General features: G+C 41.0%; 2 protein-coding genes across 5 annotated transcripts; both read left to right on the top strand.

Moving 5' to 3' along the window:
- Positions 1-29204: 29204 nt before the first annotated feature.
- LOC140784576 (uncharacterized) lies at positions 29205-45692 on the top strand. Of its 4 annotated transcripts, none has more exons than XM_073132065.1 (11): positions 29205-29712; positions 35742-36133; positions 36226-36315; positions 36478-36717; positions 37152-37367; positions 37451-37787; positions 37877-38052; positions 38136-38203; positions 38287-38336; positions 44503-44558; positions 45252-45692. In XM_073132065.1, the coding sequence occupies exons 1-11, from the start codon at positions 29322-29324 to the stop codon at positions 45309-45311; spliced, it is 2076 nt and encodes a 691-aa protein (XP_072988166.1). In that variant the 5' UTR covers positions 29205-29321; the 3' UTR covers positions 45312-45692. The 4 variants fall into 4 exon arrangements, with proteins under 4 accessions (XP_072988166.1, XP_072988165.1, XP_072988164.1 ...); XM_073132064.1 differs by having other exon boundaries at positions 37451-37793; XM_073132063.1 differs by having other exon boundaries at positions 37152-37373.
- Positions 45693-56910: 11218 nt separating this feature from the next.
- On the top strand, positions 56911-57351 carry LOC140783568 (uncharacterized). Its single transcript, XM_073130485.1, has one exon. It carries the CDS (start codon positions 56911-56913, stop codon positions 57349-57351), a length of 441 nt encoding a protein of 146 aa, XP_072986586.1.
- The last annotated feature ends 14738 nt before the right edge of the window (positions 57352-72089 follow it).

The raw sequence follows: 72089 nt of genomic DNA, 5'->3' as shown, positions 1-72089 counted from the left end.
GACTTTCATTGGTACGTGGTTATTCCGTTATCTTTGTGGTGGTCGAAAGATTGAGCAAGTATACGCACTTTTCAATATTGTCACATCCATTTTCAGCCATGTCGGTGGCTAAAATTTTTTATAGAGATGTTGCTCGCTTACATGGCATGCCACGCACGATTGTTTCGGATCGTGATCGTGTATTTATGAATGATTTTTGGATGGAGCTTTTCAGATTGCAGGGGACTCGATTGAGCTTTAGTTTGGCCTTCCATCCACAGATGGACGGCCAAATTGAGGTGGTCAATCGAGGCATTGAGCAGTTCTTAATGTACTTTGTTGGAGAGATGTCGAGATGATGGTTCGAGTTCTTACTGTGGATGGAGTGGTCTTATAACACATCTTAAACTTGCTCAAAACCCCATAAAGCAAGTTTATGATCGCAACCATAGGGAGTAGGAGTTTGACATCAGCAGTTGGGTGTTTGTGAGGGTGCAACCGTATCGATAGGTGACCTTACGTCCAATGCGAAACTAGAAGTTAGCACATCGCTACTTTGGTCTGTTTTGGGTGTTATAACATATTGGCCTAGTTGCATATCGTTTGGAGCTGCGAGGGGTCGAGAGTGCATCCGATCCTCCATGTTTCATTGCTGAGCGAGCGGATTGGTGATAAGAAGGTCGTTAGATCAGCTCTACCAGAGCCATTGGAGGAGATAGAGATTGTAGAGCCAGTTTGTGTACTTGCTAGACGCCGACGACGACATCATATCAGATTATTGATGGAGATTCTAGTCGAGTGGCTTCGCAAGCCATCCGATGAGGTGACTTGGGAGGTGGAGACTAACATTTTAGAGGGTTTCCCCGAATTTTCACCTTGAGGGCAAGGTGGTGGAAGCGTGGTGGGTTGATACACTTAGTTAGGATCTTTTCTTATTGCATTAGTTATTTATTTTCATTAAAATAAAATTTTTGTAGGCCACGTTCAAACATAGGTGGGGGAAGCATGCCAGCCAAATTCATAATGCTATTGGATTATTAATTTCTTGCCTCCTATCATCTCTCTAATCTCTCTCCCTCCTCTACACCATTTTTCCACCTCTATCATTGGTAAGGTTTCTCCTAACTTCTAATCTCCCTCGACTGTCGATTTCTCCCTCTTTCTTGGGATCTCGACCACTTCTTCCCCTTCGTCTATATCCCGCAACAACATCCACCTTCCACCTTCATCTCCATAATCATCCATAACCCTAACATCCACACCACTCGTCACCACCACCATCATCCTCGTTCTTTCATATTTTTGTACCAATTGCAGTTTGAATCTGCGAAGGGCATAAATAAAAAAATTGTAGATCAGGAAATTACAAATCTAATACACTTAGTTTTGTAGCTTTTTGATTATCGAAGAATATTTGGTAAATATTTTCCCATGGTTGCGCGGATTAATTCCTGTAATAAATCTAGATCTTAAAGGAATCGTTCTATAACGCCCCCGCCCCGCATGGGCACGTGCACGCCCACGCGCCCACATGATACGTGCGGTTGACATGACAGGACAGGCGGGGCCAGTCACACATAGATACACTCCTATGCACATATGATCATGAGATCATCAAATAATACCTACTAACATATCCATGCTCACATAATCCAACACCAAATAAATCATACGATCAACCAAATAAATCTGTTAACATATGAATATCCAACTCCAAAATAATATACACTAGACCAGTACCTAATCTGGTAGAACCCACACAGGCCACAACAAACCAACAAGATACAACTAAACAACTGATACACAAGTGCACTATAATTTGACATGTACTATACAAATCATCGTCTGATACAATAAAGTACAAATGTAACAAGCAATGATACAACTCAATTTCTATACAAACTATCATCTATACCGACTCGCACCTATAGGTCACCTCATTAATCTAAAATATCTTCTTAGGATATCTCAAGTCGCTATCATGTACCACATATCTCAGAGGGTTAGAAAAAAAATAAAGAAAGTCATGAGCAAAAGACTCAGTGGATGGTGTTTTTTAGATTGCAGGGGACTCGATTGAATTTCAGTTCAGCCTACCATCCATAGATGGACGGTCAAACTGAGGTGGTCAATCAAGGCATTGAGCAGTATTTGAGGTGTTTTGTTGGAGAGATGCCGAGACGATGGTTGGAGTTCTTACTATGGTAGAGTGATCTTACAACATTGCCTACCATAGCAACATTGGCATGATTCCATTTGAGTTGTTGTATGGACGCACGGCTCCGACATTATGCATTTATGATCTAGTGTCATCGGCAGATCGGACGAAGGTGGACTTAGCGTTGATGGATAGAGACGCCACATTGAGGAGGTTGCGTGCTCATCTTAAACTTGCTCAAAACCGAATGAATCAAGTTTATGATCGTAGCCATAGGAAGTAGGAGTTCGACATCGCAGGTTGGGTGTTTGTGAGGGTGCAACCGTATCAACAAGTTAGCTCATCACTACTTTGGTCCGTTTTGGGTATTGGAGCATATTGGTCCAGTTGGATATCGTTTGGAGTTACCGGAGGGGTCGAGAGTGCATCCTGTCTTTCATATTTTATTACTGAGGGAGCGGATTAGAGATCATATAATCGTTGGATCAATTCTACCGGAGCCATTGGAGGAGATAGAGATCAAAGAGCAAGTTCACGTACTTGCTAAGCGTCGACGACGACATGGTACCAGGTTAGAGATGGAGATTCTAGTTGAGTGGCTTGGCAAGCCATCTGATGAGATGACATGGGAGTTGGAAACTGACATTTTGGAGCATTTCCCCGACATTTCACCATGAGGGCAAGGTGGGGGAAGCGTGCTAATACACTTAGTTAGGATCTTTTCTTATTGCATTAGTTATTTATTTTCATTAAAATAAAATTTCAGTAGGTCGCGTCGAACGCAGGAGGGGTCGCATTGGAACGCCCTTACGAAAGCTTGCATCTGGTTCGCAAATACAGAGAACGCGTAATGCGGGTTCGAATGCCTGCATCGTGTTTGCACATATAGGGAATGTATTTTGTGCGTTCGAACATGATCGGGCGCGTTCCAACGCGATCGGCGGGAATCCTCTAGAATTAGGGTTACTTATTATTTTAGGACTTGTTGGCTAGCCCTTATAAATATGTGGATGGCAGCCAAATTTATTATGCTGATATGATTCAGACTTCACCGACGTCGTCTCGAGCATGGATTCACTTTAGGAGTGTTTTTGCTTCATGTTTTAGTGTGTAATTTCCATTAAAATAAAATTTCTGTAAGTCGCGTTCGAACGCGGGTGGAGTGAGTTCGAACGCGGTTTGTGAACGGGGTTGTGAACGTGGTGAAGAGAATGTACTGTGCGTTCGAACGCACTGTGAACGCCTGCATCACGTTCGCAAATACCGACAGGCGCGTTCGATCATGCGTTCGAACGCTTGCATCGCGTTCGCAAATCCAGAAGAGCTAATTCGGTGCGTTCGAACGCGGTCGGGCGAGTTCGAACGCGGTCGGCGAAAATTGTGTTTTAGGGTTAATGTGAGTTGTTGGTTAGCCTATAAAAGGATGTGTAGGGCAACCAAAATTATTATTGATTATTGAGATTGAGTTTTGCCTTGCCTCCTTCGTCTTCTTCGCTCCCGTTCTCTCAATCCCCGGCGACGCCGCTTCTAACCTCCCTCGTCCGGCTAATCACCCTAGTCCCTTAGGGGTGGCCCTCTTCTCCCCCTTCGTCCAATCTATCCCACACTTGCCCTAATCCTTCCATCAACCACAACCCTTCCACCATCACTTTTCACCGGGTGCCACCACATTAACCTCGGTCCTCCACCATCCACCATTACCTAGGATCTCGTGCCTCCATCCACGGATCCAAAACAGAGCATCCTGATGTTCGTCTACTAAACGAACGATATCTCGAGATCCCCAACTCCGATTCGCCTGAAACTTGATTTTTTGGAAAGCTCTTTTCCGGGGCTACAACATATAAAAATTTCACGTCAATCCGACGGCGGAATATTTCAGGATCTTATTTAAAAGTTCCGTGCAAGATCTAGTCCAGATCTGAGAATTAGAAAAGATCAATCTTTAGCGTTAAAGGAGAGATCATATCAAGCTGGTATCAGAGCTCCATAGCCAGAGGCGTGATCGTAATCAGCTTGGTATCAGAGCCACCATTCCTCGGACAAGCGCTTCCAATGACGACAACCAGATCCATGGCTGCACGGTGAGATGATGAAGAAGAGATTATCCCAATAGAGGAGAGAGAAACGGTTGCGGGGACTTCCACCCGTGGAACCGCCCGATCTAATCGGAATACGGAAGAACCTAGTGTTCAAGCCATGTTGGGGTCTCTTTCCAGACAAATGGCCATCAATAATCAAAAGATGATAGAGATGCTGTGGGAAATACGGGCGTGGCCGAAACCTTCTTCAACAAGCAGGGCAATCACAAGGCAGCATGGGGAACCCTCTGCAACATACCCAACATCCTCCACGGCCTCCCCGTTCATCACAAAAGTTGGGGAGAGTTCGGCTATCGGGCAAGATCGAGCTTCTACACCTCGACCCATGGTTAGCTGCAACAAACGGCTGTCGGCTAGAATGGGATCCTCAACCATTGTAGCAGCCCTCGGAACCTCCACATCTTCCCATGCACCAGAGACCTCGTCGACAAACTGTGAAGGGCTGGCTGCACCATTCCCGATCCCTACAGAAACAGCGAAGAGTCTAGCTTCAAGGCAGCAGTTTTCTTTGGCAAGCTCGACGGTTGGAAATGTTCTTTTGATGTCAGAACGGAGTTCTTCGACAAGTCGACAACCGTGCGAACCACTGTTGAATGGAGGAAAACCACACGTGGCTGCTGGATATTCCTCATCAGGAATCCTCATCAGTGGTGAGGGAGATGATCCAGAACCGCAAGTTCCAGCACTTGGGCCGCCTTACACCACCTTCATTTGCAACCACAAATAGTCGGCAACTATGAAGAAATCATGTATGGCCTCTAGTGACCTTCCACCATTCTCCTCGGTCAATCGACAGTCGACTGCGATAGTGCCATCATCGGCGATGACGTTGCAGCTCCCTATCGAGCTACAACTCGATGGAGAAGGCCGCAATCTTCCAACCACGGCAGCACCAGCCTCTGACAGCCTCGTAAAGACCTTGTGGGCTAATGATTTTCTCACCCAAACGATCGAAAGCTCCCTGCCATGGCTACGACAAAATGAAGAAGGAGATGAAGATTTTGTTTTTGTCAACCTCAGCCTTCCACAGCAGTCAACCGTCGCCACCCCAAGAGGGGCCTCACCAGCAACTATTGTAGTATTCCGGATGACCAAAGGCTCCTTGCCATGGCTGCAACGGGACAGAGAAGGACCTGAAGATTTTATTTTTTGGGCCAACTTCGGCCTTCCATCGCCGCCGACTACTGCCACACCGTCGGGAACCCTACTAAAGCAACTACTGGAGGTGGTCACTACTCATCCAAGGCTGCCACGTGCTAAGGCAACTCCTATGGCAATGGCTGATGAAGATGGAACTATGAGAGAAAGATTAGGGATTTCAAATTTTTTTGAAGACTCTAAGTGGTTAGAATTTCAAGAAGGCTACATTGTTGGGCTTGACCAGGTGGAATTGAAGGTGCAAGGCCAAACTTTCACATTAGATCTTTATCCGTTGGCCTTGCGAGGTGCCGACATTGTTTTGGGGACTCAATGGCTTCAAAGCTTGGGGCTCGTAACATTTGATTTCTCAAACCTCACACTGACATTTCGGAGGAATGGACGAAGGGTGCTGCTGGATGGAAATCAACCGCGACAAGGGCTGACATTGCAACCACTTGTGAGCTTTCCTTGTGCAGGGGACCGAGCTCTACTAATGCAAATGGCTGTCGCTGAACCTAACTCGAGTCATTGGGAGGAACTAATCTGGATCCACCAACTACATCTAACTCGACCTCCCGAGCGCAATCGGATGTACCAGATTACTATTGCTGAACTGACATTGAGTCAAGTGGTTTGACCACCCGAGACCAAGTGGACTCAATGTAGATGGATCCGAATTCCACCTTGGGCTAGTAGGAGTACAAGTATCCAAGCTCGACTGAGGATGAACCCTTTGGAGGCGGTTTATGGGCGCACTCCCCCTATCTTGTGTGCCTATGATAGACTCGCAACGGCGGATAGGACCGAGCTTGACTTGGAGCTGGCTGATCGAGATGAAACATTGAGACGGCTCAAGACTTACCTAGCCACAGCCCAAAACCGTATGAAGAAAACTCATGACAAAGGCCGACGTGAGCGAGAATGTGAGGTGGATCAATTGGTGTTCGTTCGAGCTCAACCGTATCGGCAATCCACATTGAGACCAATTTTGAACCAAAAGTTGGGTTACAAGTACTACGGTCCGTACCGAGTGCTACAACGAATCGGTCCAGTAGCTTACCGGTTGAACCTACCTGAAGGAACCAGGATACATCCGGTCTTCCATGTATCAGCATTGAAGGACCAGATCGGGCCTAACCATGTGGTGGGTTCGGCCTTACCCGAACTAATGGAGGAAGATGGCCCCACTGAATCGGTCCGAGTATTAGGCCGCAGGAGAAGACGCCATGGGACCAGATTAGAGACTGAAGTGCTAATTGAGTGGCTAGGCAAACCTACTGACGAGTCTACCTGGGAGCTAGAGTCAGATATCATGGATCGCTTTCCGAACTTCAAACCTTGAGGACAAGGTTGTGAAAGCGTGGTGGATTGATACGATTCGGACTTCACCGACGTCGTCTCGAGCATGGATTCACTTTAGGAGTGTTTTTGCTTCATGTTTTAGTGTTTAATTTCCATTAAAATAAGTTTTCTGTAAGTCGCGTTTGAACGCGGGTGGAGTGAGTTCGAACGCGGTTTGTGAACGGGGTTGTGAACGTGGTGAAGAGAATGTACCGCGTTCGAACGCACTGTGAACGCCTGCATCGCTTTCGCAAATACCGACAGGCGCGTTCGATCACGCGTTCGAACGCTTGCATCGCGTTCGCAAATCTAGAAGAGCTAATTCGGTGCGTTCGAATGCGGTCGGGCGAGTTCGAACGCGGTCGGCGAAAATTGTGTTTTAGGGTTAATGTGAGTTGTTGGTTAGCCTATAAAAGGATGTGTAGGGCAACCAAAATTATTATTGATTATTGAGATTGAGTTTTGCCTTGCCTCCTTCGTCTTCTTCGCTCCCGTTCCCTCAATCCCCGGCGACGCCGCTTCTAAACTCCGATGATGCAACATGAGAGTTAGAGACGAATATCTTGGAGTGTTTCCCCAACTTTACACCCTGAGGACAAGGTAGGGGAAGCGTGGTGGCTGATATACTTAGTTAGAGTCTTTTCTTATTGCATTAGTTATGTGCTTTTATTAAAATAAATTTTTTGTAGGTCACATTCGAACATGGTTGGGGGCGTGCGTTAGAATGCCTTTGCAAATGCCTGCATCAGGTTCATAGAAATAGAGAATGCAAAATTTGTGTTTGAACATAGTCGGATGCGTTCGAACACCTGCATCATGTTCGTATTGACAGAGAATGCCTTTTATGCGTTCAAACACGATTGGGTGCATTCAAACACAATCGGCGGGAGTCTACTAGAATTAGGGTCAATAATTATTATTTTGGCTTGTTGGCTAACCTCTATAAAGGTGTGGATGGTAGCCAAAATCATTATGCTATTAGAATATTGTTTGTTGCCTCTCTATCTTCTCTCTACCCAAATCTCCCTCCTCCCTCTTCACTAACCTACCACCTTTATTATTAGTAAGGTCTCTCCTAACTTCTAATCTCCCTCATCTATCGAACCCTTCCTCTTTCTAGGGATCTCGACCTCTTCTTCCTTTTCATCTTTATCCCTTAAACTACATCGACAATCCACCCTCATCTCCATACATCTATATCCCTAAGATCCACTACACCCGTCATCACTACCATTATACACACTATATTGTATTTTTGTCCCAATTGCAGTTTGAATATGCAAAGAGTATGGATCGATTCCACTTTGTTTCGTAATTTTATGACTAAAGATAAATATTTGATAAATATTTTCCCTCGGTTGCACGAACTACTTCCTACAATAAATCCAAATCTTGAAGGAATTGTTCCATAGCCTATCATTGGTATCAGAGCCAGGTTAACCTTATACATCCATGGAGATTAATGGTTGAAACAAGGAAGATGACATCAATAAGGAGATCAATAGAGAACACACCGACAAAGGAAGACTCAATTCATGATAACCCTAATCATGAGGCCGATTCCTTTGAAGCGACAACGACAGAACTGAGTCAACCAACGTCTATGGGTGTGAATATGGGCTTGGCGGATGAACTTAGGGGCATGTTCCAAACATTGCTGCATATAGTTGATGCAATGCAGAATGATCATAATGCTCTAAAGGAATATGTCATGAACCGATCGGCTATGTCATGAACCGATCGGCTTTGTCATCTCCTCAACAAGATTGGTGCCTCAAGAAGGATTAGTGGTGGGACCACACCGAACCAATATCCCACAGGTCTAGGTGCAATATGTTAATGTGCGCAGCAGACATTCGGACACATGCCATTCGCCAGGGCATATATGGCAAGTTATCCTCACGAGATTTCTATCAGCTAGAAGGGTGCTCGATCTGAATGGATGTTGATACCCTTAGCGGATGGCAGGGTATGATTATATTTGAGATACTCCTTGCAGATGGCAGAGTATGCTCTGAGCCTTCGGGCATGATGTTGAGACTGGGTACCGGGTGTTGACTGTGCACAGTAGTCTAGTATGATGATGACATATAGAGATAACATTGATGATTGAGATGTTGAGAAATGCATATAATTTCATTATCATCTGATTACTTGATTATCGAGTGATCAATATATATCATATATGGTTGCATTTGATATCATAGCATGGTCATGGTCGGCATGCATCATGTGTCATATTTGATAGAGAGTTATGATGATCGTATGACATGGAGATTTATTTATTTATTGTCGAGGATTGTATACTTTTATCAGTATGACATATTATCTACTTTTCATTTATGTATTATTGAGGATACATTCATATACTCATTCATGACATAATGTTGCTTTCTGATTCATATTATACAGTACATGATTTACTCTCTGTTTGGCATCACTGATTCGGGGTAAGGTCTATTCACTGAGCCTTTTGCTCATGACTTTCTTTATTTCTCTTCTAACCCCTTAGATACATGGTACATGATAGCGACTTGAGAAGATATTTTAGAGCAATGATGAGGTGAGCTATAGACGCGAGATGGTATAGATAATAGTTTATATAAACATTGAGTTGTACCAGTATTTGATATTTGTACTCTTTTGTATTAGACGATGATTTGTATAATACAGGTCGAATCATAGTGTACTCTTGTATTAGTTATTTTAGTTGTATCTTGATGGTTTGTTGTGGCCTGTGTGGGTCCTGCCAGATTATATAGCGGTCTAGTGTATATTATTGTGGACTTTGATATTCATATGTTAACAGGTTTATTCAGTTAAGAGTATGATTTATTTGGTGATGGATTATGTGATCATGGATAGGTTAGCAGGTTTTATTTGATGATGTCATGATTATATGTGCACAGGAGAGTATTTGTGCGTGACAGGCCCCGCTCGACCTGTCGCGTGCGCCGCATGTGCCGTGTGGGCGCATGGGCGTGCACGTGCCCGTGTCGGGCGGGGTGGGGGGGGCGTTACACTAACAAATCAATAACTAAGTTAAAATCATAACAAACCAACTAAACCAATCTTCCTTATCTTCTCGGATTAACTCTCGAATTAAGCTTTTATTTTGTCGCAGATAGTTTTTGTATCTAGAGAAGTTATGAATATGAAAGTTGTAGATATGGAGGTTGGTGACCTTATTCGACTAGTTTCGTATCATTTGGATTTGTGTAGAATATTCTACGAATAGTTTTCTGAAATTACACATAGTTGAATTTAGCTAATTAAATAAAATCCTAACCTACTAAGACTCTAACTAAACCAAATAACTAGATAGGATAATTAGACTCAATCTATTGAGCCTAATCTCCCTTTGATGTGTTCCGATCTGACTCGGTTCGCATCAAATGTGAGCAGTTCAGTAATAGGAAATTAACAATATGAGGGAGCTAAATAACTATCTATGTTTAACTTAAATTGCTTTGAATTCTTTCTTGGATGGATTCCTCACTCTCTACATCTAGTTCACTTGGTGAGGAACTTATCTACTTCGTATTAGGAGAGTCCTATAAAAAATCACCAAAATTTGAATTATTTTTAAGAGTTTTTATTTTTGATCAGATTATTCGGTGAGCACCTGACTTACCGGGTGCTCACCCAGTTCTAAAAAACATAAGGTCTTTTATGTTAAATTTGATCGGAGATGCACACCACACAATTCTAGGTGCACACCCAGCCTACAAAAACTGAAAGCTATTTTGACTTGATTTCTTGACTATTCATCAATCTTGTTCTCATGAATATTTCTTGACTTAACATTAAATCTAAATTGTACAATATATTTCAAATTATTTTGGGCGTATGAACTTGCAATTATACAAAATTGACTAACATCAACGATTAATTGTGGGTGTCGAGCGGTGAAATTGGTTGTAATCATATCTGATATCTACATTTATAATACATTAATTTTGTTTCTTAGAAAGAATTGGTGGTGCGATAGAAATTTTCCTACCTAAAAAATCATGTTTATTAATTTGCTTGATGCGTTTGGTTTTCTTTTTCCGAATTAAAATTGTTTTCCATTTAACTAGACGATATTAACTTTGAAAGTCATACTTTAGACTGTCCGTAAAAGTTTTTCAATTATGATTTTTTTTTAAAAAGAATCAATTATAATTTAGAAAGAGATTTATTTTAACCTGCAACGAAAGTGAAAAAATCTTGATAGTAAAAGCACAACAACCATGGACCCCATGCCATTGCTCGGTGTTTGAAGAACAGCCTCACGTGGTTTTCTCATGCTGTTCTTCTGAGCTTACAGAAAGAAACGGATTAAAAGCATAAAAAAAGGAATAGAAAGCTGCTAAGGTGCCAATGCCATGTTGGGTTCTCAATTAGATTCCTCCTTATGTGACCGAGCTCATCATATTTTTGCATCACAGTGTCCTCATGGTGATGTAAGCTAGCCCTGTAAAGGGCATGTGATCAAATGATCTACTAAGACAAATCAAACCTTCCCTTCTTTTGGTGTAAATTGATCCATCTTTAGGAAATGATGGCTCGGGACTCGATTATATATTCGCACAAAGCAAGAGAGCTTTGACCGCATTTCCCATATGCTTAGGGAAAGAAGGATGAAAGAGCGCAGATATATATATATATATATATATATATAAGGAAGACAAAATGATCGATGTTGGTTATAGAGAGGAATGACGAGATATAATTATACTGTGCATACGGCGATAGGCAAAGTGTGTGTGCTTTATGAGGAGTTTAGGACCATACTATCGAGCCAAGCGCCAACTCTGGAAAGTGAAATGATCGCCGTGAAACCCAAAGTGCTCCACAGCATCTCATGTTCTTTTGTCATTCATTACTCTGCTCCAAGCTGATGCTGCACCAAAAGCTAACGAGCCTTAATTAATTTGCTTTGGTGCCATTTCAGGTTTGAACTAATTAGTTGGTGGGATGCAGAATTCGATGCTCACCATACGAGTACGAACTTTGCAATAATTAATGGGATGAGATCTGTAAACTAATATTCTCTTCAGAGATAATAAGGCCACATAGATTTCGTCCCATGCATCATCGCGCTGGTGGAGTCTCGTTCAATAGGACGATCTTGTACATAAACCAGTTCATAATAAACTAATATTGTAATAACAGAAAATAAAATAAAATAATAAATAGATAAGTAAAGATAAACATATAATAATGATAATGATGAAAATGCACTTATCCTTTATCAGTATTTGTTATGAACCAGCTTGATCTGATTCGTAGCGGTTCTGCATGGGATTTGGGATCCGCGAGTTAGAGGCACGGATTCCTAGGTATAGAATGGAGATGATGATGGAGTAGAGGCCGAGTAGTTGATGGAGGTGGCTCGGCAATAGATGATGGTGGTGGTGGTTTGTGGATGCGGATGCGGATGCGATAGATGGTTGAAAGACTATGATTGGCCTACAACTGTGGTAAAAACTGTACGGAAGGTAGAGACGGTTAAGATAAAGAGACGAAGTAGGAGAAGTAGGCCTACCCTACAGGACTAGGGGGATCGACGGCAGAGAGAGATTAGAAGCTAGACGAGACCGTGCCAACAAAAGAGGTGGCACTAGTTGGTGATGGTTGACGACCGCTTTGGGATTCCTAGCTATCGATGTTGGCAGCAAGGTTTCTTTTGATAGTGATGTATACCTCAGTGGTCCTTCATCATGTTGTGGAGGTGCCCTCGGTGCAGGTTCAACCCACGTTGTCATGGCTTGATCTAGTTCGATGACTGCGCTTGCTATTGTTAGTGTGTCGCCTTGATTACCTTCCCCACGATTGGTATGATCAAGTGTACGCCTTGGACGACTTTGGTTCGTGTCCACAAGGATCACCTTGATGTCCAACAACGTTTGTGCCGTGAGCGCTAGGTTTTGTGAGAGATCGGGAGGGCCTTTCCTCCGACCTCGTGAGCTCTGTCGAGATGGCAATCTTGACAGAGCCGAGTGGTCTGTCTCCATACCTTGCTCGCTCATTTGTTTTGCTACCTTCTGATACAATTCAGACTTCACCGACGTCGTCTCAAGCATGGATTCACTTTAGGAGTGTTTTTGTTTCATGTTTTAGTGTTTAATTTCCATTAAAATAAGTTTTCTGTAAGTCGCGTTCGAACGCGGGTGGAGTGAGTTCGAACGCGATTTGTGAACGGGGTTGTGAACGTGGTGAAGAGAATGTACTGTGCGTTCGAACGCGGCGCGTTCGAACGCACTGTGATCGCCTACATCGCGTGCGCAAATACCGACAGGCGCGTTCGATCGCGCGTTCGAACGCCTGCATCGCATTCGCAAATCCAGAAGAGCGAACTCGGTGCGTTCGAACGCGGTCGGGCGAGTTCGAACGCGGTCGACTAAAATTATGTTTTTAGGGTTAATTTGAGTTGTTGGTTAGCCTATAAAAGGATGTGGTAGGCAATCAAATTGATTATTGATTATTGAGATTGAGTTTTTCTTGCCTCCTTCGTCTTCTTCGCTCCCGTTCTCTCAATCCCCGGCGACGCCGCTTCTAATCTCCCTCGTCCGGCTAATCACCCTAGTCCCTTAGGGGTGGCCCTCTTCTCCCCCTTCGTCCAATCTATCCCACACTTGCCCTAATCCTTCCATCAACCACAACCCTTCCACCATCACTTTTCACCGGTGCCACCACATTAACGCCGGTCCACCTTCAACCAATCATCATTACCTAGGATCTCGTGCCTCCATCCATGAATCCAAAACAGAGCATCCTGATGTTCGTCCACTAAATGGACTATATCTAGAGATCCACAACTCCGATTCGCCTGAAACTAGATTTTTTGGAAAGCTATTTTCTGGGGCTACAACATATCAAAGTTTCACATCGATCCGACGGCGGCATATTTCGAGATCTTATTTCAAAGTTCCGTGCCAGATCTAGTCCAGATCAAGAATTGGAAGAGATCGACCCTTCACCAAAAAGGCGAGATCGTATCAAGCTGGTATCAGAGCTCCATAGCCAGAGGCGTGATCGTAACAAGCTGGTATCAGAGCCACCGTTCCTCGGACAAGCGCTTCCAATGACGACAACCAGATCTATGGCTGCACGGCGAGATGATGAAGAAGAGATTCTCCCAATAGAGAAGGGAGAAACGATTGCAGGGACTTCCACCCGTGGAACCGCCCGATCTAATCAGAATATGGTAGAACCTAGCGTTCAAGTCGTGTTGGGGTCTCTTTCAGAGCAAATGGCCATCAACAACCAGATGATGATGGAGATGATGCGAGAACTACGGGCGACAAGGGAAGCAATGGCGAACGGGAAAGCACTATCGACCCCACGACGCGAGTCCACCCCCTTGAACCCACCGCCACCGGTTCAGCCTTTGCAACCACAAGAGCCGCTGCTACCACCACCCTATGGGCAGAGGCAAGCAAGGATGGTTACACTAGGTCCAGTTGCAGGTGAACCCATCCGACGGGTGAACCACTATAGAGACCGCCTTGGAGATCAAGATCCGTGGGCGGGTCAATACAATCCGGAACCACGGCAAGTTAACCAAAACCGAAGGAGGGATCATCAACCCTTCATGGTGCCTCCTCCCCCGGTTAGACAAGGACATGATCCGGAACGAGACAATGGCATCCGTGGACAAGTCGTGCGTCTCAAATTCCCCAAGTTCAAAGGTGGCGACCCGATCGATTGGTTGTATAGGGCGAAGCAATTCTTTGCATACCAAGGAACGGCGGAAGAGTACAAGGTGATGCTTGCGAGCTTCCACCTTGAGGATGCGACGCTTCATTGGTTTCGAGCAGCCAATGCCACTGAGGCTATTGAAACTTGGGCTGAATTTTGCGCCGATATCACACGGCGATTTGGAGCATTGGGATATGAAGACGTTGATGCTCTCCTCTCAAAGACGGTGCAAAAGACCATGGTTGAGTCATACCAAGAAGAATTTGAGAGGATTAGTAGCCGATGTCATCCACCATGGACGGATCAGCAACTTCGCAGCACCTTCATCTCCGGGCTGTGGGGTGACATACAAGCTGATGTGAGGGCTTTAAGGCCTAGAACCTTAAAGGAGGCCTTCGAAGATGCGGTGCTTATGGAAGACAAACCTAGGGCCATGAAGATACAATTGAAACAGAGTTGGATGAGCCAAGGAAGCCGCAATCAAGCTCAACTAAACATAGCGGTGGGAAATACTATCGGAGTACCAAGGGTTGCTGCTACAGTGGTACCTCCTCGAGCACCCTTGAAGCCATCCAAAGATGTGAAGTATGCACCTAGAGGTCCGGGACGAGCACTCACACCAGCCCAAGTAGAAGAAAGAAGAGCCAAGGGCCTATGCTTCCATTGTGATGAGAAGTTTGTACCCGGGCATCGCTGCACTAAACTGATGGGATCGGTGATGCTAATCGATGGATTGGAGGAAGCGGAGGATGAGTTTGCAGCTGAAGGTGCAGATGTGGCTGGACATCAAGGAGAAGAAGCTGAGGAGCAACCCATGGAGGACATGATAGCCGAAATCTCCCTCCACGCCTATTCGGGGACAGCTGCGCCAAAGACCTTGCGGGTGAACGGGGTAGTCAAGAAAACCACAGTGAGAATCTTGATTGACACCGGGTCCACCCACAACTTCATTGACAAGAGGCTCCTTAGGAAGATTGGGCTCGAGTTGGAACCCACGGAAGGGTTTGATGTGACGATCGGAGATGGCACCACATTGTGAGCAAATTTTATTTGTGGAGGTGTGGAATTGAAGGTGCAAGGCCAAACTTTCACATTGGACCTTTATCCGTTGGCCTTGCAAGGTGCCGACATTGTTTTGGGGACTCAATGGCTTCAAAGCTTGGGGCCCGTAACATTTGATTTCTCAAACCTCACACTAACATTTTGGAGGAATGGAAGAAGGGTGCTACTGGATGGAAATCAACCGCGGCAAGGGCCGACATTGCAACCACTTATGGGTTTTCCTTGTGCAGGGGATCGAGCTCTACTATTGCAAATGGCTGTTGTTGAACCAGAACATCCACCACCAAGGGAAGTAGCCTCTGACATGGAAGAGCTGCTGCAGGAGTTTCAGGATCTCTTCAAGGAACCCTGAGGACTACCGTCGAACCGTCGTCATGACCATCGCATCCAAATCATTCCAGGGGCTGAACCTGCAAATGTCCGACCCTATCGGTACCCGCATGTCCAGAAGGAAGAGATCAGTAAATTGGTGGAGGAAATGCTCGAGCAAGGGATTATTCAACCGAGTAGAAGTGCCTACTCATCGCCGGTGCTGCTGGTTCGGAAGAAAGACCGGAGTTGGCGGTTTTGCGTCGACTACCGAGCCTTGAATGCAATTATCACCAAGGACCGGTATCCAATACCGGTGATCGAGGAGTTGCTGGATGAGCTCACAGGGTCGGCCTACTTCAGCAAACTTGACTTAAGAGCGGGATACCATCAAATCTGAGTCGACCCTGAAGATGTACACAAAACGGCGTTCCGAACTCACGATGGCCACTATGAGTTCCGAGTCATGTCGTTTGGGCTCACCAATGCACCGGCCACCTTCCAAGGGCTGATGAATGACCTCTTCCACCCACTCTTGCGTCGGTACATGTTCGTCTTCTTTGACGATATTCTAGTATATAGCAGGAATTGGAGTGAGCACTTGCGGCACGTGCGGGAGGTATTAAATATCTTGCGACAAAACCAGCTAAAAGTTAAGATGAGCAAGTGTCTTTGGGGAGAGTCAAGAGTGGAGTACTTGGGGCATATAATCTCTGTAAAAGGAGTGGAAGCCGACCCAAGCAAGATCAAGAATATGGTGGATTGGCCGATTCCTACTAATCAGAGGGAATTTAGGGGATTCCTTGGATTGACAGGGTACTACTGACGATTTGTTGCCAACTATGGCAAAATTGCTGCCCCACTGACCTCCTTACTTAGAAAAGGTGGGTTTCAATGGACGGGCAAAGCAACGGAGGCCTTCGAAGCCTTGAAGACAGCTATGTCTACAGCTTAGGTTCTAGCACTACCAGATTTTGGCAAGCCCTTTGTGGTGGAGTGCGACGCTTCGAGTGAGGGCATTGGAGCAGTTTTGATGCAAGAGGGCAGACCCGTGGCATATATGAGCAAAGCATTGTCAAGTCAGTCGCGACAGCTATCTACCTACGAGAGCGAAATGCTAGCGATTCTACACGCCGTCACCAAATGGCGACCCTACTTGATTGGCTAACGGTTTACTATCCGCACGGACCAACGTAGCTTACCCTACTTCATGAAGCAACGTGTGCACACCCCAGCCCAACAACGGTGGGTCACAAAACTCCTTGGGTATGACTATGAATTAGTCTACAAAAAGGGGATTGAAAATCGAGCAGCCGACGCTCTTTCGCGCCAATCGGACACAAGTGAGCTTGCCTCTTTCTCAGCACCAACATTTCCTATATCTTCAGATATGTGGGGAACCAATCCAGAAGATCATACCATGGAGGAGCTTGAGTCAAAGTTCAAAGATCGCTTCCCAAATTTCAAACCTTGAGGACAAGGTTGCGGAAGCGTGGTGGATTGATACGATTCAGACTTCACCAACGTCGTCTCGAGCATGGATTCACTTTAGGAGTGTTTTTGTTTCATGTTTAATAAGTTTTCTGTAAGTTGCGTTCGAACGCGGGTGGAGTGAGTTCGAACGCGGTTTGTGAACGGGGTTGTGAACGTGGTGAAGAGAATGTACTATGCGTTCGAACGCACTGTGAACGCCTGCATCGCGTTCACAAATACCGACAGGCGCGTTCGATCGCACGTTCGAATGCCTGCATCGCGTTCGCAAATCCAGAAGAGCGAACTCGGTGCATTCGAACGCGGTCGGGCGAGTTCAAACGCGGTCGACGAAAATTGTGTTTTTAGGGTTGATTTGAGATTGAGTTTTGCCTTGCCTCCTTTGTCTTCTTCGCTCCCGTTCTCTCAATCCCCGGCGACGCCGCTTCTAACCTCCCTCATCCGGCTAATCACCCTAGTCCCTTAGGGGTGGCCCTCTTCTCCCCTTTCGTCCAATCTATCCCACACTTGCCCTAATCCTTCCATCAACCACAACCCTTCCACCATCACTTTTCACCGGTGCCACCACATTAACACCGGTCCACCTTCAACCAACCATCATTACCTAGGATCTCGTGCCTCCATCCACGAATCCAAAACAGAGCATCCTAATGTTTGTCCACTAAACGGACTATATCTCGAGATCCACAACTCCGATTCGCCTGGAACTAGATTTGTTGGAAAGATCTTTTCTGGGGCTACAACATATCAAAGTTTCACGTCGATCCGACGGCGGCATATTTCGAGATCATATTTCAAACTTCCATGCCAGATCTAGTCCAGATCAAGAATTGGAAGAGATCGACCCTTCACCAAAAAGGCGAGATCGTATCAAGCTGGTATCATAGCTCCATAGCCAGAGGCGTGATCGTAACACCTTCGGTCTCGTGGTAGTCATGACGGTCCGATAATTGTTGGCTCTGATACCGATTGTTATGAACTGGCTTGATCCGCGGGTGGAGGCATGGATTCCTAGATATAAGATGGAGGTGATGATGGAGTGGAGGCCGAGTAGTTGATGGAGGTGGCTCAGGAATATTTGGCCACATGCCTTAGGAACAACCGAGCTGCTTCATTAGCGGTGCAATGCAGCGTAGCCGGTATGAAAGTCGCATACTTTGAGAACCGATCCACCACAACCAACACTGAGCCAATGTCCCCGACCTTTGGCAAGCTCGATGTGAAGTCCATAGAAACACTTTCCCATGGCCGCTCAGGAACGGGAAGCGGTACCAACAACCCATAAGGCTTCGCGCACTCCACCTTGTCTTGTTGGCAAATGAGACAAGTGCGCACGTACTCTTCGACGTCTTCCCCCATCTTTGGCCAATAATATACTCTTTCCACAAGAGCCAAGGTCCGATGTATGCCCGGATGACCTGCCCACAAGGTGTCATGACACTCTTTGAGCAGTTTTCTTCTCAAGTTGTTCGCCTGGGGCACGTACACGCGGTTTCCTTTTGTCATGATGAGTCCCTCTTGGACCTAAAACCGTCGCGTCTTGCCTTCGTTTACAAGCTTCTTGAGGGTCTCCGCCATCAGATCACTTTGCATCCCCTCGCGAATCTTCTTCAGAAGCGACGCTTGCACTTGGCTTATACTCTCATTCGCCACCACTTTGAGAGTAGCAAGTTCAGCCTTGCGGCTTAAGGCATCCGCAACCTAATTGGTTCGACCTGGTTTGTATTCCAAAACCATGTCAAATTCAGCCAAGAAGTCTTGCCATCTTGCTTGCTTTGGAGAGAGCTTCTTTTGAGTTTGGAAGTAACTCAAGGCAACATTGTCGGTCTTCACCACAAAGTGAGCCCCAAGGAGATAATGCCTCCAAATACGAAGGCAATGTACGACCATCGTCATCTCCTTTTCATGCACCGTATACCTCCGCTCCGTATCGTTCAGTTTGTGACTTTCGTAAGCAACAGGATGTCCTTGCACAAGAACTCCTCCGATGGCATAATCGGAGGCATCCGTGTGAACTTCAAACGGAAGGGAGTAGTTTGGCAACTGCAATACGGGTTCCTCCATCACCGCTCTCTTCAAGTCTGCAAAGGCTTCTTGACATTTGCTTGACCACTCCCATGAGCGGTCCTTCTTCAGCAAATCAGTCAGCGGCACAGCCCTCCGCGAGTAGCTTGCAATGAACCACCGATAATAGTTGACAAGTCCCAAAAACGAACGAAGTTCTGTCACCTTCGAAGGACTCGCCCAGTCATGAATGGCATGGACTTTTTCCTCATCCAAGCGAATGCTTCCTCCGCCAACTTTGTGTCCAAGGAACATGATTTCCTCTTGTGCAAAATAGCACTTCTCCTTCTTCACATAGAGGGAGTTGTCCCTTAGCACTTTGAAGATGGCTTTGAGATGTTGGATGTGCTCTTCCAACGTCTTGTTGTACACCACGATGTCGTCGAGGTAGACCACCACGAACTTGTCAAGGTACTCATGGAACAGCTGGTTCATGAGTGTGCAAAAGGTTGCAGGGGCATTCGTCAAGCCGAATGGCATCACCAAGAATTTGAATGCGCCATAACATGTCACACACATTGTCTTTGCCTCATCACTTTCCGCAACTCTGACTTGCCAATACCCCGACCGCAAGTCCAATTTGGAGAAGTACCGTGCTCCTCCAACTTGATCAAACAAGTCCGCAATGAGAGGGATTGGGTACTTGTTCTTGATCGTCACTTTGTTCAAGGCGCGATAGTCTACACATAGTCGTAGACTTCCATCATGCTTCTTTTGGAATAGCACCGGCGCCCCAAACGGTGCCTTTGAGCTGCGAATCAACCCGCCTTTAAGCAACTCGTCAAGTTGCTTCCGAAGTTCCACCAACTCCGGAGGAGACATGCGATATGGTGCACGGGCTGGAGGCTTTGCCCTTGGCTCCAATTCGATCTTGTGATCCACCGCTTGCCGAGGAGGCAAGGTCTTTGGCAATTCGGGCGGCATTACATTCCCAAACTCCTTCAAAACCCTTGCGACCCCAAGAGGAATTGGGCCATTCTCCAAAGGATCCGCCTCAAGGTTCAAGGCCGCCAAGATTGTTTGCTCACCCTTCTTGACACCCTTCTTCAGCTAAAGTGCTGAAAGTTGCTTTGTCTCCTTCGTCGTCGTCTTCGCCATTGGGATGACACAAGGGGACTCATCCCCCATCATGCAAAGAGCATTAAGAAATTCCATCCCAAGAATGACTTGGAAGTCATCCAAAGGAACCGCCATGAAGTTGGCCTTGTCTCTCCAAGACCCAACCGCAACATGCACATCCTTCGCTTGCCTGGCGATCGGTTGAGACTTCGAATTCACCACCTTCATTCGACTTGAGTCCTTCGAAAGGAGTAACCCAAGTCGTTGTGCTTCATGGTCCGCTATGAAGTTGTGAGTGGCACCCGTGTCAACCAACACCTTCGTCGGCTTTCCATTGAGCTCAATGTCGACGAATATTAGCTCATTTGGCTTTTGGTTCTTTGAAGGCAAAGACTTCCGCTTCTCCCCCACTTGAGCCTTGAGGGCATCTAGAAGTCACAATGCCCCCATGCGAGGGCCCTCCGTCGACTTCTCATCGTCGCTCTCCGAACTTTGCTCTTGGGCTTGCACTGCATTGAGCGACTTCCGTTGCGGGCAATTCTTCACAAAATGTGGCCCTCCGCATAGGAAGCACCCCTCCTCGGGACTCTTGTTTGGCTTCGCACCCTTTTGCCATGATCCCTTCTTTTTGCTTTGCATCACCCCTTTGCCTTTCAGCCTTTGGGGCTTTGCATTGCTCATTGAAGGTTTCTTCTTTGGATTTTCACGGGTAGAATAATCCGTCAAGCGCTCCGCCGCAACTTAGGCTGCCGCTAAGTCAAGAATGTCCCTATTAGGTTTTTATTTGTTGCCAATTGTGTACAAAATATTCTAAGTGTATTTTTTTCATGTATATGAGCTTTACACAAGTCTAGAATATCTCTGGTTTGAAGAATTGCAAGATTATTGGAGAAAAGCCGTTGAGTTCACACCGCATTCACAAACGCGTTCGAACGCGGGTACTACGTTCACACAGACAGAGAGCCGTGTTCATAAACACGTTTGAACGCGGGTACTACATTCACACAGATAGAGAGCCGCGTTCACAAACGCATTCGAACGCGGGTACTACGTTCACATAGACGGAGAGCCACGTTCACAAATGCATTCCAATGCGGGTACTGTGTTCACACAGATCGAGAGCTGCGTTCACAAACGCGTTCGAACGCAACCTGAAGAATTCAAGTTGTCGCGTTCGAACGCACTCGAGCCCGTTCGAACGCACCTGAGTTCAAGTCATGCCGTTCGAACACACCCGGGCCGCGTTCGAATGCAGCAACGAAGTTTGATAAAATTGGACTTTCGTGAGTACGTATAAGACTTGGATTTGGCTCTATCTTGGAGATCATATATAAGGATTGTGATGCCCTATCTTGAGGGTAGTTGAAATAAGCATTATTGAAGGAGACTTCTTGAGGCTACATCGGTTCTTCAACTATCAAGGTTTCACTCATCTACAAAACATAATCTTTCGTCTTAAGGGCTATCTAGACGAAAGATCAATCTCGAGGGTTACTGAGATTGGACTTCAATCACGAGAAGCAGTGAATCGTGGGTTCTAGCGAGCAAGACTGAGAAGAACAAAGTCGTTTGGATCGACGGGTTGTTTTGTGAGTCAGTCTTATAACTGCTACTATTCTAGTGATTGGTTTTGATCCGAGTTTGGATCCGTGGTTTTTTCCCATTTGAGTTTTCCACGTTAAAATCTTGGCGTTCATCTCTGCTTTCGTTCCTAATATTTCTACGGACTTTTACTTAAGCGAACGAGTGATACCATTGCCTAGTATTTAGATACATACTTGTGTCTAGGGGTTTTTCAATTGGTATCAGAGCAGATTCTCTCACCTTTGAGAGAGATCAGATAGGCATGGATTTTCATAGAGATGGACCATCATCTATTAAACCTCCTATCCTAGATGGATCAAATTAGGGATATTGGAAAGCTAGGATGAGAGCTTACTTGAAGTCTATAGATGAACGAGTATGGTTTGCCGTTGTGAACGGTTGGAGTCCACCAATGTACATGGTGGATGATAAACTTGCTGATAAACCGATAGAGTCATGGGATAGGTCAGACTATGAAAAAGTTGGATGGAATAGCAAGGCAATAAATGCAATTTTTAGTTGTGTTTCTTCGGAAGAATTTAGAAGAATCTCTACTTGCGAGATAGAAAAAGAAGCTTGGACGATCTTAGAAACTACTCACGAAGGAACTATGGCTGTAAAACTTTCTAAACTTCAGAGGTTGACTACTAGTTTTGAAACTCTACGTATGGAGGAGAATGAGACATTTGACGAGTTTTATGCAAAGCTGAGTGATATAGTCAACTCCAGTTTCAACCTAGGAGAGAAAATTCCTTAAAACAGAATTGTCTGTAAGATCCTTAGGTCTCTTTCAAAGAGGTTTCAGGCGAAAGTTACAACTATTGAGGAAAGTAAGGACATCGATTATATAAAAGTTGAACAATTGATAGGAAATCTACAAACATTTGAGTCCAGCCTTTCAAAACCGAGGAAGTCGAAAGGGATTGCCCTATGGAGAAAGTGGAGAGCCTATCACCGAAAACTTTCAAGTTTCAAATATCATTGATAAACATCCTTTTTCTTGGAAGGATTACCAACGTATTTTGAAATATAAGATGGTTGTAAGTCTTAATGAATTGATAACACATACGAATTGAAAGTGAAGCTCGTTCTAGAGATATACTTGAAAATTTAAGAGAAAAATATTGAGAAGAAAGACAATGTTCACAACATTGAGAATTCAACATCCAATTCAAATAAAAAAGGTGATATGACTCGATCTCGGAGGATAGGCCGAATGGGGTTGCAGGAATGTAGTCTGTGCAGCTGGTGAAGAATATTCACCAAATATTCGTCTAATTTTAAAAAATTACAAAACCAGATGGGTTTATTTTCTAACCTTCAGATCTACATTTGATATTCAATGCTTCTCAGATTTGGAATGTATCTAGGGTTGTAAAAACTAGATTTATATGTATGGTCAAGTTATACAACTTATGCAAGATTAAATCATATAAAAAAATCAAGTCAAAAGATGAAAAAAGAAGTTATAAGCTTCAAGTTTCAGCTCATCTAGATAGTATTAAGTGTTAAGAGCATCTAGATAGTCAAAATGCATCACTTAAATAAACTTAAGTGGTGTCCAAATTGGATAAGTGCGGTATGCGTAGGACAACAAAGGAAAGTTTTAAATCAAAATAGATTTGAGAATCCTTTGGTGGTATATCCTAGCACAAATCAAAGATATTTCTAATATCTAATTAAGGAGCTAAGAGATTAGATAACTGATTGGAAGGAGAACTCTAGAAATTTCACTCTCATCTTAGAGGAGCTATCTAGTTTTTTTCTCAAGAAGTTTATGCTCTATATTTGAATGAGAAGACTTCTACACTAGTCTGATCATGTAGCATTAAAAGAGCTGAACATTTGTCAACATCAAACACATCGATGCACACACTTTTGAGGATTTATTCATCACTCAAGTGCTTACTAAAAGGAGACGATTTTTTCATAATAATAGTTAATCAGGTGGTTCCTACTCAAGAGGTTACTTAAATATTGCGACATTAAAATGTCGGAAGGAGTTGTAAATAAAAAAAAATTCCATTGCTTAGTTAAACAAGATTAATCGACTTTGAATGGATTTGTCATTTTTTTTCCTTCTCTATGTGAGATTTTTCACGTTAAAAGAATGTCAACTTATATTAGCCCTATTTGTTCTTTCTATCCGTATTTGAATTTTTATTTTCTACTCTTATTCAGATTTACCATACCAACCTAAGGTCAATTTTCTTCATGGGAGTAGGATTTAGATTTGTTAATTGATTTTGGTTTTCAAAGTTCGATTTTTATTTTAGTTTTCTAAACCTAGTATTACTCAATTTTCTTAAATCAATTCAGATTCAATTTTTTACTTTCTATATTTATAAAGTTAGTCGGTCTAAGGCTCTTACCTCTCCCCTGCAAATTTTCAACTAGACCTGCATGACAAAGATTATGGATGAACATCAATTATACAAGAATTGTTATGACAATATGAATTGTTGTACAATATTTACAATAATCACTAGAGAGCATCTCGAGATATTTATCTTGGTTGGTTCAACTCCCTTCTCCTTCAATTTCTTCAATCAGGTTACTTAGTAAATAGGGAGACCAAAAGATAATCATTCATGATGCATGCCCAGGAATACCGAGTGAATAGATATTTTCTAAATACCGAGCTAATTCAAGTGAGCAAGTATAGTTGCTCCTTTGGAATAGAATATTAGCAAATAGGTGCAGTATGTAAATTTTGACAAAATTATGGATCTTTGCTTCAAAATTGCTATCAAACAAATGTTATAGGACAACCTCTAGTCTCCACCCGTTGTTCAAACTAGAGTTATTGAAATGCCTTCGTAAGAAAGAAATCTATTTGATCAGAAGTTTCTCCTCTTTATTCATGTCTTTATTCACCATCTTCGGGTCCATTCCAAATTTCAACTTCTTTGCCTTTCAATGGCAAATCCTCTACAATAGCAATTTCCTCCAACTTTCATGTAAAAATTTGGTTCCCAATAAAAAATGTGATTCCACCTCTCCAACAGTTAATAATATATGTTAGCAACACTTGATCCTAGTGAACACTAGGGAAGTCAAAGATGAACCGGAACAACATAGTATCTATGACTCTCTTGTGAGCCTCCTACACATACTATTATTGAATAGAAAGCTTGGAGGCCTAGTAATAGAAAACAACCTTGCGCGATGTGAATAGATTATCTATTAGTAACAATGAATTTTGGATAGAGGACTAGCGAATTACATATGTTATTAATAGGTTGCGTAGGTTAGTGACATAATAGATTACACAAGTTAACGACAAATTATGTAGGTTAACATTTCTTCGAATTGACTCGAATGCAACAATGAAATGACTAAATGATTATAGGGTTGTGATTTTAAAATAGGGTTTACTCATGGTACCCAAACTACTTGATATAACTTAATGTTGATGATACTAGCATGCCTTCTTCTTCTTGGAACATTTTTTTGGCGACAAATATATTGATTGACAACAAAAAAATGGAGATAAAGGAAACCTAATAGTCAAAATAACTCTCTAAATACTTAGATGAACACAGAACAACTATGATAGATCAAATATAGAGTACAAATGGAAAATAAGCATGACTACAAATAATCAAATACTAGAAGTGCATATGAAGATGGAAATTAATGTTGAAAATGAGATGAAAGAAGAAGATTGCTTAGAGTTTAGGGTTTACTAACAAATGAGAGGAACGAAGAAGATGATAAATGATGATGAAAACTAATATTGAAAATACTTATAAAAACTCAACTTATGAAGAAAAATCACTAGCTTCAAATATAAATTACACTAGTTTTAACCTACCTTTTTAAGGAGATGGACAGTTGCAATGCTCGTGAGGGATAAAATAATGAATGTAATCCATCGCATATCTCATTTGATCCATGGCGTATCTTATATGATACATTGCGTTATCTCCCATATTCATTTATTCAAACAAATCATTTATTATTACATGTCAAATGGGATTAAAAAGGCATGTACTTTTAGATTGACACTTATTCTTCTATTCTATATAATTTTATTGAGAAATGCCTCATGAATCGAGGTAATATAGCCATTTCATTTCTCATATCTCTAGTTGTCAGAACTATTTTAAAAGTAAGGGAATAACAAATCGGTTAAAAATAGTGAAATTGGGTGATTTTCAATGCGAACATGAAATGGAAAAAAAAAATTACTATATCAAATTTATCTTAGATTTAGCAGGCAAACACTTTTCTTCTTTTTTTTAATACCTAATGGGCTCATTTGGTTAGTGTATATAGTTTGTTTCGGGATAACTTTACTCTAAATACAAATAAAATACCTATATAATTTTATTCTTATTTTTCTTATTACTAGACTATGAATAAAAATAGTCAAATAAGGTCATTTTAAGATGTAAAGACTAAAATGCCCTCAAAATATATAATAATAAGACCAAAATGTTCAATTGGCCCATAACATGCCTTATTGATAATCAAAATATTCAATTTGTCCAAAACATATTTTATTGATGATTTCCTTTCAGGATTATCTTGAGCGTACGTCAGAGCTATTTAAAGAGATTGATCTCTGCGCTACCAAATTGATAAGCTCTGATACCAATAATAAGGCTACGAAATAATTCCTTCAAGATTTGAATTTATTGTAGAAAATAGTCCACGCAATCGAGGAAAAATATTCATCAAATATTTTTCTATAGTTAGACAATTACAAAACTAAGTGGAATCAATCTATAACTTCCTGATCTACGTTTTTGATATTTACGCCATTTGCAGATTCGAACTACAACAAGGATAAAAATAAGATATAGTGCGGGTGATGGTGGTGATGGCGGGTGGAGTGGATGTTAAGGTTATGGATGGTAATAGAGATGAAGGTAGATGGGTGATGTAGTTTAAGGGATATAGAGGAATGGGAAGAAGTGGTCAAGATCCCAAAGAAGAGGGAGGACTTGATAGACGAGAGAGATTAGAAGTTAGGAGAGATCTTGCCAATGGTAGAGGTGATAGGTTAGTGAAGATGGAGGAGGGAGATTAGGGTAGAGAGATTAGAGAGAAGATAAGAGGCAAAAAATCAATAATCTAATAGTATAATGATTTTGGCTGTCATCCACACCTTTATAGAGGTTATCCAATAAACCCTAATAATAATAATAATTAACCCTAATCCTAGTGGAATGCTGTCGATCGCGTTCGAATGCACAAAAGGCATTCTCTATATATGCGAACGTGATGTAGACGTTTAAATGCAACGTTCAAACAGGCTTGATCACGTTTGAACGCACATTACATGTTCTCTGTATTTGTGAACCTGATGCAAGCGTTCACAAAGGCGTTTGAACATGCCCCCAATTGCGTTCAAACGTGACCTACAAAATATTTATTTTAATAAAAATAAATAACTAATGCAATAAGAAAAGATCCTAACTAAGTGTATTTTTACTTAATTGTCATTGAAAATTTTTAAATATTATAATTTCTACTACATTCTTTGAAATATCATAATTGCTAGTGAAATTATTATGCTCTTTTAAAATATGTTATTCCCATAATTAAATATAAACATGATTGAAACAAAACTTAGTTCTAAAGAAAAAGACTATTTTATCTTTGCATAAATAATTAAATAGTTTAAAAGCTAATCCAATATTTTACCAAATACCATAATACAATGAAGTTTATCTTATTTTATATTAGATAAAATTTACTGATAAGTATTTTACATTCTAAAATTAAAAAATAAGAGCATTTTGGTTATTTATCTATGTTCATTAACTTTAATAATAATCGACTAAAATAATTCTATTAAAAACTAACCATAATGGCAATTATGAAAGAGCCAAATATTTTAGTTGTAATTATAATATTTTAAAGAATATAATGGTAATTATGATATTTCAAAAGTTTTTAGTGGCAATTATGTAAAAATCCTTTAATAAAATCTTCAATGTATGATTTCTCACACATGCGAGATTAAAAAAAAGTTACTTGATCTTTGCAGATTTTGCTTCTTATCTGAATCAATTTGTTTCTCAAATTTTTGGTATTCTTTTTCAAAAGTTTATTTAATTATTTGTGTGATATATATGAACTAATCCTAGGAGGTGTATGTGGTAATGGTGGTGGGCAATTTGGTAAAGGTGTTGGCAATAGTGATGATGACATGACTAGGTTGGATATTAGAGGGGAAGACAAAGGAGGAGAGGGCCGGCTCAAAGGGACTACAGTGATAGGATAATTGAAGGAGGGAGGAGGGTAATGACCTTAGCTTGAAAAAATGAGGGGAGAATCGGAGGAGATCAAGATTGAGAGAGATGCTAGGTAGAAGAAGATATATATATATATATATATATATATATATCTAAACTAGGCTGCTCTTTACATATATATTTAGAGGCTAGTCATAATAATTTAAAATTAATTAAGCTCAAATCCCAAACAAACAATTGAAATAACCCTAATCATATGATGATAGAATGTCTTGACGAAGGCTGCTCTCAGGTTTGGGCTTTTGAATGTCGTTGGTCGAGCATTCAAACACCTCAACGACATTGTGAAGCTCGGGCATTTGAATGTCATTAGCTAGGTGTCCAAACACCTTAACAAAGGTTGCTCTTGGGTTCGGGCATTTGAATGCCTCAATGATGTTGTGAAGCTCGGGCATTCGAATGCCATTGGCCAAGGATTCAACCACTCAAGCCCAAAACTAGACGTCCTTAAAATTTAATAGATATGTAAGTTGAGATATGATTGGAGAGAAGAATGTTTGTTGATGAAAATATTCATCACTCGCAAAGCTTCATGTGTTGCCGCAAGAACAGACTAGAGAAAAAAAAAATTAAAAACTAGAAAAAACAGATCAAGAGGAAAAGAAAAGAAATCCACAAAAATAGACCTAGAAATTAGATGAAATACTTAATAAAAAACCAAGAAAAAAAAAGTTATAATGTCTCTAGTTGTGAGTGGACTTTCTAATTTGTGAACCATGCATAGTTATATAATATATGATTACATCAAAACATCTGAAATTTGATTACATTTTGTCTTTTAATTTAGTATATGAAATTATGTGCATATATTTCTTAAGGTTGATATATATATTTTGTAATAACGAAGTGCACATGAATTATATACACGGTGCACGTTAGAATTCATTATTAGAAATTAAAAAATTAAAATATAATTAAATTTCAAAATTCCCAAATTGAGTCGAACACATTTGCAAATCACTAGATCAGTCCGAATCCATTGGCCAGCGAGAACTATCTTGATCCGTTTCTCCTTAATTCTCCGCTGCCGCGGTTCCACTCTTCTCGTTCCATTTCGAATACCTAGCATCGGCGATGCCTCCTCGTTCCAGAAGGAAGGCAACGGTCAATAAGCGAGCGGCGGCATCGTCGTCGGCAGCAGCGGAACCGCCTGATTTGTCTTCCCCGCGGGGGTTTCCAGAGAATAAGACCGAAACCCAGGCAGCGGAGGCGGCGAAAGAGGAAGCTATGGCGGAGGGAGACGTCACTGCACAGCCTGTTGCCGTAGAAGAGGTGAAAGTCCCAAATTTGGCGGCTAAGCAAGAATTATCAGAGGACACGGAAGGGAAAGAAGAAGCTGCGGTGGACGTCGAGGTAAGGCCAGCTGCGGGTGGAGAAGAAGGAGAAGCTCTGGACGTCCCGCAGGTCTTGGCCGAGGCAATTGTCGAAGACGAGGGTGGGGAGGACAAGATGAATGCTCAGGAAGGTAAGCGATTTACTGAGAAATGTTTTATACTTATATTTTGGAAATTCTAGTGGAAGTGCTGTGATGAATAAATGGTGTTAGAACAGTGCATAATTGGTAGAATTATTTAATCTCCATTTGTAAGAGGTAGTGAATATGCGGTGTCTAAGATAGCATCTTTCCAAAGATTGAACTTTTGTAACTAAGATGATAAATTACAGCTGCGGTTATTTCCTATTGGAAAAATGAAATAGATTTGGTAAGTGGAACTAAGAAAACTACAATCATACTTGCTGGAAGTTTTTTCATTACAGAAAGAAAAAGAAAGGCTAGAGGCTGAAAATTATAACAAGGGCAGAACAAGAAAAATTGAAAGATATGTAAAATAAACCATGCATTTACTAAATTTGTGTAGATCATATTAACTCCATCAACCCCTTGGGAACTTAGATGTAGATGAATAAACAACCTCAAAACTTTCTATGCAGGTCTTTATTAACTTTCTAAACCTGAAAGTATAGATCTTTGTTGGACAAAATTTGTCTCTAAATAGGAAACTGTTAGTAGAAAAGAAGATTATTTAAGAACAAGTTTTGAAGATACATAAAATTTTCATGTTGGAGTTGGCAAATAAAAGCGAACTTTCCAAGATTTTGAGACCTTCGAGATGATCATTAACTCAAACTGTCAAGTTTTTCTGCTTGATGGTCGAACAAATTGAAGCATATCAATTTAATTTCTATACACAAATCTCGCTTTCAAGCTGCAACTGAGTTCTAGGTTTTAGCAATTGAATTTTTTCTTTTGGTGAACTAGTTTCCTCTAATTATTTTCTAAACATGGCATCATTACTTCAAAAGAAAGTTCCTTCTAAGAAATTTAAGCTGCTCACTTTATTCATCAGCCAAACTAATGTAATCTGAAATACTTATTTATTGTTTAATTTTTATTAAACCAAAAATTCATCAGCCTTGAGATTAGACTGGTTTTCAACTTTGATGAAGAAAGAAACCTAAGCCTAAAATTAGTTTTAGGCTTCCAGTGAGTCTTTGTGGAGAATATGCCTCTAATATTCAGCAGGATAACAATAGATATATGGATAGTTGTGTTAAAAAAAATACAAAGTGAAAAATATGAAACAGAAAGAAGAGGAGGCAACAGTTTGAAGGCTCAAAGAGGGAGAATGACGATAGACATACCAAGCTACATGAGTGAGGAACATGAGTGAAATATAAGGAAAAGGAAGAACAAGCCCCTAAGCTCAAAGGAGGAAGAAAAAGAAGAGATGGGTGATAGGACATTTACCAGAGAGAGGTAGAGAAGGGCACCCATTCTTATTTTCTTGATGAGAGACAAGCTAGATGAGTATGACTCGTGCTTAGGTAATGCTGTCAAATAAGCTTGTTGCCCCCCAAGTAGCACAAGCTTGGCTCATTTTTGGCTTGGATCAAGTACCTTCACTTGCTTAATGAGTTGAACTATAGATTCGCATCTGAGCTTCTTTAATAAACAAGCTGAATTTGAGTTGGGCTTGTCTTGTAAGTCTGATAAATATGTGAAATATGTAGCTATACATGATAACCTGCATGCCAACACGGGGGGTCGGAGCCTGCTCTTTCTATAGGGGTGACGTTGGTTTGAACTACCACACTGCAATATTGATGCCTGACTTTTAAATTTCTGCGCTATATAGTTAGTCACACATTGGAAGCTTGTTAGGGAGCAATAACCTTTAAATACTCTTCTCTAGCTTTCCTAAGAAGTTTTGCATAGCTTCCTAAAGTAAAACATCACTTTTGTATTTGACCCGAGCTTAAGGTGTAGATAAAATTCGGGTTAACAGAACTCTAGTGGGCCTTAACTGGCTTGCTCTAGCTTTGGGTGTCTACAATACTAATTTAGGTAAGGATTTTATTACATTTGAAATAGGACATTGAATTTCTTTTTTTTTGGATCTGATTTTCTGCTTAATTTTTGGAACTAGTAATTTCTTCAAAAAGGACATATTTAGTTTGGTTAGAGTCCTATTATTTTTAGGTTTGAGTCCCTAGTGAATGAGAACTCTATTATGTAGTACACCAATCTTTAGGTATCCAAAAAATGTTCCAACAAGTAGTGGATATAATAAAGAGAAAGTATATGATTAGATATTTAGATAGTCTAATAGGCCTAGAAATCCTTCCTAACCCAAATCTAATCCAATGTCCAAATCTAAGGGCTGATCTATCCTCTAATTTCGGATAGTATGACCTGCACATCATTAGTTCTCTTATTGCATATATACTAAAACCTGTATTGACTCAAAACAAACTGATAAGCCTAATCAATAATGAAATTAGAAAATGGTTTAGTTAGCAAGCAGCTGAATTTTAGTTCTTCTTGAAGGTTGTAAGCTTATCCCACTTATAGTGCTTTTCTTGATGTGAAGTTAAATTAGCAGTCTCTGTCTTTTTCTATCTCAATTCTCAACGTCCCTTTCTCTTATACACACATGGCCACAGTTTGTTAACTGACTAATTTTCCTTACGCGTGTTATAAGAGATTGTGAAAGGTTCATATTGAGACGGTAATGAATTAGGGATAAAGTGCACTGATATGGGTTAGACATGGTTACTTTGAGTGTGTGTAACTGAGCAACTATATCTTGTATTTTTATGATGTGTTTCATAGATAAAAGCAAGACCTTTATACTTCATGGTTGGCAATTTACTCATTAGATTGCTGGCAAATGCTTTATAGGAACTTATAAACTTCTCTTCAATTTTTTACAAGTAATTTGGTTGTTTCACACTCAGGGATAGATCCTCAAATGTTCTTTCCAACATATGTTTCATCAACAGAAGAATCTATTAATTAGATCAGTCCTATTTTTCATAATAAGCCCTCCCCTCCTTAGTAGTTGATCTATAGGAGTAGCTGGTTTGTGTCCCTTAATACAAGATCCATATCCATCCAGCTCATGTAATCAAGATTTGATCTACCATTCGGTGAAACTTGACTATTAAGATAAAAAATATTGCTAATGGTACTAGAAACAAAAGCAACGGAAATAGCTAAAAAAACAAACAAATTAAACATCAGACAATCATTATCAACTATAAATTGCCACACATATATGCAACTTTATTAATTCATTCCAAAATCACAAGTTATGTATAAACAAGCATTCCAAGGGAATTCAAATATATATATATACATATATATATATTTTAATTTATTTATATTTGGTGAGTTGCTAGGTGATGACATTATATACCTCTCCTTTGAGATTGAGTTACAACTGCAATTAAGCTTACTCATTAGATGAGATTGTTTCACCTGTAGAGACTGGTAACAAGTTCAACATCTCAGGCCAAAGTGGATAGGGTATATTAACATTTTAGAAGATAGTTAAACAAACTGAATAATTGAAATCAAGTGGTCATGGTATTGATGTTTAGACTTTGATTTATCATTTTGGTTGCAACTTGCAACATAGAAATTTTGATGTCTTTCATGGTCCAAAGTTCTTGATTTAAGTATCATTGATTTTCTCCTCTATTCAAAGTTTCCACCTTGAACTTTTTTTTCTTTAATCAGTTCTTTTTGTCCAATAACGATTAATCTCCGCAAATTGTTTGACCACTAGATTGTAGAGATCAAATCTAATTGTATCATACTTCATCAGGTTATTGTTGATATTTTCTTGCGGTTATTAGGTTGATCTGAACATTCCCATATGAACTAAAATCGGTGATATTTAGGGTTAACGCTTTCCTATTATTTCTTTTTACCATATTTAGGTTAACCGAAGTTTTTCCCATCCTATAGAAGAAGTGATAACTCTGAATATGGTTAACAAATATATTTTTATGCTAGAGCAATAAGATAAAGAAATTGTAGGTAAACGGGAATCAATATTTTATGAATTTTTATTAAATATGAATATGACAATGATCTTACAATTAAGTATGATTTTTATCTTCTTTTGTTGTGAATTGATGTTGCCCTTATAAGATAAATTGTTGTTTTAAATATCTTTTTATATGAAATTTGGGAAGTAAAGTTTATAATTTTGTTTGATTTGCAATCTAGCTGCATGATCAAGTTAGACTCTGTTTTATTGTAATTTATGAGCTTTCATCATCCAAGATATCAATCTATTTTATTTTCTATTTTATTTCAGCTTCCAACTATGGGATTTACAGATTTACATCTAAGACTCTTTGGGAACTAAGAAATGACATCAATTAAACAGAAAAGAATACTATCCAAAGGTTTAGGAGCCTATTATACATGTTGTAGACATCCAATCTCCTATTTCATAGCTCTATGTACCAATTGAGTCGTTGATCCAAAATCATATGTAAGGAAAAGGTGATGTGACACGGGATGAGAACTGTTACAATATAGGGAAAGACAAGGAGATATGTAGAATTGTAGATCGATGCACAATGAGAGAAAAATATGGTATCCATGAATCCTTTCTTCCTCGAAGTACTTTCTCTATGCTAACATGATTAGATAGATAAGAGAGGGGAAGATAACGCATTTGGCTGTGGGGAAAGGAAGACAAACCTGACTTGTTGCGGGGTGGGGAGAATAGTAGGAAACATGGAAATGATGAGAGTGGGAGAAGAGATACATGTGAAATTCTTCACAAGAATAATATTCATATTTCCATGATAATTTCTCTTATTTTCGGAATTTCACCCTTGGCTCTATATAAAGAGGTGAAGATTATAACATTTAATATTATCTAAACTAATCAGGATTTTCCTAGTCTAATTTGTAGTCATACTAGGACTTTTTTTAACTTGAAAATCGGCCAAATCCTAACAAGACTTGTCGTAAAATAAACCAACAACCAAATATGCTACATTTTAGAAGTTGGTCAAATAAGGTACTCTAGAAATAAACCAATTCTTTACACAGAATCCCCCCCCCCCCCCCAAAAAAAAAGTTCTCATTATTCGCTTCCACTGTGCAAATCTCATCTCATGATCTATTCTTCATGAGTAATGTTTCAGAAGCCTTCCTTCAGGTAACTCCATCTTCATATTTGATAATTGGATTTCCTTAATCATTGTATTTGATGGATTTTCAACTTGCTCTACTACCAAATTGATGTGATGCTGGATGAGAAACATGCCAATATAGGGAAAGATAAGAAGGTACGTTGTTTATTGTCCAAAGAGCGAAAACATTGGGTATCCATGAAGCCCTTTTTTCTATCTCCAAGTACCCTTTTATTACTGGATTGCTAAATAGATAGGGAAAGGAAAGATAATCCACCTAGCTGTGGGGAAGAAAGGCAAACCACCTATCTTATGGGCAAGAAAATAAGAGAATGGGGAATCCACCGCAAAAGAGAAGAGAGAAAGAGAAGGAGAGAACGAGGAGGAAGAGATACAAGTGGAATCAAAGAATAATATTTGATTCAAATGTCCATGACAATTTCTCTTTTTTTTTTCAGAATTTCCCTCAACGCTATAAAGAAGGTGTAGAGACATCATTAAATCATTATATAAACTAATTAGAATCTTTCTCAATCTAATCTATTATTGTTTATCAGACTAAGACTCTTTTGACTTGAAAATCAACCATATCCTAACGAAATTTGTCCTAATACAAAATAACAACCAAATCTCTTAGATTTTAGGAGTTTTGATAAAATAAATCTAATTTTTACCCAAAATATACACCCAAAAATAAAAAAATGAAACATCTAAATTCCCATTGAAAGGGCAAGTTACTTCTTCTATTTCTATGGCATGTTTTCTTTTTTCTCATTGGATAGATCTAAAAGTATAAAGATTGCTTAATATTCAGAGTCTATGCTGTGTCCAACTAGGTGACCTGATATGATCTCCTTGGGTTGAATTTTCCCTTTGATTCTTGAACTGGAGGCTGACTAGCTTTGGAAGATAAATATCTTTTCCCATATTCCATGATAGAAAATTTATTTACTGCCCTTGCAGTCTTCTTATTTTCTCATTCTTTTAGCAAGTTGTTTATATACTGAAAATAAAAGTCAAATGTACGTATGTATTGACATTCATATGGCATAGGAGTGACTGAAGAGAGGACTCCAGAAAGTGATGCGGAAGATACCATTGGAACTGTTGCTAGTGAAGATCAAGATATTGATGGATTAAATGATGGTAGTGACAGTAGAAATGATGCCGATGATGCAAGTAAGAAGGAAATTGACCCCTCTCTAGATATGCATCTCCCTACGAGTGAGAGTGAAAGGAAGGAATTTGAGATATTTGTTGGTGGGTTGGCTAAAGATGCTAATGAGGAAGATTTAAGTAAAACTTTTGGTAACTTTGGTGAGATTCAATCTGTTCGAATAGTAAAAAATCTATCAACAAAAAAGAACAAGGGTTTTGCATTTATTCGTTATGCTACTATTGACTCTGCAAAGAAGGCTCTCACTGAGCTAAAGGATGGCATCGAGGTTGAAATTAAACCCTTACATCCTTCAGAAAAGGTTTTTTTATTTCATCTTACATAATGACCAACTCCTTGTATGTGCATTATTTTGGTCAGGTGAAAGGCAAGCAGGTTGGGGTATCAGCTAGTCAGGTTAATGCCACCCTTTACCTTGGTAATATCTGTAAGACTTGGACAAAAGATCAGGTATGATATCATATTCATATGTGCTTCAAACTTGTTTTCAGCTTGTTATGCATAGTAGCAAAACTTAAAAAGTATCCCTGTACTTTTATTACTGCCTATTGGTTGTTGAAATTCATCTAGAGGACCGATATGGTCTCATTGTCCAAAATGTGGTGCCTTCAGGTGGTTGAGACTCTAAAAAGCTTTGGAGTTGAAGAAGTTTTGCACATAGTCTTGCCTCTTGATCCAAATAAAGAAATGAAAACCAAAGGCTTTGCTTTTCTTGAGTTCGCTTCACATTCTGATGCCATGTTGGCATTTCAGCGCTTAAGAAAACCAGATGCTTTATTTGGCTGTGATAGAAGTGCTAAAGTTGCTTTTGCACAAACTCCAATTAATCCAAACGAGGAGCTTCTTTTGCAGGTAGATATTCCCTTTTCTTCTAATTAGTTCTGTTTCTAATCAGTGGACCATGTTGATTTTTTTTTTCTGTTGCCCTGCATCTTTGACGAGTGTGGGTGCCTATCAATGCTACGTACTCTATCTATACAGTAGATTGATGGAATTGGATCTTACTAATAATGATGGGCTGTGTGCCTGTAGCCAAAAGTTATGTTGCCAAATGTATGTAATTTGTAACCTGTTATCTTTTCACTAAATGCACAATAAGCCATGCCTATTAGGAGATTCCTTATTCTCTTAAATATTATGACATGCAAAAATTTGCAAAACTCCAAGTGCTACACTGCATTCTAAACTGCAGATTCACTTTGAGCATAAGAGATCAAACCTTTTAAGTAAATTGGAAAGCAGGGAATTTATCCTTGACAAGTAAAGAAACTTTGGTTTGTTTTCAGGTCAAAACCGTGTATGTTGAATGCATTCCTTCTTCATGGGATGAGGAGAAACTGAAAGAACTCTGCAAAGAATATGGGGACATTGATAGAGTAGAGATAATACGGAAATTGAATAAGACTAAAAGGAAAGATTTCGCTTTTATTGAATTTTCTTCTCGCGAAAATGCATTGGCTTGTATTGAAGGAGTAAATTCTGCTCAGATAGGGGAAGGGGAGGTAAAGGTAATGCACCTTTATTCTGTTTATTTCTTTATTGATATCTTTATACTGAAATAATTGAGGGTCATTTCTGGTTTAAGGTTAGCGCTAGTCTTGCTAGGCCCATAAGCAAGAAGAGGCGGCTAGCTAAGCAGGGTACTAGAGGTGGATTTAAAGTTAACAGTGTTGAAGAAGGCACTGGACAAGCTACTTCATCTAGGAGGAAAAATCCCAAGTCAAAGGAGGTTGTTGTTAAAGAGAGCAGCGAACCTAAATTGCTAAAAACTAATGCAAGTAAGCCATCCGTATTAGAAAGTAAAAGAGCTAAGGGAAAAGGTGCTCCCCAAAAGGCAGAATCTGTTAAAGGTAAAAAACATGGTCTGAGAGGTGCGGACACTGTCATCAATGAAAGGCCACCAAAGAAGGCACGAAGGAATCGTAAGTGTGAGACAGAAAAATCAGTTGCTGCATTGCTGTGCTGAAAGATTTGGTATCAAAATATATGTTGATGTTTGGTAAACATGCAGGTGACATTCGTTCAAGACCTTCTAATGGCTTTGGCAGCCAAAGGATTATTTACACAGGACAGCCAGCTGCCAGGCATTCAGTACATCAAACTGCATATACACCTAGTTATGCATGTACTTATCAAGCTTATGCATATTCTGGGCCTTCTGGATCTAATATTCGTCAGTCTGATCTGGTAATTTTCTAAACCCCACCCTGTTTTCTGACATTTATTCATATTTCTGTTAATAACATACAAATTGTTGGTAATACGTCCAGGAACCTCATGCAGGATACCTTCCTGTAGGTAAACATATCCAAAATACCTATGGGTATGATCAAAGAAGGTATGCCTTCTGTTAACTACATATGGATTTATCTTTTGCACTATGACAATTGCTAATTTGGTTCCTTTATCTTGTATTATTAGAGCTGATCTTTATGATAACCACCAAAGGAGGGTTTCTACATATGCTGGAGGTAGCATCCTAACCATAAAATTTATTAGGCTGATCTTTTATGATAATATTAGATTTTCTTCAAGTTTGTGACAAGAATTTTGATCCTCTCATAAACATCCTTTTGATCTTGAAACCAATAGTTTAACTTTTTCTCATAAATTCTTATGGTGAATATTAACATGTTGCATTGGCACAATCAAACAATGCATAAATTTTGAATACATACATACATAAATACATGATTTAGATTTCAAATTTCACTTTAAACCTCTGAAAAAGTATTTAACATTTTAGTAAACATTGAGTTCATCTAGCGATTTGTGTAAGCTTATCCCTACATGAGAAAAAACGAGAGCACTTTATTCCACCTTGTGATTAGCTAGCTTTGTACAATCTCAGCTTGCAAGCAATATTTTGGAAGTGTTAAAACTTTTTTTTCTGGAGGAGGTAGTCCAACTCTTTCTCTCTCTCTCTCTCTCTCTCTCTCTCTCTCTCTCTCTATATATATATATATATATATGTATTTCATTCTATTACACTTCAAACTGTTTCTCTACTGTAAATTCTGGTTTTGGTTACGAATTATTTTGTTTTATTTTTCTTACCCCATAGTTTGTCCCGTTGATTCACTTCTAAGTAATTTTGGAACTCTCCTTTCTTTTCTGTTGATTAAGACACAATATGTTGAAAATACCTGAAACTAGGGACTCAGAATTGGGGGTTAAAACTTGAGGGAGCTGAGGTCAGCTCAGTTTGGCTCAGAACTTCTAAAAACCAAGCTCAAAAGCTCAAATTTGAGCTGACTTAGGGATGCTCAAGCTTAGATTCAGTCAGCTCAATCAACTCACCTTGTCAAATCCTAGCTCGGTTAGCTAACCTTTTGAAATCCAAAAGGTGTCATATGTTTCCAGTAAGATACCAAACAGGAAACATCCTGCTGTAGAATGAGAGTATTGAGTAAAGGATGAAATAACAAAAACCTGCAAAATCCACATTGAGAGAGAATAAACAACCTCAAAATATCATATTATTTATTAATATACAATAAGAACATCTCAAGCCTTTATATAGGCAAAAAGATTAAAAGAGAAATAGACTAAAATACAAATATTCCTATCTCATGTCCAGTCATCCAGCTAGAATGTCATTGGGTGGTCTATTTTCCTGCATCTACACGAGTACATATGTCTAAAGGTGGTGTCTACACTAACTTTCCTGAGGTGGGAGAAATTTGACTTAGTCAAGTGGGACTGAAGGGGCTTTGATAGAACTTCAAAATGTCTGAATTGATTTGTTGTAGCTTATCTCGTGTAATCTACATTCTGTTAGAATCCCAACTGTCTTTCTATTGAACTAGGAAATGGTGAACTCTTTCGGTATTAGATGTTAATTGTTTATCCAAAATAGCCTATCTTTTCCTTTCATTTGGATGGAAAATGGGAAGTGGTAAAATCAAAAGCAGGCATATCTAGAGGGATAAAAATAGGTAGAATTATGATAGTCAAGGGAGATTTATAAGCAACTAATTTCCTCAATATTAAAAGTAAAATTAATACTTTAATCAGAGAAAATATTGATGACACAAGCATTAGGTCCTGCATGTTTAAATATTTGAAAAAATCCAATACTACAGGCTTGCAACTTCCTTGCAATTTTAGATTCATATGGGGTCTAACACAAACCATGACATAATCTTCAATATAAAATTTCTTAGCCGTCTATGTAAATCGGCTTGTAGTTTATAGTTTATATTGAAAGATTACTAGTTTCGATTTACTTGCGGATCACTTGATGTAGTGAATAAACATGATATACAAATTCTCTGTGGCCTTAGGGATTCTAGAATAAGGCGACATAGGGAAAATATCTAAAGTTTTATGACCTTTAAACTGAGGACAACCTCAGATGGCCTCATGTCTATAGACCTGTTGATCGAGTTATATAGAAATTAAGCTATATGAAGAATGGAATCCCAATTCCTATTATGATCACAACAACACACCGTAAAAAATTTCCAAGATTTTCGATTGACAACCTTTGAGTGGCCATCAGTTTGAGGGTGATATACTGTCGACAATTTTAGTTTCATATCTATTTTCGATAATTTTCAAAAGTAACTCATAAATCCAACATCCTGATCCAACACGATAGTCTTAGGCAAGCCATACAACTTGACTAGATGGTCAAAATATAGTTTAGCAATCAAAAGTTTTAGTACAAGGAATAAATAATCCTATTTTCAGAAAAACGATCTCAACCACAAATATAGAGTTGTACTTTTCAAAGGTAGGTGGTAAGCCAAGTATAAAATCCATATTCATGTCTTACTATAGATGATCTGGTACAGATAGCAGAGTGTATAGATTAGTTTTGTGCTTGCGATGCTTGACTAATTAGCACGTTCAACACATACCAATTAACTTGGTTACATCACATTTGAGGCTTGACCGCTAAAATTTGCATTCAACCTACTCGATAATTTTATCTCATCTGAAATGACCTGAAAGACCACCGTTGTGAATTTCCAAACTAAAAAGTCACTTATAGATGTATGAGGTATATAGAGTTTGTTGGCTTTAACTAAATACCCTTCATGAGGGAATAACCCAAAGATATATTCTGGTCATTTGATAAAGTGAAGTAGGCTTCTTCAAAGTCAAGGCATTATCTTCCTTTAGTTTGTCAAATCTAGTGACTTTTAAAATTATGATGGAAAGAAGGTTAACTATTCGACAACCAAGTGCATTGACTGCTTTGTTACTCTGGCAATATATTTTGAGTAAAAAATTATATTCTTGTCAGTATTCAATATAGCGACCATGCTTGACTTTGAGCTTTTTGCTAAGAATTGAGGCATTATAGGGCTTTATGGTTAGAGTATTGTACGAACTCATGCATATAGCACGAACTTATGCGGAAATAAATAATGATGCACGGTAAGTCTAGATAAATAACTGCATAGAGTTCTTTGTCATATGTGGAATACTTTTGTTGACTCATTTAGTTTCTCTCTAAAATAGGCAACGAGTTAGTGTTCTTGGCTAAAGACGCCAATTATTTCAATTTCAGAGGCATCACATTCCATCTCGAAGGTTTTAGAGAAGTCAAGAAGACACATTACAGGAGCTTCCATTATTCTTTTGTTGACTTTCGTGAAAGTTTTATTTGCAATGTCCATTGAAATCAATTTTCTTGAGGCCAGCAATCGGAAACTTAATTGTACTGAATCCATAGATTAATGTTGAGAGCCTATGAAAACTGCAAACATTTTGGATATTTTGCAACTCGGTCCAATTTAGGGATAGACACAGATTTCTTCTAACGAAATGATGAACCCTACAAAAATGACTTGATCAAAATGGAATGAGCACTTTTTTAGATTAGCATAGAGGTTGGCATTGTGAAGGGCGAAACTAACCTATCTCAAATTATCCAAATGTTACTCCTTCGACTGGCTACAATTTTTTTTTGTAATCAAAGAAGACTTGGAATTTGCCCATGAATGGTCAGAGCCATTTTTGCCATTTTTGTCATGACTTACATGAATATGCTTGATGCATTGGAAATTTCAAAGGCATCAAACAACAATTCATACAAGCTATATCTAGTTTTGAAAGCATTTATTTATTTGCTCGTGGTAGCCACTCTTCAATTTGATTTTGGAGAAAATTGTGGCTCCATCCATCATATCGAGCATGCTGTTGATGTGATCTAATGTTGGAGACTAATTGATCACTATGTAGATTCATGCAAATGTGACTTCACTAGTTACAGTGCAGCGAAAACGCAAATAATTAATGCAGGAAATACGGTGATTTGTCAAAATATAGACAATGAATCACAATTTCAAAGAATTACTATGCTGGAAAAAATTTTCAAAATTCAGAAGCTAAATTGCAACCACGTAGTACATGCCCCTGTGGTCAAAATGATGACCCAGATTTGTTAAGATTTCTCTCTAACTTAGCAAGATACACCATTAATACTAAGTTAGTCCTTAACAGGAATATAAAAGCAGTGAATCAAATTTGGCAACAGTAGCATTCAAGGTTCTAGCTATTAGGCACGAGTTGAACAATTCCACATGAGAAACAAGACAGATTCTATTAAAGGCAATTAGATAACACGAAATGATGTTAGCAGGTCTGACGAATCCATTAAAGAGTACGTTGTGGAGAGTGTAACCAATGCGGTGTGATGAAGGTAGTAGCCAGTGGGATGATGGGATGCTATGGCGGCAGATTTACTAGGCAAGGATTGTAAGTAACGGCATGTAGTGGCAGTCGGTGGTGAACAGCGATGATGTGGGTCAACCTGTGGAGATGAATCAGCGACAATGGATATTGGAGCACGTGAATGCTTTGAACTGGATGGCGTTAGATAGATGGCGGCATTGAGATGGGTGAGATGTGCCCTCAAGGTGGAGTGGATAGATACTATAGCTACAGTCTGTAGGTGATATGGCATGAGTTGGTGGTTAGGTGAGGTGGGGTTGCTAGAGTGGATTTTGGTGCTGCAGCAGAAAATGGAAAAAAAAAATCCAAATTTGGTTTATGGTGGGACATGTGGAGAAAATGAAAGAAAGGAGACAATGGAAATTCCATGCAAAGATTGGTGGGATGCGTGGAAGAAAATGGAATGGCTATTGCAGACAATAGAAAGGAAAAAAATCCATGTTTGGTTTAGGTGGGTGGTGGACATGAGTTTTAGTGGGGATTTTGGTGGATTTGGGGGGAAATGCGAAATTCAAAAGTTGATAGATTTTGGTGGATTTGGGCATATAGAAAAGAAATGGGGGAATAAGGAAACTGAATATTTTAGTAAAAGAATTTAATTCCACTTTCATTAGGTAGTGGAACAAATGCAAGACAAAAAAGGAAAGAACTGGGCAAAGAAAGAAAGGTGTGGATATTTCAAAGAAATGACAGATATTTTTTTTTTAAATTTATAGTAAATGGCAAGGAAGATGATCGATTTGTCTGTGGTTAGTTATTGAATGATGCATGAACAACTCAATTTTGATGATCGTCGGGTCTTGCTTTGTGGTTCTGTGGTGACGGCTGGTTCTTCTCCTTGTTCGACTATGATGATCTCTTCGTGCAAGTCAGAACTAGTTGTGCTTGACATGCGATGACGGTTCAGCCAAAATCATTGGACGAATATTGATCTGAGTTTGAGACAATCTGGCATTCGCGGCATGAGTGGTCAAGTGAAGGAACTTTGGCTTTGATACCGGAAATGATGTAGAATGAGAGAATCAAGTGAAGAATGAAGTAACAAAAATATGTGGAATGCACTAATAGCGTACTGGAGTCTACCAACGAGAAAGAATAAACAACCTTAAAATATCAAATTATTCATTCACTTACAATAAGAACATCTCAAGCCTTTATACAGGTGAAAAGAACATAACCCAATATAAGAAGACTAAAATGCCATCAACATTAAAAATTGCTCTCTCGTTACTTATCACCTAGCCAAGGTGTCACCGGGTGAGCTACCCTCCTGTGTCTGTTTGAGTACATATGTCTAAATGTGTTATTTGCCTATATCCAACCACTGTAAGACAAGAGAAGTGCTTAGCAACGGTGTAAATACAGACCTACTTTAACAAATATCTTTCTGATGTGGGATAAATGTGAGACTACAGAAAAAGGTAGGTAGTATTAAATAGGATTTGAACTCAGGGACCATTATAAACAATAATGGCGCTCCAACCAACTGGGGCAGAACATTTTATTGCCTGTGATGATCACCTACTGCAGGTTATTGCCTCTGGGGGGGCAATGGGGCATCAGCGATTGTCTTCCTTAGCAGATAGGCGGGGAGAGAAAGGAGTGTCACCTCTAGAAGGCATCACATGCACTTATCGTAACTCATGTTGTACTAAGGGCATGGCAAGCTGTGATTACTATATCAATCTATGATAAAAGGTATCTTTGGAAAGTTAACATGTATCTGTGCATTGATATACTTGTAAAGCAGCATCCTAAAAATAAACTTGGTCAGATTGCCAACTATTTGGTTGTAAAGATCTTTTTATGTAAATTCTCTAGTTCTCTACCTGATTTTAGTTACTAAACATATTTCAAGGACAAATTGTGTGTTCTTTTGTAATATCTTATCTTTGAGTAAATTATGATCATTCAAAGTTTTTCCCTTAATTAATTTTTGTGTTGTGACAGCTTCATCACAGGTTCAAAATTCTTATCCTGGGTACAGAAGCCATGCCAGCTATGAGGTTTGTACTGACCTAATCTTTTGATTATCTATCTTTTTACCATTTTTGAAATGGTGCAAGTTGGATGATCACATTGCATCGGATACTTTTATCAACCCTAGGTATATAAGATTTAGTTGCACTACTATTGAGATATATGAGAACAATTAGAATATCTGATTAATATAATAGAACAAACATCTTTCCATTATTGAGGTATATTTTGGTTATGCAAGCTCCATAGTCTGCTCATAATAAATCCACTTCTAATGTAAAGATTCTAAAGTAAACTATCTGGAAAGAGGAAGATGCTCAGATGGATTACAAGCTAGGCAAAACTTTGTAACTTGCACTTGGTGAGAAAAAAAGCTTGATTTTAGTGAGTAATTGACATTTTAGTTAATATATGTTAATTTATAGCTGTTGATATGGACGGTCTCCCTTCTTTCAGTCTTGGAACACTAGTTAGAATCCTGGTTTTAAGGGCATTGACAGACTGAATCTCTGAACCACTCATCTCTCCATAAAACAGATGAGAATCCCCTCCTTAGGGGTACTTCTGCAAGTTCATGTTGGCCTTTCTTTTCCAATTTTTTTTCTGCGCGAACCCCTTATTGATTTCTTAACTGAGTAAATTGAGTCTTATTTATTTCCCTCTTCGAGGAATATTTTTTTTCATATGCATAATCAATGATATATTTGATGTTCTTGCAGGCCGGTTATGCCTATCATAGGGGTGGATCATATTCTGGCAATGGCACATATGCACCTTGAATATCATTTTACTGACCTACATCTTGAACTTCCCGACGATTCTCTCTTCTTGGACTATTTTCTTATCTCTGTGAGGTGTTGTTATTGTATCATGCCTGTGTAGGTGGGTTAGTTGGGGGTGAAAAAGAAAATTAGTTCGCATATGGTACTAGGTGCCTTTGCTTTGGTTACTGAAAACTGATTCATTTGTATGAGAGTGAAGAGGATCGATCTACTTAAACCGTACGAAGCTTCCTTATTTACAAGGTGACGAAAGTAAAAGTCATTCCTCGAGTTGGAACTGTGTGAGATAACGAGTTTTTGACCCAAGTAGGTCATCTCTGAGACATTTACCAAAAAGTACATCCCAAAATTTAATATCCAGACGTGTTTTTTTTGACATGTTAGATATTACTTTGTTGGACTGAAATAGTTAACATTTTATACTACAATTAAATGTCTCATTTAAATCCTTATGTTACTGCTTGACAGTTTAGTTTAAAACTAAATTATTGATTTTATTAGTGCTTTGAGCTTTAAAACACGGCGCTAAACATTGATTTTATTAAGTTTGGAGGTTGGATTACTTATATAAATAAATTGGGTTACACTTTGTACTTGTATTTATGCTTAAAATTATTTTATTTCTTTGTATTTTAAAAAATATTAAACTAGTTCTTATACTTGTGATTAGCATCAGACGGATAGTTTTTTTTTTTGTGAAATTTAACTAAACGACGTCAAAATGATGGAAATATATTTATCGTGTTCGTTAGAAAGACATGTAAGATTTTAAAATAATGTCACTAACTGATTAAGATAGTCATGATGTACAATTAAATTTGATAGAAAAATTAATAGTTTTATTTTAATCATAAGTATGAGGATTAGTTTGAGATTTTTTTTAAGTATAATAAGGCAGAGTGATTTTAGGCCTAAGTTAATATTGGTAAAAATATATTTAACCCAAATAAATTTCTACAAAATAGGCTGGGAAGGGCGACGGAGACTGAGGCTTCCGACATCTCTAGCATTCATTAATCCAAACTCTATAATATCGAGACAGGTTTATCACCTGGAGAAATTGACCATCTTTGTTTAGCAAGAGAGCTAGTGAGGCTGGAAAGCAGGGATAATGGATGTGTTGCATGTCCGAGAGATGGAGGCCGGAGAAAAGTACCTTGGATCATCTTATCACCTATCCTCACCTCAAGGTCTAAAACGGAAGCTTTCCTGTTCATTTGGGAAAGCTTAGTGTGAAGCTAGCAGGCTAGAAAAATGGGCCCACTCTCATATATGTCAAGCGTCTTGTGCTGATCAAATTGTCGTCTTCCATACCCACCTATTTCATGGGCACTTCACTCATTCCGAACTCTCTCTCATTACAAAGCTAAATGCGGCTTTGAGGAATTTCTGGTGGGGTGTGGATGGGAATCACAGACGCCTTTCATCTCAAAGGATGGGAAAGCAGCATGTGTAAGTCATCAGACAGGAGGAGGTTTGAGAGTCCGTGATCTAGCTCTGGTGGACAAGACTGATCATAAAGCTCTGGCTAGGAGACTAATTAGCAACCCAACTGCAACCCAACTGCGACTTGGGGTGCCTTGATCAAAGCAAAGTATTTTTAAAAGAAGCTGCTCACGGCCCCAATGACACGAATACACAAGATGGGTGGTCGAAAATGATGATTCCATTCAAATTTTTGAACATGCTATTATTAGTAGAAGAGTGCAACTGCCTCCTAATTTAAAGTGGTGAAGGACTTAGCAGTGGGGTCTAGATGAACTCTACTTTTTTCACCCCAGGTTAGATAGCTTATAGGTCAAGTTCATGTCTGCCAGGAGTCTCTCGGTGGGAAGGACAATCTTGTATGGACGCCTTCGAGATCTGGCCAGTTCTCGGTTAAGTTGGCCTATGAAGTTCTAACCAATAAGAGCTATGCCTAAATTTAGACGTGATCATCGGGTGGGCCGGACTGTGCTTTTCGGGCTAACCGGGCTTAAGTATTTGTCCATGGCCCGACTCACCAATCACTCAGGCCGGGCTAGGTTCGGGCTAGGCTTTTCGGGCTAACCAGGCTTAAGTATTTGACCACAGCCCGGCTCACCAATCACTCGGGCCGGGTTAGAATAGTCTAGCCCGATACTGCCCATCGGCCCGTGAGATATCGGGCTAGCTGGGCCGAGCCGGGCCAGGCTCTGCCGATTAAGATTTTCAGCGGCCGTGAGATATCCAGACAAGAGCCAGGACGCTGGCTTTGGTGGCGGCGGAGGGGGCGAGATCTCGCAGCCGAAAGGCGGGGGCAGCGGAAGAGCTCCAGATCTCCTACCTCCAACTTCGGAGTCGTAATGTCCTAATGAAGCCGCGGACGACGAGAATGGAGCAAAATTTCGGCGGTCGGCGATGCTCCACTGTAGATCTCGGCCGAAGCTCGTGCTGCTCAAGCAATGCCTCCTGCGAGGTGCCACTGGAAGGGCCGCCATTGTGGTATATCGACCGGAAGAGACGATGCCGACGAGTGCTCTAAGGGACAAACGGGCCGATATGGAATTGACCGCCGGGATGGCGCTGCCTGAGGCTGAGATCGAGGAGTTCTTCGCTGCGAGTGCGCCGAGCGGCAGCGGTTCGCTGACAAATGTCCAACCATCCAAGGTAGCTTGTGGAGAGGAGAATGGATCCGAGGAGTGTGACAAACACAAGGGTCCAATCATCCAAGATAACTTGGGCAGATGGAGTCATGGAGAGTTGTGGTCTTGTCATTTGTGGAGTTGTGCCATTTTGGGTGGTGGCCAACTGGTTGCCGATGGCCACTGCCCACTTGGCCATTTTTTTTACTCGGGTTGTCGGCCACTTGGCGGGATTTTTTAAGAGTTTTATAAAAAAACACCCCATATTTCACCATTATTATTATTCACCCAAATTTACACAGCCAATTGACCGATTGCGTTCACACCGCGCTCGCACCACGTTCGAACATGCTCTCAGGAGTTCACACATTCAAAGAATGCATTCAGGCCATTCGAACGCGAAAATAGGCGTTCGCACACATAGAGAACGCGTTGTAAATAAAGTAAATGAAAAATTAAAATTAAAATAAATAAAAATAAATGAGCAGATGTAAAAGAATAAATAGTTAAACAAATGAGTAAATAGAAATATTTTTATAATTAAACAAATAGTTACACTAAATTTAGGAGGATTTTTTCTGCATCACTATAGAATGAGCACATCCCAACTAGGTTGGCACCTACCCACCTATCTATCATTTGCATAATTCATCCATTAATTATAAAAAATAAAATAAATTACATTAGTCATTGAGATTAAAAAACTCAAATTCTATATTTTCTATTACAAAATGGTTGTCCATTTGCGATTTAGATTCGGCAGCATATTAATCTTGTAGGCACATCAGCGCTTCAATTGTTTCTTTTTCCAAACATGATCTACATTGATCAATCAATCGCCCATTTGTACTGAAAGCAGATTCTAAAGGTATAATAGACATAGGAATGGTCAATATATCACGAGCCATGGCAGCAACAATTAGAAATCTCATCTCATTTGCCTTCCACCATACTAAAGTATCTATTTCATCCTCACTTACAAAATGATTATAATATACTTGAAGCTCAGTGATTCCCTCGGACATTGATGAAGTTCTCCTCATTTTACCTATGCATGCCCACCAACTGTTCGACTATTGGATGGCATTCACATTTGCATTAGCTCGACGGTTTGAGGCTATGGGATATGAAGATTATGAGGTTACACTCTCCAAATTGACACAGAAGACTACTGTGGCAGCATATCAAGAAGACTTTGAGCGTCTCAGCAGCCGTTGTTTTCCAAGGTGGCCACAAGAAGCATTGAAGAGCACATTTTTGGTGGGGCTATGTGAGGAGATAAAAGTCGACGTCTATTCAATGCATCTGCGAACTTTGATGGAGGCTTTTGAGATTGCCACAAGGATGAAACAGAAGTACACTACCTCGAAAGGAGTTATGAGGATGAATTGGACATTGAAGGACAGTCGGTATATGCCACGAACGGCATCCACAACTGGCGGTTCCAGTTCCATGATGAAACCATTGGTGCCCTCTTTTGGACAGCAGGGTACCCCGAGACCGATGACCAGATTCAAAGGAGGCATGCAACCCAAGGGCCGGTCCTTGTCCCAAGAACAGGTGGATGAAAAATGAGCCAAGGGCTTGTGTTTTTGGTGTGACGAGCGCTACACTCCGGGACATCGATGCGCCAAGGCTACGAGTAGTGTCATGTTGATCGATGGCTATGACGAAGAGGCGGAGGGGGACATCATAGAGGAGATAGTAGGAAAGGAGCTTGAAGAGATAGTAGAGGAGGATATGCAGGCCGAGATCTCGATGCACACGTACTCTTATACTAGCGCCCCAAAGACCTTACGGGTGGATGGGCTAGTCCGAAAGCAATGTATACACATCCTTATTGACACGGGGAGCACACATAACTTTTTGGACGAGAGATTGGTATGGAGTATAGGAATTGAGGCCGAGCCTACTATTGGATTTGATGTGACTATTGGTGATGGTACCCGCCTTAGAGTCGACAGCATCTGTCGAGGAGTAATGGTACAAGTGCAGGAACATAGCTTCACATTGGACTTGTACCCGCTAGCCCTTCGAGGAGCTGACATTGTGCTAGGCACCTAATGGCTGTAGAGTCTCGGTCTCATCACATTTGATTTTTCATAGATGAGGCTTATATTTCAGAGAGATGGATGGGTGGTACGACTCGAGGGAGTTCGCACGCAAACGAACCCCTCTTTGCGGCCGTTGGTTGGCGCTCCACGGATAGACGAGGTTACCTACTTCTTACAGCTAGTGCCCATAGAACCTGGAGTCGTCTCTGATTTAGGTACTCGTCCTAATTTGGATTGCTTATTAGAAGACTTTTTTGGACTCTTTGAGGCTCCACGAGGGCTGCCACCTGCTAGGCACACTGATCACAGAATCGACATTGTACCGGGGGCCAGACATACAAATATACGGCCCTATCGCTATCCACATATCCAGAAGGAAGAAATATCGAGGCTGGTTGTGGAGATGTTGGGGCAGGGCATCATTCAACCAAGCCGAAGTTCCTATTCATCACTAGTTCTATTAGTGAGAAAGAAGGACGATAGCTGGCATTTCTACGTGGATTACTGCGCTAAACGCCATAATTGTCAAGGATAGTGATAGGTTCTACGGTACCAAATTGATAGGCTCTGATACCAATGATAAGGCTACAGAACAATTCCTTCAAGATCTTGATTTATTATAGGAAGCAGTGCACGCAACTGAGGAAAAATATTCATCAAATATTCTTTTGTAGTTAGAAAATTACAAAATGAAGAGAATTAGATCCGTAACTCTCTGATCTACAATTTTTGTATAACACCCTTCATAGATTTGAAATAAAACTGGGACAAAAATATGAAAGAATGTGGGTGATGGTGGTGGTGACGAGTGGAGTCGATGCTAGGGCTATGGATAATTATGGAGATGAAGGTGGATAGTGGATGAGGTTAAGGGATATAGATGAAGGGGAAGAAGTGGTCGAGATTCCAAAGAAGAGGGAGGACTCGACAGACGAGGGAGATTAGAAGTTTAAAGAGACCTTGCCAATGGTAGAGGTGGTAGGTTGGTGAAGAGGGAGGAGGGAGATTAGGGTAGAGAGAATAGAGAGAAAGTAGGAGGCAAAAAATTCAATAATCTAATAGTATAATGAATTTAGCTGCCATCCACATATTTATAGATGTTACCCAACATGTCCTAATAATAATAAGTAACCCTAATTCTAGAGGATTCCCGTCGATCACGTTCGAACGCACAAAAGGTGTACTCTGTATGTGCGAACACGATGCAGGCATTCGAATGCGCCCGACTAGATTCGAATGTACTTTCACGTTCTCTGTATTTGCGAACCTGATGCAGGCATTCACAAGGGCGTTTGAACGTGACCCCTCCTGCGTTCGAACGCGACCTACAAGAATTTTATTTTAATAAAAATAAATAACTAATGCAATAAGAAAAGATCATAACTAAATGTATCAGCCCACCACGCTTCCCCCACCTTGCCCTCAAGGTAAAAAATCGAGGAAACGCACCAAAATGTCAGTCTCCAACTCCCATGTCGCTTCATCGGATGGCTTGCCAAGCCACTCAACTAGAATCTCCATCTCTAATCTGGTACCATGTCATCATCGTCGCCTAGCAAGTACTCAAACTAGCTCTACGATCTCTGTCTCCTCTATTGGCTCCGGTAGAGCTGATCCAACAACCTCATAATCTCCAATCCGTTCCCTTAGTAATGAAACATGGAAGACAGGATGTATTCTCGACCCCTTCGGCAGCTCCAAACGATATGCAACTAGACCAATACGCTCCAACACCCGAAACGGACCAAAGTAGCGATGTGCTAACTTTTGGTTACGCATCGGACGCAAGGTCACTTATCGATACGGTTGTACCCTCACAAACACCCAACTGCCGATGTCAAACTCCTACTCCTGATGGGTACGATCATAAACTTGCTTCATACGGTTTTGAGCAAGTTTAAGATGGGCACGCAATCTCCTCAATGTGGCGTCTCTATCCATCAAAGTTAAGTCCACCTCTGTCCGATCTGTAGATGCCACTAGATCATAAGCGCGTAATGTCGGAGTCATACATCTATACACTGTCAAATAGAGTCATGTCAATACTACTATGGTAAGCGGTGTTGTAAGACCACTCCGCCCACGGTAAGAATTCCAACCATCGTCTCGGCATCTTTCCAACAAAGCATCTCAAGTACTGCTCAATGTCTCGATTGACCACCTCGGTTAGGCCATCCGTTTGTGGATGGTAGGCCGAATTAAAGTTCAATCGAGTCTTCTGTAATCTGAAAAACTCCATCCAAAAGTCGCTCATAAATACACGATTAGGATCTGAGACAATCGTGCGTGGCATGCTATGTAACCGAGCAACATCTCTAACAAAAATTTTAGCCACTAACTTCACTGAAAATAGATGTGACAATGCTGAAAAATATACATACTTGCTCAATCTGTCAATCACCACAAAGATAATAGAATAACCACATACCAGCGGAAAACCCTCTATGAAATCCATAGAAATGTCTTCCCAAACACGGTCCGGTATAGGTAAAGGCTGAAGTAATCTAGCCGGTTTTAATATGGTTGCCTTAGCCCTTTGACAGACTTCGCAAGCACGGACAAAACTCCTCACATCCTACCTCAATCTTAGCCACGTGCAACTTTGAGATATCCACCTATAAGTCCTCAAGACACCCTCATGATCACCCTCTAGAGTTTGGTGGAAGTGCTCCAACAATTTTTGCCGCAATCCACCATTTGCGAGCATCTAAAAGTATCTGCGGTCCAGCAGCAAACCGCCTCGATTCTCCAACTCTGGATGGCGCTTCGGATCATCTAACATCTTTTGCAACAATCTCAAAATATCTGGGTCAGATGTACATGCATACCTCAGCTCGTTAAGAAAATGAAAAGTGGGAGAAGAATAGGCTGCAAGCTCGGTGGTATCAGGTTGGCGTTATAATGCAGCCGTCGCTATATTTTTCGTTCCTTTCTTGTATTGAATTTTATAATTATACCCCAGCAATTTTGTGATCCATCTCTGCTGTGCCGGAGTGTGTATATGCTGTCCCATAAAGTATGGAAGGCTCCTTTGCTCGATTTGGATAATGAATTGCCTACTGATCAAGTAAGACCTCCACTTTGTCACCGCGTGCAAAATTGCCAACATCTCTCTCTTGTAAGTCAATAATTGCTGAGATTTTTATGATAAAGCCTTACTAAGAAAGGCTATGAGACATCCTCCTTGCATTAGTACAGCTCCTATGCTAACTCCCAACGCATCACATTCCACAATGAACTCTTTGGTGAAGTCCGGTAGCGCTAAAACGAGCGTCGTCGTTATTGCTGTTTTTAGTTTTTCAAAGGCTGTAGTGGCTTCATCCGACCATCTAAAAGAGTTCTTCTTCAACAAAGAAGTGAGAGGAGTAGCGATCTTGCCATACCCAGTGATGAAGCAACGATAATATCCGGTAAGCCCCAAAAATCCTCGCAATGCGATGGTGATAGTAGGAATAGGCCAAGCGGTCATGCATGCCACCTTTTGAGGATCCGCCGCTACACCTTCCGCTAAGATGATGTAGCCGAAATACTCCACTTGTGGTACTCCCCATAGGCACTTAGACTTCTAGATCTTCAGCTGGTTTTGCTTCAACAAATTCAGCACATCCTCTAAATGCCACCAATGCTCAAATTCAGTCTTGCTATACACCAAAATGTTGTCAAAGAATACCAAAATATACCTTCAAAATAGAGGCCGAAATATATCATTCATGAGGCCTTGAAAGGTAGCTGGAGCATTGGTGAGACTAAAAGGCTTCACCCGGAACTTGTAATGCCCGTCCGGAGTCCAAAATGCAATTTTGTGCACATCCGTCGGGTGAACTCTAATTTGATGATACCCGGCCCTTAAGTCAAGCTTGCTGAATATAGTCGCCCCTGCAAGCTCGTCTAATAACTCCTCTATAACCGGGATGGGATACCGCTCCTTGACGGTAATAGCGTTTAGTGTTCGATAGTCGACACAAAAATGCCAATCCGTTGGATCACCGCCTTCGAATTTTAGAAAGTCCAAGCATGTGGTTCTCCCCCGAATAGCATTGTCGGGTTCGCGAAAGATCCTTGGTCTAGGTCTGAACCTTTGTGCATGTTGATCTCCTTCTCTAAATCCTCGAGCACAACCATCACCATCTCCGAAGGGATCAACCTCATTCTCAAAGTGCCAATCCTCCTCTTCGACGAAGCACACGGGTGCCGCTCGCCTCTCGGGTTCCACCACCGCTGGTGTTGAGTTTTGTAATGGAGGTGGGGGATGATGTGTAGGCATAGGTAAAAGAGGATCATTTACACTAACGTGTCACACCTGGACCTGTGGGGTATCAGTTCGGTGTGGTCCCATTGCTGGTCCTTCTTGAGGCATCGATTGTCGTCGAGGAGATAACGAAGCCGATTAGTTCACGAGAAATTCCTTTAAAGCATTATGATTGTTTTGCATTGCGTCAACTCTATGCAGCAATGTTTGGAACATAGCCCTAAGTTTATCCACCAAGCCCATGTTCACACCCATGGACATTGGTTGACTCGGTGTTGCCGTGGTCGCAAAGGAATTGGCCTCACGATCAGGGTTATCGTGGATTGAGTCTTCCCTTGTCGGTGTGCTCTCCATTGGTCTCCTTATTGATGTCATCTTTTTTGTTTCCACCATTAATGGATGTCTGAGGTTTTTGCTCTAATTCCAAGGTTCTACGGTACCAAATTGATAGGCTCTGATACCAATGATAAGGCTACAGAACAATTCCTTCAAGATCTGGATTTATTATAGGAAGCAGTGCACGCAACTGAGGAAATATATTCATCAAATATTCTTTTGTAGTTAGAAAATTACAAAATGAAGAGAATTAGATCCGTAACTCTCTGATCTACAATTTTTGTATAACACCCTTCATAGATTTGAAATAAAACTGGGACGAAAATATGAAAGAATGTGGGTGATGGTGGTGGTGACGGGTGGAGTCGATGCTAGGGCTATGGATAATTATGGAGATGAAGGTGGATAGTGGATGTGGTTAAGGGATATAGATGAAGGGGAAGAAGTGGTCGAGATTCCAAAGAAGAGGGAGGACTCGACAGACGCGGGAGATTAGAGAGACCTTGCCAACGGTAGAGGTGGTAAGTTGGTGAAGCGAAGTAAATGCCTATGAAAATAAACAACTAATGCAATAAGAAAAGATCCTAACTAAATGTATCAAATAGGTACTTGATCCCAGTCATCGAGGAGTTGCTGAATGAGCTAACCGTAGCATCATACTTCAGCAAGCTAGACCTTCCTGTAGGGTACCACCAGATCCGAGTGCGTGTAGAGGACGTCCACAAAAACGACATTCCGAAGTTATGACGGACACTATGAGTTTCGTGATGCCGTTTGCATTGACGAATGCTCTGGCAACCTTCCAAGGGCTAATGAACGATATTCCATCCACTCTTATGATGGTATGTGTTAGTATTCTTCGATGACATTTTGGTGTACAACAAGACTTGGAAGAAGCACTTGAATCATCTACGGTTCATGTTGGTGCACTTGAGGGACCATTCCCTCAAGGTGAAGCGAAGTAAATGCCTATGGGGCAAACGGTGAGTAGAGTACTTGGGGCACATCATTTTAGCTGAGGGAGTCGCGGTCGACCCAAGCAAGGTGGAGTGCATGCTCAGTTGGACACAACCGAGGACGGTACGGGAGCTACACGGTTTTCTTAGTTTAATAGGTTACTATTGCAGGTTTGTGGCCAACTATGGGAAGATTGCAGCACCATTGATGGCGTTGCTAAAAAAGGATGCCTTTGAGTGGACTAATGCAGCGACAAAGGCATTCAAGGTGTTGAAGATAGCAATGGCGTCTGCATCGATATTAGCACTACCCGATTTCACCAAGCAATTCATGATTGAGTGCGATGCGTCGGATGTAGGAATTGGAGTGTATTGATGTAGACAGGGAGGCCCATTGCTTACCTTAGCAAGGCCTTGACTGGGAGGTCACAATAGTTATCCACATACGAGCGGGAGATACTCTCGCTATATTGCATGTTGTGATGAGGTGGAGACCCTATTTGATTGGGAGGTAATTTGTGATTTGGACAGATCAGAGGAGCTTACCTTATTTTATGGGGCATCGGATTCACACGACCACACAGCAGAGGTGGGTCACCAAGCTATTGGGGTATGACTCTGAGCTGCAATACAAGAAATGAGTGGAAAATAAGGTGGCAGACGCGCTATCCCAACAACCTGAACTGGCCGAACTGGCGGCCCTGTCCATGCCTATCCTCCCTTTCTTAGATGACATACGAGCAGCAGGAGCTACTGATCCAGATATCTTGAGAATAGAAGGAGGACGACCCTACTAGTCATCTTGGGATGGTGAGCCGAGGTGGATTGCTCTTGGACCATGGGCACATTCGGATACCTGCGGACATAGGCCTGCGACAAAGAGTGATGGAACATTTTCATTCCATCCTTGAGGCAGGACACGAGGGACTCTTACGGACTCACAAGAGACTACTACAAAGCTGTACATGGCCTGCAGTATGACAGGAGCTAAGGGCGCTCGTACGTGCTTGCGAGGTATGCCAATGTGCAAAGTTTGACTCACTAAGGCTAGCCGGACTACTCCAGTCATTGCCCGTACCGAAGAGGATTTGAGAGGACATCTCCATGGACTTTATTGAGGGCTTACCTTCAGTGAGGGGGTACTTGGTCATATTCGTGGTAGTAGACAGGCTGAGTAAGTATGCTCACTTCTCATCCCTAGTGCACCCATATTCAACAAGGATGGTCGTAGAGGTGTTTGTGCGCGACATTGCTAGGTTCCATGACATGCCGTGTTCGATTGTATCCGACCGAGACCGAGTCTTCATTAGTGATTTTTGGACCGAGTACTTCACACTCTAGGGTACTCGGTTGAACCTCAGTTCAGCCTATCACCCACAAACAGATGGCCAAACTGAGATGGTGAACCGGGGCATAGAGCAATACCTACGGTGCTTTGTGGGCGAGACACTGAGGAGATGGCTCGACTACTTACTGTGGGCGGAGTGGTCCTATAACACTGCATTTCACAGCACCATCGGGATGACACCATTTGAGGCAGTGTATGGTAGGCCACCACCTACCTTGAGGACATATGACCCTGAGGCATCAGTAGTGAGGATGGAGAAAGAGATGGAGCTAGCAGATCGGGATGTGGTTCTATGGAGGTTACGGGAGCACATGACAACGAATATGAACCGCATGAACCAAGTGTATGATCGCTGGCATCGGGAGTTGGAGTTTGAGGTCGGGGTCCTTGTATTTGTGCGAGCCCAGCCATACCGACAAGTTACACTACGTCCTGTACGCAATCCCAAGTTAGCGCATCAGTATTTTGGACCGTTCCGCGAATTGGAGTGAGTGGGACCTGTTGCGTACATATTGGAGCTACCGAAGGGATCTTGGGTTCTTCCTGTGTTTCATGTATTGCTACTGCGGGCAAGAGTAGGGGCGGATTAGGCAGTGAGCACATAGATACCCGATCCAGTGGAGGAGATACAGGCATACGAGCCTGTGCGTGTGTTAGCGAGACGGAGGCGCCGTCGAGAAGGTTGACTAGAGACTGAGAGCTTGGTGGAGTGGCTTGGACGGCATTCCGACTAGGCAACATGGGAGTCTAAGGAGAACATCATGGAACACTTTTCTGGACTTCTCACCTTAAGATCAAGGTGATGGAAGCATGGTGGATTGATCCAACTAGAGCTAGATCAAGTTGTATCGGAAGAAATAAATTTGTTTTGGAAGAAAATAAAGCCTTTTGTCATGGGGCATTCGAATGCTGGGGACCGCGTTCGAACGCACTATGCGAACACATGCAGGCATTCACAAATACAAAGAACGGGATTTGTGCGTTTGAACGGCCTCGAGCACATTCGAACGCCTGCATGCATTCACAAATACAGAGAACAAAAAATTCATGTTCGAATGGCCTCAGGCGTGTTCTAACGCACCTTGGCGAGAACACTTTGTTTTTAAGGTTTTATTTCTATTGTTTGAGTCCAAGGAGTAGACTTTAAATATTGTGTAGTGCACCCTAGTTGAGTTATGTTATGAAATCATATATTTTTTCTCCTATCTCTCTCTCTTTCTCTCATTCTTCTTTTCCCCTAACCTTCATTGGTTAGATCTTCCTCCTCCTCTATCGCGACCCTACATCTTCTAGGAGCGACCTCTTCTTCCCCTTCATCCTATTTCCATCTCTCATCGCAAATATCTTCATCCACATATCATCTTCTCCTCCCCTTCCATCACCATCAAGATCTCTCTTCAATCCAAATAACCAACCCATCCCCATATCGATCCGGTTCGTAACAGCTTATCACCAAAGTGAGGATGTAGAAATGCATGGATGCTAAAAATAATAGTAGAAAGTGATATGACTCGGTCCATATTAGCTCCACTCGCGACATAAGGTTTATTTGGATGAGCCTATTTATCTAGTTGATTTTTGTTTGAAGAAATAAAAGGATTTTTGCCGAGGGGCGTTTGAATGCAGGAACTGCATTCAAATGGGCTGCCGACACGCTTTCTGTGCATTTCGGACACTCCAACTATGAAGACTTCCAAGCCACCTTGACAAAGCTAACCCAAAAGACCTCTGTAAGAGCCTAGCCTACCAAGAGGAGTTCAAAAGAATTAGCAATTTAGTCTACGGATGGTCGGACTCAGCTCTCAAAAGCACTTTCGTCTCCGGGCTTCGTCATGATATCCAAGCGAAAGTCAAGGCGACTCACCCTACTACTTTGTTGGAAGCCTTCTCAGTGGCTCAAATGATGGAAGAGAAAATAAGGGAGTTGAAGGGGACACACCGTCCGGTATGGAGCACTAGTTACCCACGCTCTAACCCTAGACCACCGATCTCGGGTGTGGCACATTCAGGGTGGGTTTAGCAAAATCCCAATCGGCCACCCCACCACGGATAGCCCCTGACCTTAGTGGACAGCTATGGATGATGGGGCGATGCCTCACACTAGTAGAGATTGAAGATCAGCGCTCGAAAAGCCTATGCTTTTATTATAACGAGTGCTTTACACCGAGCCACAAATTCTCCAAACAGCCTCATGCCCATGGAGGAGATGATCGAGGATGATCTCATTGAAGATCTTGAGGAGCAGCAAGAGGAGGAAGGTGGCCAGACCGAAGAAAACAACATGGTTGATGTCCAAGTCGAGCTCTCCCTTTACTCTTTTGCCGGCGAGTCGACTCCGAAAACTCTTCGGGTCGAATGTATGATCAAGAAGAATAAAGTCCTAATTTTTATTTATTCAGAAAACACCCACAATTTTGTGGATTTTTGGATGGTGAGGCATTTGGGATTGGAGTCGGAGCCTTCCAATGGCTTCGATGTGGTTATCGGTGATGGCACCATGTTAAGAACGGAGGGCATATGCCGCAAGGTCCAACTGCAAATTCAAGGCCATGTCTTCTGAATTGATCTATATCCATTGGCTCTACGAGGAGCTGACTTAGTGCTTAGGGTGCAATGGCTACGGAATCTTGGACCATTCACCTTCAACTTCACCACCATGGCGATGGAGTTCAGTCATGTAGGCCAACTGATCTAGCTACTAGCCGCATCAAGCAAGGAAGCCATGGGTGCACTGCAGTCCCTAGAGGGATTGCCGAAACCCGGGTGTCATGGCTTCCTTATGCAACTCATCGAAGGTGCCAAAGACGTGGACGATCCAACGCACTTATCCGCTGACTTAAATATTATTTTGCAGAAATTTGAAGATGTATTTTAGCAGCCACATGGATTGCCTCCACCTAGGATGCAAGACCATTGCATCGAGATTATGCTCAGGGTGGGTCCAACAAATGTGAGGCATACCATTATCCCTTCATCCAAAAGGAGGCTATAACAAAGATAGTCTAAGAGATGTTGTCCAGCGGGGTGATAGGACCAAGTCGAAGTGCTTATTCTTCACTAGTCTTGCTCGTGGGGAAGAAGAACGAATCATGGCAATTTTGTGTCGACTATTGAGCTCTCAATTTCATCACCGTTAAAGACCGGTATCCCATACCGGTAATCAAAGAGTTGCTGGATGAATTGGGAGGTGCATGTTACTTCTCAAAGCTGGATTTGAGGGTGAGGTACCATCAAATCAGAGTAGAATCATCTGATGTGCACAAGACGGCATTTAGAACTCATGATGGGCACTACGAGTTCCTCGTTATGCCCTTTGATCTTACTAATGCTCCCGCTACCTTTCAGAGCTTAATGAATGATATCTTTAGGCCTCATTTGAGGCAATGTATGCTGATATTTTCTGATGATATATTGGTGTATAGCCGCACATGGGAGGAGCACTTGCGACAACTTCGGACGGTACTTGGCTATTGCGGCAACACAAATTGAAGGCCAATAACTCCAAGTGTTCATGGGGGCAGCAAAGGGTCGATTACCTGGGCCACATCATATCTAAAGATGGCGTGGAAGCTGACACTAAGAAGATTCAAAGCATGGTGGAATGGCCACTGCCCAAGACTACCAAAGAGCTAGGTGGCTTCCTCGGTTTAACGGGCTATTATCGTCGATTTGTAGTGAACTATGGCAAGGTTGCATCTCCCCTCATGGCCTTGCTGCGGAAGGGTGCATTCACATGGACGAACAAAGCAAAGGAAGCATTTGTTGCCTTGAAGAAGGCGATGATCTCAGTCTCAGTCCTTGCTTTAGCCGATTTCACCAAACTGTTCACCATTGAGTGCGACGCGTCCGGAGTCGGCGTTGGGGCTGTTTTGATACAAGAAGGTAGACTCGTGACTTACATGAGCAAGGCTCTTTTTGAACGTTCACAGCTACTATCCACTTAAGAAAGGGAGATGCTTGCCATCATCCATGCTATCACCAAGTGGAGGCCTTATCTCACCAGGTGACGCTTCACAATCCGCACCGATCAAAGGAGTTTGCCATACTTCCTTGGGCAGCACATATACACACCAGCCCAGTAAAGGTGGGTGTCTAAGCTACTTGGATACGACTACGAGTTGGTTTACAAGAAAGGGACCAAAAACAGCGCCGTCGATGCCTTATCAAGGTGCCCGAATCCAGCTGAGTTCGTAGCGATTTCGGCACTGATTTTTCCTTTTTTCCAGCAGCTATGAGAGGCCTACAAGAAGGATTTAGACACCATGAGGATGTTGAATGACCTCACTGTGGATGCCAGCTATATGCAAGGAGTTGTGGTGAAGGACGGACTATTGGTAGACAAAGGCAAGGTAATTATTCTAGTTGACCGCCACTTGCGCTTGGAGTTGGTGTGCCACTTTCATGACACCCCTATGGCTGGATATGAGGGGGTGTTGCGCACCTATAAACGGCTGAGCCATAGTTTTACGTGGGCTGGAATGAAGAAGGATATACATGCCTACGTCAAGGCTTGCGAGGTGTGTCAAAGAGCGAAGACAGAATCGACAAAACATGCCAACTTGCTACAACCGCTTTCGATTCCAATGAAGGTTTGGGAGGATATCGCCATGGATTTCATTGACGGTCTACCTAAGGCCAGAGAACATTTCATGATCATGGTGGTGGTAGATCGCCTCAGCAAGTATGCACATTTTTTAGCCTTGGCGCATCCCTACATGGCAAGGAAGGTTGTAGAGGTTTATGTGCACGACATGGCCAAGATGCATGGTATACTAAAGTCGATTTGTTTCAGATCGTGATCCTATATTTGTGAGTCAATTTGGTAGGAATTCTTTGCTCTCCAAGGGACTACCTTTCGTATGAGTTCAGCCTATCACCCTCAAATGGACGGCCAATCTGAGGTGTTGAACCAATGCTTAGAGCAATACTTGCGGTGCTTTGTCCGCGAGCGACCGCAGCAATGGCTATCTTATTTGCCATGGGTAGAGTGGTCATACAACATGGCCTTTCACTTGGCCATTAGCATAACCCCGTTCGAGGCTGTCTATGGTCAGTTGCCTCTAACCTTGCATACATACTTGCCATCAGCCCGAGCCGACCAAACTGAGGTGGATGCAATTTTGCGAGATCGTGATGAGGTGATGAGGAGACTCAAGATGCACCTAGCGGCTGCCCAGAACCAAATGAAGCAAGTCTATGACCAACGGCACCAAGAGAGGTCCTTCTTAATTGGGGACTGGGCCTACATCAAGCTCCAACCATATCAGCAAAGCTCGGTTAGAACCATTCCTAATCAAAAGTCAGCTCTAAAATTTTATGGACCATACCAGGTGACCGAGAGGATTGGACCCATGGCGTATCGTCTAGACTTACTCGAGGAGGCTCGAATACATCTAATTTTTCATGTCTCAAGCCTTAAGGATCGAGTTCCCCCTATTGAGCCGATCGGAGCTATTCCACCTGAGCCAATGAGGGTTGACCCCGACAAGTTAAAAGTCGAATCGAGTACTCCTATTCTAGTTCGAATCCTAGCTAGACGACGCAATCGAGTCCAGGTTGAGTAGGTGATTGAGATTTTGGTGGAGTAGCGAGGATGCACAGTGGACGAGGCAACTTGGATGCTCGAATTTGATTTCATGGACTACTATCCAGAGCTGACACCTTGAGGACAAGGTGAACGAAAGCGTGGTGGAGTGATACGACTCGATCCATATTTGCTTCACTCGCGACATTGGGTTTATTAGGATGAGCCTATTTATCTAGTTGATTTTTGTTTGAAGAAATAAAAAGATTTTTGCCAGGGGCACCATGTTTGAATGGGCCATGCAAACGCCTGCACGCGTTCTGTGCGTTCGAACGGGCCATGCGAATGCCTACACGCATTCATAAAAATAGAGAACGCAATTTTGTGCGTTCGAATGGGTTCGGGCCATTCGAACGTGCTTGTTCGAATGCCTGTACACGTTCGCAATGACAGAAAATTATAATTCTGCATTCGAACGTGATCGGGCGCATTCGAATGCACTGCAGTAAAAATTGTTAGTTTGTTAGGATTTTTAACTTAGTTGATGGGTCCCTAGGGTGATCCTCTGTAAATATGTCGAAGAAATTCTAATTGGAGGAAGCTGATAATTGAAAACGGCATTGTGCCTTTATCTCATTCTCTTCTTGCTCTAGCCATTAGCGCCCTCTCCTACTTCCTTTCTTCCACTGCCCAAGTCTTTAGTCGGCTTCCTGTAACTCCTAATCTCCATTTTCTACAACAACTTCTCCCCCTTCACACTAAGGAATTAACCTAGTACCAATCTAGCCATTGAAGGGCTAACAAACTAGAGTTTATCTGACCTTTGGCCACTTTTTGGCTGATATCTCAAGATCTAGCCATCCAAACGTGCGATCTTAGATTCATTGGAAAGCTCTTTTTAAGGGAGACAACTATCCAAAATTAAGGAAAATCCAACGGTTAGATTATCTGCAGCTTCCTTCAAAAGACACGTCGTCAATTTAGTCTAGAACCATTACGGATTGGATCAAGCCAGACGTAATAGAAAGCCAGCCAATGGTGAGGAACATTCACCATTCTCGAAGTAGAAAAGGTTTGAGTGAGCTAAGCACTGAATCAAAAGTTTATTCGATCAAAAAATAAGTAAATAAATTAAATAAACTTATAGATTATAAAATTAAATATTCTATATAGTTGAGTCTAGTGTTGAACACTATCTTCTTAAGACCAATCCGTTCTCCACCGGTTGCTTATGAAACAATGAACGTCAGTCTCCCAGGAAACAATGACTATCTTGCACGAAAGGAAGCTGCAATTTGAATGCTTTATCGAATCAAAATAGTACAATACTCTCTCAAATGTAGAAGCAGAAGAATCAAGTCCCTCTCTGTGGTCTCTCTCTCGATCTCTATCTTTCTCTCTCGCTCTTGTTGTCGTCGACTCGCCGCTGCTATTGTCGTTGACTCGCCGCTGCTGTTGTCGCTGCTGTGGTGGCTAAAGTGAGGTTCCTCCTCCTCTCTTCTCTTTTCTTTCTTCTTTTTCTCTCTGACTTTCTTCCTCCACTTCTCTGCTTAGTTAGACCCGAGCCACCAACGAGAGGCCAGCCACTGTCCAACCCCCATCCCTCCCCTTCTCTAGGGGTGTAAACGAGCCGAGCCTGAGCGAGCCGGCTCTGGCTCAGGCTCGGCTCGAAATTAGTTTCGAGCCTCATAATGTTGCTTAGGCTCGGCTCAGCTCAACTCGAGCCGAGCTCGAGCTGAGCCTAACTGAGCCCGAGCCGAGCCCGAGCAAAGCTCGAGCTCGATTAGAGGCGGTGGCGACGTGGGCCGGTGGCGACGTGGGCGGTGGCGACATGGACAGCGGCTTGCCGAAGGAGTCGGAGACGAATGGAGGAGGCCAACGACGGAGGAGGAAGAGGAGGAGGAGGAGGCCGACGGAAAGGAAGGCGTGGCGCCGTGGTGGTGGCTTGCCGTCGTTGCCGATGGAGGCCGACGGGGAGGGAAGAGTGAAGGTGATCAGGTGGATGAGGGTGAGAGTGAAGATGAGGGTGGGGTGGGGGAATTGAGGATGGGGAAGGTGGTGATGGGAAAGGTGAAGTAATTAATGAGGGTGGGGTAGGTGAGGGTAGGTGAGGGTGGGGTAGGTGAGGGTGATGAATATTGTGTTACGGGTGAGAATGAGTTAGTGAGGGACACGTGGCAATATTTTTTTATGCCACGTGTCCTTAGTCATATGGAGTCAGGCTATCGATCCTATCGAGCCGAGCCTGAGCGAGCCGGCTCCAGCTCAGGCTCGGCTCGATATTAATTTCGAGCCTATTATGATGGCTCGGGCTCGGCTCAGCTCTGATCGAGCCGAGCCGGACTCGAGCTTCACCCGAGCCAAGCCCGAGCCGAGCCCGAGCTGCTCGTCAAGCCTGACAGCCCTACCCTTCTCCTTCTCTTCTCTTCTTCTTTCTTTCTTTCTTTCTTTCTTTCTTTCTTTTTCTTTTCTCCTTCTTCTTCCTCGGTTTCTCCTCTTTCTACAATAGTGTTGGGCTCAGTCTGTTGCGCTATAGTGCTAGGCCGAGCCCAGCACTATAGCAAAGAGGATTACATATTTTTCTCCATTAATTATATAATTTATTTTCTATTAAAGTAAATTAGTTTATTTAGATAGTTAATTATTTTGATAATTTACACTCGCTAGTATAATTATTAGCTAAGTATTTTTAGCATAATAATTTATTATCATATAAATAATTTATTATCATAATTATAAATATTTTTAGCATAATAATTTATTATCATAATCTATGGTTTAGCCATTGTTTATTAGATTAATGCATATAGTCATATTGATAAAAAAAATCTTATATTCATGTTTATATGATTATTTTTGGCATCTTATTATTGTCTATTATTTTAATGAAATATTACTTTTACATTTTGTTTTTATATAGTTTGATAATGACCATTTTACATATAGTTAATGATTAATTAAATAAGAGTAAGAATCACAAAATAATTACTAAATAAAACTATATTTATAATTATATTTTTTAAATTATATATATGGCCATTATTTGTTGTATACAAAACGAGATAAATTATTATATACTTACTCTATAATTAGCAACTAAGATTGTTATCAAATAAATATAAATTATAGAAATAGTGTATCAATATTATCACAATTAAATTTATCATATGAATCTAACTAATTTTAAAATTAATAAACTATCATATTTTTCTCAAATGGATTATAACCGGATAAATGAATAACTTTATATTACTTAACCATTTTTAGATCCCGAACCCCTTATTTGAGATCTTATGGACCTTATTAGTGATAAGTTGATGTTTGATTGACCAATGGGAGGAATATGTGGTTTTGATCTTCTAATCAGATTATGAGTAGTCTTATTCCCTAGACGCCTTTCTCAAATTACGTTATATTATATATTATGTACACATATGCTTTAGCCTCCAGCATGATTATATGATCTTATATAAAGATGATTATAGTTGAGCATATTTTATCATTCATTTGATTAGATTGATCTTAGATATGAATATGTTGTTGATATATAGAGATGATTAGGGATGATTATAATATTATGCTTTATATCAAGATGATCTCTAGCATGAGTATGCATGTGATAAACTAGCATGATTATGCATGTGATAAATATATGATTGGAAATTGCATCACATCATATTTCTCTTGACTTCCTTACCACCTAAATTTTTAAGTTGCACGATCTGTTATAGTATTGAATAAATACATATGATTTGCCATTTAGAAGGAAGGCATGAAATCTAATTGATATGATAGTTGAGGATACTTGAGCGGGCATGAGTGTTAGGACTCGCTTTGTGAATGATTAATCAGTTGATATATTCATGATCTTGTGGCCTTACGTCCAAGGTTGTTAGTCTGTGTGCGTAGTATATATTTAAACACATGTCATTCGCTAAGTCATATGTGGTGAATTATCTTCACGTATTTCTATCAGCTAGAGGGGTGCTTGGTCTATATGGATATTGATATCCTTAGCGGATGACAAGGTATAGTTATGATTGAGATACCCTTTGTGAATAGTAAGTTATGCTTTGAGCCTTTGGGCATATTGATGAGACCGGGTATCGAGTGTTAGCCGTACACGGTGGTCTAGTATGATGATGTTATTCAGAGTTGATATTGATGACTAAGATGTTGAGAAATACATATAATTTTATTATCATTTGATATACTTAATTATCGAGTAGTTATTATGCATCATATGTGGTTATATATGATATTATAGCATTGTTATAGTTGGCATGCATCATATGTAGTTGCATTTGATATCATAGCATTGTTACAGTCGGCATGCATCATATGTGTCATATTTGAGAGACTTATAATGATGGTATGACTAAAAATTTATTTATATATTGTTAAAAATTATATACTTAATTAGTTATGACATGATGTCTACCATATATTTATATATTATTGATGACACATTTATATACCCATTCATGATATGATGCTCTTTTCTAATTTATATTATAGTATTTGTATCTTGATGGTACCAGATTGGAGATGGAGATTCTAGTTGAGTGGCTTGGCAAGCCATCGAATGAGGCGACATGGTAGTTAGAGACTAATATCTTAGAGCGTTTCCCTAACCTTTCACCTTGAGGGCAAGGTGGGGGAAGCGTGGTGGGCTGATACACTTAGTTAGGATATTTTCTTATTGCATTAGTTCTTTATTTTTATTTTTATCATATTTAATTAAATAACTATTATATCTTGATATAAATCATAAGAATCCAAATAAAATTTTGACGAGATGAAGTGAATTTAGGTTTAACTGGTGGGCGTAAAATATATATTGTTTTAGGATTTGTTGGCTAGCCTCTATAAATATGTGGATGGCAGCCAACTTCATAATGCAATTGGATTATTGATTTCTTGCCTCCTATCTTCTCTCTAGACTTCTCCTTCCTCCCTCTTCACCATCCTTCCACCTTTATAGTTAGTAAAGTTTCTCCTAACTTCTAATCTCTCTCGACTGTCGAGCCACCCCTCTTTATTGGGATCTCGACCACTTCATTCCCTTCGTCTACTTCCCTTAATCACATCCATCATCCACCTTCACGTCTGTATCCATCCATAACCCTAACATCCACTTCACCCGTCACCACCACCATCACCCACGTTATTCCGTGTTTTTGTCCCTACTACAGTTTGAATATGCAAAGGGCATAAATATGAAATTTGTAGATTAGGAAGTTATGGACCTAAATATCTGACAAATATTTTCCCATGGTTGCGCAGACTGATTCCTATAATATATTTAAATCTTGAAGGAATAGTTGCGTAGCTTATCTTTGGTTCCAGATCTTATCAAAGTGGTATTAGAGCCTATCAGACATGGTCTAGGTAGTTGACTCTTCTCTGCCCCCACAAACACTTGGAGTCTTTAGCCTTCAAATGATGTCGCCACAATACACCAAGGACCTCTCAAATATGGCTCAAATGCTCGTCCTATGTGTGGCTGTAAACTAAGATATCATCAGAGAATATCATCACAATTGCATCAAAAGAGGCCTAAAAATGTCATTTCATTAAGTTCTAAAAGGTTGTTGCCGAGGCTACATGGCTCCTCGTCGGTGCACATGTGTAAGCGACCGATCAAGAAAATGAGGCCGGAGAGCACAGCCTCGCTCGCTCCCATTGCCGAGGTTGCTTGGCTCCTCATCGATGCACATGCGCAAGCAACCGACCAAAGAAGTTGGTCGGCTGTTGTAAGCTGATGGCAAGGAGGCGATGTTAGCGACTGGCGATGATGAAGGAGTGGTTGGCAACGGTGAAGAGGCTGTTAGCGATGGTGAAGAGGCGGTCGACGATTGTGAAGGGAAGAAGTCGGTGACAGTGGATGGTGGAGGAAGATGATTATTTTTTTTAAATAATATATATCTTTTTATCCTAATTTAATTACAGGGTTTATGATGGCATTTATATCATTTTGGGGTTAATTAACTGCCACGTAAGCTAAGTTGCCCAATTTTTTTTGACGGTAGACTAACAGAAGGGTCACATTGAAATTTCTTAAAAGTTTATAGGTGACATTATAACCTAAAAAAGTATAGGCGGTCTTTGTGAAAATCGGGTAAAGTTTAGGAGGTGTTAGCATAATAACCCTTAATAAAACTATAAGTATCAATCTATTAATAATATATATTTATAGATATATATTCATATACAAGTAAATGCTCCTAAGTATAGGTAATTACCAATTTCACTAATTGTATTTAGATAATAATTATATTAATGAGTGCGTAATCTTAAAGTAATTAGTTGCTCAAACTTTTAATTTCAATTAACTAATTAACATAGAATGAATAGTTAATAGATATCAAATAAAATAGTTTGGAAACTCTGTTAGAGTGCTAGGCTCAGCTTGTAGTAGTACTGGGCCGAGCCCTGCACTGATGTAGAGAGGTGGAGGTGGAACCGAGAAAGAAGAAGAAAAAGAAAGGGATGAAGAAGGAGACGAGAAGAGTGAAGGGAAAGGGGGAGGAGGGGGAAGTGTGGATTTGTGCTGACGGGGATGGTACCGACCGTCACTAGCCAGCCGGTGGTTGGCCTCTCACTAGCGGCTCGGCTTCGGCAAGCTTGAGCCCAAGTGAGAGAGAGAGGGGGAGAGGAGAATGGAGAGGATGAACGAGGAGGCTCACCAGTATACCATACTGATGATTGAGTTATTGGACGACTTGGCGGGTGCATACTACTTCTCAAAGCTTGATTTTCGGGTGGGGTACCATCAAATAAGAGTAGAACTGTCCGATGTGCACAAAACGGCATTTCAAACCCATGATGGGCACTACCAGTTTTTGTTATGCCTTTCGGTCTTACCAAGCCTCGACTTCTTGATTGGCTGCTTGCACATGTGCACTGACGAGGAGCCAAGCAGCCTCGGCAGCGACAGCGACAGCGAGCGAGGCTGCGCTCTCTAATCTCATCTTCTTGATCGATTGCTTGCGCATGTGCGCTCGCGAGGAGCTAAGCAGCCTCGGCAATGGCAGTGAGCGAGGTTGCACTCTTCGGCCTCGTCCAAGCCTTCCTCGAGAGCAACAGCGTCGTCCCGCGTACTCCGATGAGGTGATTGACGTGGGTTTGAGTGAGGAGACACATTGATATTATTTGGGTAATTTACTATTTTTTCTAAATTTAATGAAATCATTAACTTATTAGGGGTATAGTTGGTCATTATAGATTTTTCGTTATCGCTGTTACCTGTTTCACTTTGCTCTGAAGTTTGGGGGTAACATTATAACCTAAACAAGTTTAGGGGGTCCCCATAAAAACCAGGTATACTTCAAGGGGTGTTAGAGTAATTAACCCTTTTATTAGTTATAATTAAATTTATGTATATTTCTATTCATGCTTATAATTATGTAATTCTAACGTCTAATGTATATTATTAGGTATAAAGGAAATAATAGATAACCTATTTGTTACTAATGATGGAATATTCAATGACTATTTTACTCATATATTTATCTATAATCATATATATTTAGCCTTTTACTTTTATTTTATAACTAGATACTTAGACTATTTTTATTTAAAAAGAACAAAAATTTTATTCTTATTTTATAACTAACATTTTATAATAATAGTTATTTATAACATTAAAAGTTTATCTATAATATAAATCTAACTAGTTAATAAAGATTAGTAAATCTAAAACCTAATAAACTATCATATTTTACACGAAATGATAATTAGATAAACGGCTAACTTCATGTTACTTAAACTTTTTCAAATTTCAAACCCCCTACTTGAGACCCTGTGGACTCTATTAGTGATGGGTTGACGAATGGGCAAAATACATGGTTTATATTTTTTTAATCAAATAGTGAATAGTCTTAACTCAGAGAGAGCTTTTCCATGTTAGGATATATTATATAATATGTATACGCATTTTGCTTTAGCCTCCAACATGATTTTGTGATTCTATATAAAGATGATTATAGTTGAAAATGTTTTATTATTTAATTAACTCAACTAGTTTTAGATATGAATATGCTGATGATATATAAAGATGATTGAATATGAATAAGTTATCTATGTTGATTTTTAATATGAGTATGCATGTGTTAGATATATGGTTGGAAACTGTATTACATTATATTTTTTTGGCTTCTTTACTATCTAAATTTTTAACATGCATGATTTATTATAGTACTAGATAAAATACATATGATCTGCTATTTAGAAGGAAAGTATAAAATTTGATTGATATAATAGTTGATAAAATGCGTGAGGATACCTGAGTGACTGCGAGGGTTAGGATGCGCTTGCTGGATAATTGATCTCTTAATATATTTGCGATCCTGTGGCCTTACGTCCGAGGTCGTTAGTTTGTGTGCGCATTAGACATTTGTACACATATCATTTGTCAGGGCATATGTTGTGAGTTATCCTCACATGGTTTGTATTAGTTAGAAGGGTGCCCGGTTTAGATGAATATTGACATATCTTTTGCGGATGGTAGGGTGTGATTGTGATTGAGATATCCTTATCGGATGGCAAGATATCCTTATCGGATGGCAAGATATGTTTGAGCTTTTGGGCATGATGATAAGACTGAATATGATACGATCTCGCCTTTTTGGTGAAGGGTCGATCTCTTCCAATTCTTGATTTGGACTAGATTTGGCACGGAACTTTGAAATAAGATCCCAAAATATCCCGCTGTCGGATCGACGTGAAACTTTGATATGTTATAGCCCCAGGAAAGAGCTTTCCAACAAATCTAGTTTCAGGCAATCGGATATGGGGATCTCGAGATATCGTCCGATTTGTGGACAAAGGTCACATGGTCTGTTTTGGATCTGTGGATGGAGGCACGTGATCCTAGGTAATGGTGGTTGAAGGTGGACTGGCGTTAATGTGGTGGCACCGGTGAAAAGTGATGGTGGAAGGGTTGTGGTTGATGGAAGGATTAGTGCAAGTGTGGGATAGATTGGACGAAGGGGGAGAAGAGGGCCACCCCTAAGGGACTAGGGTGATTAGCCGGACGAGGGAGGTTAGAAGCGGCGTCGCCGGGGATTGAGGGAATGGGAGCGAAGAAGACGAAGGAGGCAAGGCAAACTCAATTTGGTTGCCTACCACATCTTTTTATAGGCTAACCAACAACTCAAATTAACCCTAAAAACACAATTTTCGTCGACCGCGTTCGAACTCGCCCGACCGCGTTCGAACGCACCGAGTTCACTCTTCTGGATTTGCGAACGCGATGCAGGCGTCCGAATGCGCGATCGAATGTGCCTATCGGTATTTGCGAACGCGATGCAGGCGTTCACAGTGCGTTCAAATGCAGAGTACATTCTCTTCACCACGTTCACAACCCCGTTCACAAACCGCGTTCGAACTCACTCCACCCGCGTTCGAACGCAACTTACAGAAAACTTATTTTAATGGAAATTAAACACTAAAACATGAAATAAAAACACTCCTAAAGTGAATCCATGCTCGAGACGACGTCGGTGAACTCCGAATCGTATCAGAATATTGCATGTTGACTATACACAAGATCTAGTATGATGATGTTATTTAGAGATGACACTGATGATTGAAATATCGAGAATTATATATGATTCCATTATTATCTGATATACATGATTATCGAGTGGTCATCATGCATTTTTATGGTTGTATTTTATATCATAATATGGTTAGGCTCGG

The sequence above is a fragment of the Typha latifolia genome, chromosome 3, assembly GCF_019914945.1.
Source record: "Typha latifolia isolate L0001 chromosome 3, TyphaL0001v2, whole genome shotgun sequence".
In the NCBI taxonomy this organism is placed as follows: Eukaryota; Viridiplantae; Streptophyta; class Magnoliopsida; order Poales; family Typhaceae; genus Typha; species Typha latifolia.
Note: the sequence above shows the minus strand (reverse complement) of the source record. Positions and strands in the feature narration are given on the sequence as shown.

Coding starts and splice junctions, on each gene's coding strand:
- LOC140783568 (XM_073130485.1), top strand. CDS start 56,911: ATGGTGAACCGGGGCATAGAGCAATACCTACGGTGCTTTGTGGGCGAG.
- LOC140784576 (XM_073132062.1), top strand. CDS start 29,322: ATGCCTCCTCGTTCCAGAAGGAAGGCAACGGTCAATAAGCGAGCGGCG. Junction 36,134..36,225: donor AGCTAAAGGATGGCATCGAG/GTTGAAATTAAA, acceptor TATTTTGGTCAG/GTGAAAGGCAAGCAGGTTGG. Junction 36,316..36,477: donor AGACTTGGACAAAAGATCAG/GTATGATATCAT, acceptor TGGTGCCTTCAG/GTGGTTGAGACTCTAAAAAG.